A 63,441-nucleotide genomic window follows, 5' to 3' on the forward strand; every position below is an offset into this window, starting at 1 on the left:
TGTAGCCAACTACGGTATAGCCTTCAAAAAATCATGAGGTAGTGAAGTGGGATAAAGTATTAGTGCCTCTTCGGATTGAGAGATTTTTAGAGGAGTACTATAGATAGGAAATATTTCCTTTCTTGTCGTTCAGTTCACATGAATCAATCCGAAGGAAAATTAAAGGAGACATTCCTTTCCAGTGGAATCAATAGAGAAACAAAGAAAAATTTACATCCACTCCTACCTCATTTTTTCCATTTCCTACGGTTTTTACTCTGTCTATCCGAACACATGTTTACCAATCCTAGCTACAGAATTCCTGTGTTTTTCAATCCTCTATTTTATCTATGCATTCCTATCATATTCATATAATTTTTCTATTCCTACATTTTTACAATCCCATGATCCGAATAAGCCCTTAATGCTGTAGTCTGAATAAATAGCTAGCTAATGTGTATTATTAGGCTATTAGGTTAAATGAAGATGATATGACAAGATATAGGGATTCTACTATTAACTTTGCTCTAAATATATGCAGCAGTTCCATTTCAGCAAAGGACAGAAAAAAAAAGAACTATACTATAACAGGGAGCAGTCGCTAAAACCATGCTATTTCTCGTAAACAGACGGTGATAAATGGTTTGCCACCATCTAATTAGCCCTTCAGATTGCAGGGATTTGAAAAGAACAAGTTCGTCGAGCCAAATACCCTTTTCAAAGGAGACCTTTACAAATAGAAAAACTACGCTATCATGTGTTTCATCATGCATGTGAGGAGGATATCGAAAGAAGATGCCGAATAACAAGCTTTCGGAAAACTATTTTCTTGCATTTTCACAACATGCATTCCATGTGCACGCGAACGTCCTTTTTCGCTTACGCGTGAAGAGATCATGAAACAAGTTTAAGGTTGATTCTAAAGAAAGCCATAGGAGAAAAAAATCAACATATAACTAGTACTATATCGGTCGACAAGTATATCAAATATTCTTATAAAAGATTCTATTTTTTAGAGAGTACTTTTTTACCCAACCTATATATTCAATCGGATATATACAGTCTTTTTAAATTTAAAACTTAACCCATCAGATAACTCAATCTGAAATTCACTTATATAGAAATTTAAACTCAGAAATTTGGGGTGCTACTCAGGTCACTCTAACCAGTAGACTATAGGTAGCCTCGTCACCCGTGGACGATCCCGTAGCAGGTTCAGACAGGCCACAGCGCTGAATGAGTTCCCTGTACGCAGCTCTCACCATAAATATGCCCGTAGATGTCTTTTCGCTATAAAAGATTCTATGTAATTTAATTAAGGCTAAAAATAAGTTTAATATATCACAAGTCATCTATATAGCCAGCTTATCCTCTACTTTATGCAACCCAACACAATTTTGATGTTATAACTTTTACCATATTATTTATACTTGCATCAACTTATTATACTTGTTATAAGATAAGATCATCTATAATTTACTTGATCAGAAAAAAACATGTTTAGGAGTGGTTTTGAAAAAAAAACTATAATCAAAGTCCTTTGTATTTCTGAATAAATTTTTAAGCCTAGAAATCCAGACGAAGGGAGCATTATACTTCCTCCATCAAAGAAATTAAGTTTGTTTTCACCATCTCACACATATCAATATAAAACAAAAAAAATATAATACCTCATTTATCAAATTACAATGCAATTATTCTTCTCTTTATTTACTCGCAAATACATTTATCTTCTATTTAAACTATGATGTGCTAATTACTAGTAAAAACAAACTTATTTTAATACAAACAGAAAAGGAAAAAGAAAAGGAACTTGTCTGAGTCGAAAAGAAACGCACGTGAGCTAGGCGTGCCTATGTACGCAGTCGCGTGCAGTACGTCGCGTCAAGGGAACGCGACCACCCAGGCGTGGCCTATGAACAGCGACACCCTACCAGTGCTCTACTACCGGTACATGCGAATGATGGTCAGCTTGTGTACATCGCCATTAATAACTCCAAAAGAAAAAAAAATATGTGTACTGTTTGGTGCACATATATACCGTGTCGTGAAGAGCTCGTAGCCTCGTACTACCTTTGTTCAACCACACCAGTACACCGCAATTTAATTGATGGTCCGGTCGAGCCCATCCACCATTGATCATGCGGCTCCTTGTTTTTACACGGATTATTTACTGGTAATTACTTCGGATTATTTCCTTCACTCTTTTATGGCCGTGGATTATTTCCTCTGTCCTAAATTATAGGACGCCCCCTTTTCAAGAAAATAAAACTTGATAGATTTTGACTAATAATCATACTAATTATATCTATACTAAGTATTATATATGTTATACCACTAAATTCATATTTTTAAGTACTTACATATGATGCTAATTTCATATTTGTTAGAGAATGAAATAAGAATGCTTGTCAAAGTATGTTATTATAGATTGTGCAAAAAAAAAAAATATAAGCCTTATAATTTGGAATAGAAGAAGTATTTAGTAAGTTTATTTCTATTCCTAAATTTAATGTACTGTTATTATAATTACGTATTATCCCGTCCTAAAATACAGTAACCTAAAACTTGATGGAACATATCCTATCCTAGTCAACGAATCTGGACAACCTCTTATCCAGATTGATCTATCTAGGATATATCACTCTAATATCAAATTATTATATTTTAGGATGGATAGAGTAATAATTACTAAATAGTAAAACTATTCGGATAAATCCGGTAAATGAAAAGGGCCAACCTGCTAGGCTGTTACTGCTAACTGTACATGTGCAAGTGTGGTTGAAAAAGTACACCGACATCAATACGACTATACGAGCCACAGGCTCTGCGGTGCCCGGCTAAATATCTTGAACTGCAGTGCGACCACATCAATTTTCATCCAAGTTGCGATTGAGGAAATGGTATGGAAATTTTTGCTGTACTTTGTGCCGGTTAATAATGGCAGGTTATATCCATATCGGTGTTTTAAATAAAAGAGATCCAACAGGGTCTGTGTAATCAGTTATATCAAATATTAGGTGGGTAACCTGTTGAGTAACGGTGTTTGTATGTACAATCGGCTTTAGAGCAGTGTTTGCAATATCTCGGTAATTTTATGGTTTTTTTTTTAACCGAACCGTAGTAACGTATCTTAATTATCTCTTTTGCCTTACAAAAATTGTAATAATCCGTACAACTTTTATCGGTAAATCTTAAACTTTTCATACTGACCGTGCTATCGCTGGGTCAGATAACTCCCTCTTTGAGGTTATTTACAAACATTATAGTCATGATTCTCGATTATATTTCGGACTACTTTTTTTATAAATAAAATCTCAACATCATAGTATAAGTTTTTCCATACCGTGCGGCGTAAATTTTCATTCTTTTTTCCTTTTCTAATTCTTCCAGCATGATCTGGTTGCTGTTGTGTTGAACAATCAATGTGCTATTATCCCTTGTGATGGAAGCATTCGTTTGCCTCGCTGCCCCGATAGGGGACCGAGCTCTGTGTGTTCCAGGCGCGTATTGGAAACCGGACGCCTCTCCTACCTCTTGGCTCAGCTCAGCTCGAGGAATCCGAGGCCGAATCGGCAAAATCCCCACGCCCAAACCAAAACCGGCCGGGTGGCCGTCGCGAGGACGAGCAAGAAGCAGCTAGCAGCAACATGAGCTGGGAAAAAAAAGCTTCATATCGTATCACGCCCGGTTGGACGGTCCAGATCACGGAGAATGAGGATGAGATGACAATTGATTAGTGAATGAATCAGACGAATTGATCGGATAGTGGGTTATCATCATAATTATGGATATGCATTAAATATTTTGATAAATAAATCTACCACACAATAACTTAGTTTTGTCCCAAATACAAGAAGTTTTGGTTGGATGATACACACATATGTCCAGATTCATAGTACTGTGATATGCCTCACCCCATCTAACCAAAGCTTCTTATATCTTGGGATAAATAGAATATTACTTATTAGAAGAGTTTATAGTTACGGTAACTTTTCCCGAAATCTCCGGCCTACAAAACCAGATTCCCACTTAAAATTTTTGAATTCATAGATATAGAATTAAAAAAAAAGTAAAAAACTATAAGCCGCAAGTTTGAAAACCCATCTCAGTAGAATTTTAGAATCTAATTACTAACTAGCTGATTCTTAAAGTATTATAGAGCCATCATTTCACTTGGAATAAGCGAAACGAAATATTTGCAAATCAAAAATAATATGTGAATAAAACTTTTATATACGTGTTCTTAGCGACTTAAAAATAAAGACTGAGAAAAAAACTTCGATGAAAAACCTCAAAATTAGCTCCAGTCTAAGGGTGGAAATTCAAATGTTAGCTGATAAGTATAAGCATAAGCGAAAAAAATGAGGCTCTTAAGTTCCCGAAATAGTCCAATAATGGATCTAAGCAGTATATATGCATTTTTGTAAAAAAAAAGAGAGAAACTTTAGAGGTGGAACAAATAATCCGCCACAATAATCGGGTGAAGTGGTGAAAAGCTCATGATGTTTGCTCCCTCTTGGTGAGACTGACGAGGTGGCCCCACATGGCAGAAACAGCTAAGCTGAAACTGAAGGAGGTGGACACTCGCCAGATTGCCAGATTCTCTCAAGTCCCAATCCTCACTGGCTCACTGACCGAAAGGGACAGAGATAATATAACTAGTCTAGCCAGCATCAAGTTAAACAACAACTGTCTGGTCTGATGATCCCACAGGGAAATCAGATCCTTAACAAGACTCCCCTCCATAATTAAATCCGGCTTGAAATGCATACTTTCACACCGAAATTATGAAAGAGACAGCAGCAGGTGCGCAGGGGAAAAAAAGAGATGTTAGGAAACATTAATTCTTGATGAGAGAGAAAGTGAGAGAAGGATAGAGAGAGAAAGAGAGTGGGGGAGAAGGATCAGCAGGAAGAGCTAAGAGGAGGAGGAGAGAGAATAAAAAGACCAGATGCCAACAAATCTGCTGTGATTGCTCGTAGTTTAGAAGAAGGTCGTTCCATTCTCTTCCTCAGAGGAGAGAGAGAAAGGGACCAAACAACACCCATCCAAGAACCCCACAAAAGGAGAAAATTTCCATTATTTTTATTTTTTGGGGGGAGAAGAAGGAGAAGAAAGAAGAAGTGCGTCGTCATTCTTTGAGGCAAGAACAGCAACAACAGCAAGAACCAACCACCCCCTTCCTCCTCATCCTCCTCCTCTTGCTTGTTCTTCTTCCTCCGTGGCCCATCGAATCCAATTATCCTCCACCTCGATCGATCGCCTCTCTCTCTCTTTCTCTCTTACCCTGGAATTTCGGTTCGGATTTAGCCCATAAAAAATCCTGCCTCTTGAGGTCAACCTGGGACTCTTTGATGCTGGGTTTCTAGCGGGGACATGGCCGTGGTGGTGCCTGCGAGGCTGTTCGTCCTCCGGATGCTGCGTGTCGTCAGGCTCAACCCTCTCCAGCGCGGTGCCGCGAGCGTCGTCGAGGTGAACCAAATGTTATGAGAGCTTGGGTTTTATCACTTGTGTGATGCTTTTGTTGCTGTAAAAAAAAAAGAAAAGAAGAAAAAAAACCGTGCAGTTTTCCTGCCTTTTCTGCTCGGGCAATTCGATTTTGCGCTGTGGGTTTATTGGCTGAAATTTTCGGTTGAAGTTGGTGAAAATTTCGACTTCTTTTTTGATGAACTGATGGCGATGGATAAAATCTTTCTTTCTTTCTTTCTTTCTCCCCTGAAAGGCGTGATTTTTAGAGGGAGGGAGTGACTTTGTCCGAGTTGGTTGAGCTACCGCGTATCGAGGGGGGTTGACTTGTATTGTCTCCCGCACGACGACGAGCCGACAGCCGCGCCGCCGCCGCCGCCATCCATGCATGTCTTCTCCGGCCACGGCGGCCGGCGGTGAGGTCGTCACCCAGATCCGGCGACTCGGTCGGGGCCGGCAGCCGCAGATCCAGTGGATCCATCGGAAGCCGCCCCGGATCGAGGTCCCCGCGTGAGGGATACACCTGGCCTCGAGCTCTGCGACGCTGGATTTGCTCGTGGAGGCCACATCCCCGGTCAAGTTGGGCTCCTGAGCTCGAGAAGGCAAGTTGGGGGGCACCCAGATTTCATGGGATTTCTTCGCCTCCGCTCTCGCCTGCCTTCTCAGATCAGATGGAGATGGCCTTGTCTGGGAATGCTTGAATTCGATCATAGCATCAGGAAAAAAAAGTTGCAAACTTCTCCTAGAAGCTCACATTTGGAAACGAGTGATAGGACCACCTGAAGATCATCATAGGCTTTAGTGGTTCACGCCATAGCTTAGTGTTCTTTCGTTATGTTTTCTCTTGAATGGAAAAAAAAAAAACTGAACTGCTCTCCTTCAATTTCTTAAAAATGTAAGCTGCTTCTTTCGATGCAAAGTTCGTTTTTTGGGGGGAATATTAGATAGGAATGGTGCGTTTTGATATTGTGTTTCATCCGTGCTATGATACACTTTCGTATTTTGTTTGGTAGATCATCGTAGTACTCACTACAGTATTTCTTGAACAGGATATTTCTTGAAGCACCATTCAAACTGGGAAGCCATATTGGTTGATCATACAGCTGGATTGCTTGAGCTATCCATTTGGCTGATCAGTTCAGAACAGTGAAGAGTCGCATTGTATATTTCCGTTGTGTCGACTCTCCAATTTTTGACTTGGTGCACTTGATGCGAAGATTGCAAAACACTCACAGGCTGGTTCCATTCCACGGCAACGGGGGATCGTATATGATCAATGCAGGCGTCTTGTTTTGGTATTTATTCTATGGAAGCTTGAAATAACTTATTTTTGCATGTCTCTGTTTGACATTACTTAGCTGCTCTACTTATGCTGCTTGCTGCCAATTTTAAGTACCGCAATTTAGCTGATCAGATCGTCTTAAATCTTATCAATTTTCCTTTGCTGAATTGTTGCTTAGGGTGATGCTCTTAGAATTACCTGTGAGTAGGTACTATGCTTATGTTACTTGTATTGAAGCTTTTGTGCCTCTCAAATTTGTTGTAAGAAAATGTGATTTGGCATTATGCCTGTAAATGTACTACAAACCATGAAAGTGAAGTTTTGTCTTTCTCAGCGTTTATGGTTGACCATCGTGTTAGTTTCCAGTTTACTCTTTCTGTTTCCTTCTTCAAGAAAATTAAAAATGCCCATTTGTTGTTTTGCTATATTTGAGGTTGATATTGCAAAAGTGGTAACTGGTCTTGTTTCACTTTGTATATTTCAAAATTTTGAATGTTCTGTTGAACAGATTAGCAAGAATGGGAGCAAAGGTAGAAGGTGACAATTACATGCTTGGATATTATGCCATGGGGGATTTCAACATGGATGCAAATGGTAGGTGGTCTCCATACCATGATGAGAAGATGTCGAATGGTCATATGTGCAATGGCTTCATGACAAAACCAGCAAATGGTTATTCAGAATACGACAAAGAGATGCTCACGCGTACTATGCTTGAACATGAAGCTATATTTAGGCAACAAGTGAGTATCCTGACATGACTTACATAAGCATCTTAATCCATCATTATAAGGCAAAACAGCACAGCAGTAATTTTCATTTCCCCCCTCATGTTTCCTTATGTCATACCTGACAATCCTGCCAATATCCAGGTGTATGAATTGCACCGGGTTTACAAAATACAGAGAGACCTGATGAAACAATATCAAAACAAAGATATATATGCATACCCAATGCTGGAAGATGCATCAAAGACGAATTCACCATCACAGCTTCCACCAAATGGTGCAAAGATGAGTTGGCCGATTCAGACACCTCCTATGTCCATAACATACAAAAAGGCTTCTATTGCAGAGCATGGTGTTATGAATCATCCCTTGAAGTTCCTTAGAGAAGGCAGTGTACAGTCCTCTCCAAATGGATTTCCCCCAAGCGATGTTGCTTTGAACGCCAGACAAGGCACTTTTGACCTTCAGCTTTCTGCTGATCATTATGTTGATGATGACAATGCATCAGATAATGGCCCTATAGATTTCCTTGGTGTAGCACCAGACAAAAAACCTCAGAATAATGCTGACCTCACATTAGTTAGTCCGGAAGGTTTAGGGAGGTTCAGTGATAATAGTTCAACCTCAGGATTGCATGCTACAAATAATGTAGGAGGCCGGCAAGTTGTTGACCTGAATGAGCCAATTACAGGCACATATATGGGTAGAGCTAACGGGTCAGTATCCAGAGGTCTTTCCTATACCTTGGAAAACTCATGGCACCAATCTATATTGAAACCAAGCACAGCTAACTTCAATTACAATAAAGAATACTCCAAAGAGAAACATTTGGATGAAGGAACAAGCTCAAATTTCTTTGCTGCAAATGCCAAGACAAAGCAGGAGGAGAAACAGTTGATTGATAAAGGTAATGATATGCATTATGCAAACTTATTTATTCATGGCCAGATGAGTCATTTTTATGTTTGGACGATAAAAATTTTAATACCATACTTACCAGATTTATTTTACTGGAAACAAATTTGTGTGCATGGTATGGGTTCATTGTGGAATTTGGGACGAAATGATCAGCAGAAAGCTGAAGGTCAAAAGTACTACCATTTGTTTTACAAGGACGTTGATACTAGAGTGACTAGATTCCAACGTCCTTGTAACTATGGTCAATACAGTACTACCATTAGTACATTTTTCTAATTTTCTAATGAAAATGATAAATATATTGAGTTTCAAGTCTCAGTTGTGTGTAACAGCTCTCTCCTGTACATTCAAAACTGTGTTTCCTTTAACTATGCTAGTTTCTCATTCCCATGCTATACTTGATTGTGGTTGGAACACCTTCATGAGTCATGACCTTAAACCTTTCTTTTCGTTCAGTCAGTGCTTTGACCTGATAGATGTGATTTATAGCATGGACCATATAGTGTGCAGGTTGGTTTTTTCTAGTCCTGTAGTTCTGCATTAATGTAGTAATTGATAAATTAATAGTTACTTCTTGTCTGTGGCTTCCTAGCATTCTTGTTTTGTTGATTAAACTTGTAACCCTTTTTTCTTTCTGATACCGTAACCTACTTGTGTTTGAATGCACTGCATATCCATTTTTTGTGTGTGTTTCATATGTTGCTCTCCACTTCTTTAGTCTCTACTACATGTGGACACTTGGTATCATTATGCATAGAGCCTAGGAAGCATATGTGGATGCTCTTTTCAGTAGCTGGCACATTTGTTTACTGGTCTTTTTCTTACAACTGATTCGATCCAGTCTAAATGTCTTAACATTTATTCTGTCTCTTGCTTCATCCATCAGGTAAACAGGTCAGCAGCATACATGTTTTCACACCCAGATACAGCGATGCAAATCCACAGATGTCCATGAAAGGTGTTGATGGGAGATCTGCAAGCAATAACCAGTTTTTTCACCAAGGTCAAAATGGTTCAATTGGATGGTTTGCAAGAAGTCCTCTGGAAGCCCCTGCCATCAATAATTTTCCTAGGCTTGATCGGTCACATAATTCAAGTCTTGGTGCACTTGCTCCTCCGATGTCTATTCCTCGCATAGACCATCCTTCAGGTGCTTCCCCGATAGGTTCCTGTACGGTAGATCCAAGGAGCAGTGCTATCAATAACGCTACATTCCAACCGATTCCAAGCTTCAAAGGTTCTTCAACTGTGAACCAAAGCATTGGAACTTCGATTCTTAAGGTGAAGAAGAATGAGGACTTAGATGGCAACTGTCCAGGTTTTGCACTTGATCCGTTTTGTGCATCAAGGCCACAGCATCAGGTGGCAATTTCAAGTGACGAGGAGCAAACCGAGTGCTTGATGTTTGAACATTCAGCACGGCATCGTGAGAATCCTCATTTTGCAAATGACAAGGGCCCAAAGAACTTTAACTTGAATGAAGCATTATCGGATGGACAGGAAGATTATCTTGTAGAACAAGATGGGGGAAGCGTTAGTAGCTTACCACAGAGTAAAGCCAGTGGGTTCCCGTGGCTCATAAAAACAACAGATACATGTACTCGCCCATCAGATTTGCAAAATCCAAGGAAGGTTTTTGCCCATTCAAATAGGATTGTAATCGATCTGAACAGCAATACTGATAGGAAAGAAGCGGCTTTGACTATTCATAGCCTGTCAGATTCTGCTTCAACATCCCTAGACTGTGGGGTTAAGAAGGAATCCCAGGATTGCGGGATTAAAAAGGATGAGGCGTTCGGGGACATTACCACTAGAACTGAGGTGGCATGTAATACGACTCAGGAGAGTGCTACATGTTTACCTGTTCTATGCCAGGAATATGTGCCTGGAGATGATAAAGCTGCTAATGGAGGTGACAAGAAAAGCAGTGCTCCTGTAAGGAATTTCATTGATCTGAATGATGATGCACCAAATGAAGACAATTCAGAGTCATCTGTGGTGTCACATGAATGCCATGTGGTCTCCTTACAGAACAACCATGGTAAACGCAAATTTGTCATTGATTTAGAAGTGCCTGCTTGTGAAGAAGGTGTGGCCTGGGATTTTAATCAGGAATGTTCTCCTTCTGGCAAACTTGATGTAACTCAGGAGGCTGATGATGCACATTTTACATGCACTAAAATTGCAGCAGAGAGCATTGTTGCTTTGTCCATGCATGTGCCAACAATTGCAGAGACGCCTGATGATATGCTGCAGTGGTTTGCAGATCTTGCTTTATCAAGCACTGATGACCACGTTGAGCAAGCAGAAGCCCATGATTGCGTGAATAATTCCAGTGATGATGGTCTGGATTCATTTGAATCGTTGACACTGAAGCTGGAAGAGACCAAGATTGATGAGTACTGGAGCAGGCCACAGGCTCCTGAAATACCAAATGATGAACAAGCAGGATTATCAGTGAACCTTCTCACTAAGCCAAAACGAGGCCAGCAAAGGAGGAGGCGGCAGAAGCGCGATTTTCAGAAAGATATCTTGCCTGGCCTTACATCACTTGCGAGACCTGAAATCATAGAGGACATTCAGTTACTTGAGGGGTTAGTACAGGCATCTGGTGGATCTTGGCAATCAAGTTTAACTAGGCGAGGAAGATATGGTGGGCGGCCAAGAGGAAGAAAACCTCGCAAGAATCTGTCAGAAACTATAGAGGAAGAAGAAGTCCCGGTTAGTCCACCGGCAAAACCGGATACTGCAAAGCCAGATGCTGCGGAGATAGAAGCTAGTGATAGGGGGATCATTGGTTGGGGGCGAACAACGAGACGTTGTCGCAGACCGAGGTGTCCATCAGGCTACAACATTTCTGCCGCATCTTGAAAAGATGCCGACAGAAAACATCGGACTATATTTGGATTTGTAGTAGAGATCTTGATGGAGTGGTATAAGAAGGTAAGTATAGCCATGAGTGCACATACCTCGTTGGCCTATTTGGGCTCCCAACTTTCATGCTTTGGGGTTGAGACATGGTGTACATTTTTAATAAGAAATTCTTAAATTAGTTCATAAGATATTTCTGCAACAACATTGTATTAAGCTGTTCCGATGAAATATGGTATGATTCGTTATGAGAATTGCCAGGGATGTAACTCTGGCTGATATCTGAAGAAAAGCCTATGAAGAATGATAGCAGCAAAATGGGTGTACAAATGAGAGTTCTAGCCTGTATGAGTGTACTATGCTTTAGCAGGTTATGCATGTGCTGAATTGCCAATATTCAGAAACTGAAATACCAATTGATTCTTCCAATTCCCTGAATCTTGCATGCTTGTAGTTTTTGGACAGCTTGCAAGTGATGCTTCGGTGTATGGCTGTATCGAAAGGAGGTTGATAAATGCAGCACAAAAACTTGTTCAAAGCGGCAACAAAAGATGCAATCTTGTCACCTGAATGTTGCTTTCTGGATTAATTGCGGAATTAGAGAGTTTGATCATAACCTTTATATGTGCTAATAACATCTCTTATATAAATGCATTTTCGTCAAAATGTCTGTCCACGGATGGAATCAAAAGCGTGTGTTTATTGACTATGAACACATACTTTACTTTCCTATCTGATGCGTGTTACATACTTGGCATGTCAAACAATTTGACCCTGACTTACCTAGATTCAAATACTCAATACATGCGTATAATTTATACAAACATTCCAAACCGGATCTTAATTTGGCGAATTACATGCCAGACCAAAAGGGGCTCACAAACAAAAATGTATATTTGGTTTTAACGTTAAAAAACCAAATAAAATCAAACTAATCGACGGAGCCCAAACACGAAAGCCCAACATTACTGGGCCAAGGTGGCCCAACAGCAGGTGGCCTGCTTGCTGCGGCCCACGGACAAGGCAAGTTCACCAGCGGGAAAAAAAGAGCGGCTAAAAACTCAAAACTCGAAACCCCACCACTCTCCTCGAAGTCTCCGGCGCTCGCAGCAAATCCAGCATCGGCGGTGAATCGATGGGATGGCGGCGGCGGGAGGGCGGCGGCGCCGTCGCCGGCGCGGCCTCGAGGCTTCGGTTCGCGCCGTCCTCCAACCACCTGCTCGTCTCCTCGTGGGATTCGGTGAGATTCCTTCTCCTCCTCATCCCCTCTCGTGATTTAGGGTGGCTTCGCCGTTTGGGGTTGGATGGATTGGGCGCGTGGGGGTGCTTCTGACTTGGTCCAGTTCGTAGGAGGAACCTGGGCGGGTTCTGAATTGTTTGCGAGCTTCCGGTTTTGAGTTGTCTCATCTCGTGAAAATGCGAAATCGGAGGAGGACGGAGAGGCCTGATTAGTGTTTTTTTTGCTTCCCATTTTGGTGGGATTTGTTCCGTAGGGGCTGAGGCTGTACGACGCAGACGCGTGCGAGCTCCGGATGGAGGCGAAATCGGAGGCGGCGCTTCTAGACTGCTGCTTCCAGGATGAGGCCGTGGCGCTCACAGGTGGCTCCGATGGATCCATAACCAGGTAACATTCCTATAAAAGTGGGCTGCAATCGGTGGTGCGATGGTGTTGTACGTTGGGCAGTGCAACATAGGAACCCCTCCCCACGCACGTAAAATAGAGCAACGGATTAGTGCATGATTAGTTAAGTATTAGCTTAAAAAGACTTCAACATGGATTAATATTTTTTTTAAAGCAACTTTCCGACAGAAACTTTTTCTACAAAAAAAAAACCTACTAGCATTTAGCAGTTCGAGAAACGTGCGGGCGGAAAACGAAGGACCCAATAGCTTAAAAAAACTTCAAAATGAATTAATATGTTTGGAACTCACCCTTAGTTAATATGCTCACTGCTTCATTTCCTTAGATGATCTTTATCTGCTGAATTTTGGACCAAGTTAAGAGTTATCAGCTCGTGTTCGCATGTATTGTTGTGGGGTGCATGACGGCACTAGTCCTATTAGGTTGTTTATACTGATATTGAATTCTATATGTAGCATTTCGTGCGAATACTAAGCAATGCTCCATTCTCCATGTTATATAATTTAAATATGGAAATTTTATGTATTAGTACTTTGGGAAATGTTCTCAGGTATGACTTGCATTCAGGGGCTCAAGGTACTATTGGGCAACACCACGAAGTGGTTTCCTGCATCGAGTTCTCCCAGATAACTGGTAAGGGGCAGTTCATTGCGTTGATGCTTTTCTTGGTTTGATGGACGCTTGGCCCGGGCATCCAATAGGTGAAAACTTTAACACTGCCTGCCTATGTGTCCTTATTTGCTGAAAAGTTTTCAGCATCTGACATTTTCTGTACGCAAATAATAATAATGATACTAGGAAAGAAAGTTATGCTAGTATGTGACTATAGTTTTTTTGGTATTTGTAAATGGATTCCTGTAATAATTATCTATTTAGTGAGTTCTTTTTATTTTTTGCGTCAAATCTATTTAGTGAGTTTCATAATAGAAATGACAACCTTTACTTATTAATTTGTGTTTATTGTTGTGTCGTGTTCTTATCAGGTCAAGTTGTAACTGCTACCCTTGACAAAAAGTTAATGTTCTGGGATTCTCAAACAAGAAATGTGAACCCGAACAGCATAAAAAATTTGGATTCAGATGTGGCATCACTTTCAGTCTGCGAAATGTATATATTAGCAGCAATTGAGAGAGAAGTTTACATTTATGACATGAGGAACCTGATAGGACCAGTAAAAGTAAAAGATTCCCCTGTGGAATATCATTTAAGAAGCCTTCACTCTTCTCCAGAGTGGAAAGGTAGGGTTTCTATTTATATTTATGAGTTCTTATATATTTTTCTTGATACTAATGAAGGCTAAGACTAGTTTCCTTTCCGAAGTTCTCAATGCGAAGATGAAATTTGTAACAACAGTAGTTGTTATAAATATTACCATTGTTGTCCTGCTATAAAACCTAGCCCAGAGCCCTCTTTGTTTCGTCTTCCTTAAGAAAAAGGAAATCCTTACCAGTGATGGTCATCATCTTGTAGATGGTGATATCTTTTCGAGAATGGGGACACCCATGTAACCTAGTATTAAAACATACGATATTGTTGATGGTATGTGTTGAAGTCTCCATTCTCGTTTAAATCAAACATATGTACATTCAGACGTTCTCGTACTTATTCTTTTCTTTATTTTATATCCTTCCAAGGTGAGATGCTGCAAGAAATCAAAGTTTTTAATGTATTATTTGGTTCTCTTAAAAATACCTTCGAGGGGTATGTTACTGATTGTTTGTTTATCTGAAACAGTTATTTTTGAACAACAGATAATCAACTTTATGATTGGCTTTTTTTTCCCAGGATACGCAGCAGGATCTGTGGATGGAGTTGTTGCAGTGAAGTACTTTGATCGTGGAACCGATGGTGATATGGGGTAATTTTTTGTGCTTTCACTAGAGAAATCAATGGCAAATGTTTAAAACAAATAATCGATGACCGCTAATTCACTATAAAGAGAAGATCATTTCTTATTTGAATAGAGATAGCGTGGAAATTTACTCACATTTTCAGGCCTCTTCTCTCAAACTATATCTATTTGCTGTGAAGTAGAAACTTATTCTAATCCAAAAGACAAGAATAATAACACATAATTTTTTTTGCATGATATATCTTTTTAGACAAATTTCTTATGTGCTGAGTTAGTTTGTCTTTTTTTTTTTTGTGTGTGTGTGTGAAAGGACCAACTTGGAACAAAAGGTGGTGATACATGAATCAATCTTGACGTCTTATTAAGTTTTATGTAGCGGAACCAAAACAAGTCCTATAATAATGTATTATGTATAGATGCCCAAATTACTCACCCTCAGAACTTAATTGAGATACTTGTATTTTTGCAGATATGTTTTCCGGTGTCATCCAAAATCTAGAGATGGAAGATCCAGTATGGTTCCCATTAATAGCATCGGAATTCATCCGTTGTATGTTTTGTATTTTTTTTTTGTGCATCTTCCTGCTGTCATGTTCCTCAAAGTGATTTTTTTTTTTTGAAACGAACCTCAAAGTGATGTGGACACACTGGTTTCTGATTGGCAGTGACAAAACTTTTGTTACTGGAGATAATGAAGGATATGTCATTGCCTGGGATGCTCAATCAAAAAAGAAGCTGCATGAGGTAACATGTGATCCTTGAGGTGAAAGCATATTTTCTGCAACTGTTTTGATTGTGGCAATTTAAAATTGACTAAGAATGAAATGACTTACCTGTAGGCCCTTCTGCTAACTCTTCTCTCACCCTGCTTTCACTTATCTCTCCTATTGCCTTCTGTAAATACTGTTAGCATCTATTTTCTGAGGACTTAGTTGCAAAAGAATATTTCTAATGTTATATATATATTAGAGCAATGTTGCAGAAGTGTACACTGCAAATGTCCATGATCAAGATTGGATTGTTCTTAATTCCTATGGTTCTCTGTGTTAAATGACGGATGCTGTCTTGAACAACTATAAATGAAACGTGGCTGTTGTATCCTGTGTGCAATAGCAATTCAATTTTCCTAACGCAGTTTAGTTAATCAGTATATGTACCTCTTTTCTGTTGGCGGGTTAATAATTTAGATCTGTATTTTACCTGTGCAGTTTCCTATCTACTCAGGCAGTGTGGCATCGATAGCGTTCAATCATAATGGTCAAATTTTTGCAGTTGCTTCAAACAGCAACTATCAAGAATCAGATAAAATGTGAGTAGCTACTGAACCAGAAAATTACCTATTGCTTCATTGTCATCAATAATTGCCATTACATTCAATATTTATTCAGATGTAATCATGTGATGGTAGAACATGGTTTCCTATCAAAATCTATTGCACAAGACGTTTCCACTTATATGTTATAAATATCTAAATTTGGCTGGTGAACCCCCTTTTTTTTTAGAAAGAGAGGGGTCGTCTCCCATTTTCATTACCAGAAATGAAGGTTCAACAAGCACTAACCTGGCAACCACGACTAAACCGGAGTCACCAAAGTGCTAATTAAGGTGCCATCTCACCATTATAGCACTTCTGGTGAAAGTTTTCTACTAAATAATCTACTGTCAGCTATTTAGGCAAATAGGAAAGCAGTTTACAGCCTACTATGTTTAACCTATTACATTCCCAGGAAGAGTTTTGCTTCCAATATATAAACCACATGTGGGTTGTACATGGAAGGTATGCATGGAGGGGTCTGGTAGTTGAGCGTTCTGATTATTTCATTCAACCAAGTAACCTTTCCATTTGCTGCATACGTGCAGCAATCTTTTCTTAGTTGATCAGTACGCTGATTACTTGATGCTTGGTCTTTTGTCATTGCCTTCAATTTGTGGTTGTTTGTTTTGGAAAAAAGTGGTCCACTGTCATACCTAACTATGCTTCTTTCTGATGAGAAGCACTTCTCCTCATTCTCTGATATGATTACAAAGTATCCTAAACATTTGGATTTGGTTACTATAGTGATAGTATTTCATCTTTGTTGAATCGAAGTATCATGTTTGTTCCACCTCATCATTAAGAAAGCATTCAGTCTACCTACTGATCATCTCGCTTGCACGTTTTCAGGGTAGAGGAGCACCAGATATTTTTCGAAATGAAGCAGCACTTCTAAGGAGGTGTGCCTCACCTTTTAGCAGGAGGTCCCTACCTTCATGTTGTACAACTAATCGAGCTAAACTTATTCGTAGGTATTCTTTTCCACCCCATCATTTTGTTAGCTGCGCAGGATGTAGCTGAACGTTGTTGTATTGTTGTATGGGGAAGCATTATACTCATACAAATTAGCAGGTTTACCTATCTCAGCTTGTGTAGGCATGTGATTGTTCTCAAGCAAGGGCAGGGTAGATTTGTAGCGACTGTGTGTAAACTAGTACATCATGTACTGTATGTTCAAACTGCTATTAGGAAATGTAACACATGTTATTGGACATTTGGACTTGGATCTGGTTATGCAAAATGGTTGAAGCAAATTTGAGTTTTTCTTTTCTGCTAGTAGGGAAACGAGTAGGAATATTTTCTCGAGAGGAATCTTTTGCTTCTCAAGCACATTCTTTCTTTTGGAGTTGATCCAGACATTGAATTGTGTCTCTTTTGGTGTTGCTCCAGACATATTGAAGTGTGTGTATCTGTTTGACCTGATGCGTTTGCGTCTGGAATCTTTGCTGCACTAGGATGCTGTGACTTCCAGCTAGTGCTATGTTGCTAGTATCTGGCTTTCCCCTTTTCTGGGTTTTTCACCATTTGATCTTTTAGAACATTTATTTAACAAATAGATAAAAAAAAGACTTATTCTGATTCTTTTTTGTGGCACCACCGTTATTGGTGTCGTGGTTCAACATGACCGTGCCAATGACATTGGCGCTGTTCTACATTTTCTGGTGGACTAATGTGAAGTGATGCCAATATCATTGGCGTTGTTACGTTGGACCACAACGTCAATAATGTTAATGTTGTGAAAATGGTTTATTCCTAAATATGTTTTTTTAATTCTATTTTTAAAGTCAATTTTTTAAAAGGATTATAATGTGAAAAATCTGGCTCCCCATTCGTAGGGATGTAAATTTTCAGACGGTAACCTTACTGCTTACAAGTATTATGGAAAGGCTCACCGGGGGTATGTATGGATCATGTCAAATGACTCAGTAGAGCACAAAAGTGCTTTCTGGGTTTATCTTAACCTTTGTACCGTCCATTTATCGGTAGGAGAACACGTGCCATTTTTTGCTGGCTTACAGATATATCGTGACAGGTGACAAACACGCAAAGGCACATTTCAGCCGACCAAAAAAAATGTTGTACAGTGAACTGCAATCTGCAATTTTCATCGTGCACTACTCCTGCTAGTGCACCACGACGACACGCAATCCCAGGCGAAGCGGCTTCTGCGCGCTGCGAAAAGTCAGCAGCAAAACCGCCGCCCGCCGTTGGGTGGGCCCCACGTCTATGAAAAGGACGAGCCGCTTTTGTCTCACGTGCGGCCGGATCCGGCTGGACCCTTTCGATCCGACGGCTACGCTAGGTACGCGCGGGCGCCACCCGGCCGACCAAAGTAACTATCACGACGGGCCCGGCCGAATGGGCCGGCGGAAAAGCCCATCCCACGGCCCGCTCTCCGCGGATGCGGCGCCTCATACATAAATGTCTCGCTGAGCTCCGCCCGTCCGGAACCCTAGTCGCCGGATCGCGTCTCTCCCATCCTCTCGCGCATCCTCCTCCGACTACCTCGGTGAGCCGCCGCCGCCTCCGCCTCTGCCACTCTCGTCTTCTTGATCTGATCTAGGGGGTCGCGGCGTTCCTGATCTGTGCGCGCCTGGTGGTGGTTGTTGTTGTTGGTGGCAGGTTGGGTTTTGGGGGCGGCTGGAGATGTCGGACTCCGAGGAGCACCACTTCGAGTCGAAGGCCGACGCCGGCGCGTCCAAGACCTACCCGCAGCAGGCTGGTACTATTCGCAAGAACGGTCATATTGTCATCAAGAACCGCCCATGCAAGGTCTGGATCCCCGTTTCTGTCCCCCTCTTTTTCGCTTAGATTTGTTTTGAGTTAGGAGTTGTCCTCTGTGTTCTTGGTCTGCTCTGTAAACTCGAAAGGTTGGCGCTGATTACTGCGGGATTCGGCTGGTTTGTTAGTTCCAATAATAATCTATTAGTAGCCATTTGTAAATTTTTATACCTTATATGTTCATACGTTTAGATTTATCTGTGTAGTCTGAATTGTGCTTATGCAATTTTTACGTTTAGATTTATCTGTGTAGTCTGAATTGTGCTTATGCAATTTTCTGGATGGTGTCGCAACTGTGGGTTTAATTCCCCTTTTGCACTTTTTTTTTGCGTCAGCAGTGACCAGCCATTTTTGTTATACAGCGCTAACTTAGTCAACTTTTTGTTGTTGAATCTATTTTGTTTTGTTTCGTTCATCATGGAAATGATGATTTTGCAATTGTGGTGTTTGTAATGCATGGTATTTGCTGATTTGGGGTTGTGCTCACTATTTCTCTTGCCGGGTGTATTTTCATCCATATATAGTCACTGTCATTGTTGTAGTGTGGATATGATTATGTTATCTCAAAGGCAAAAGTACTGTTTCTGCGGGTGACTTGACTATTGATGATTTCAGCCAAAAGGTTGAAATGAAATTTGCACGCCCTTTTTAGCTTTTTGTTAGTGCAACGCTTTGCCTGTTACCAAACTAATACCTCATTTCATCACTGCGATTCAGGCCTTAATTTAAAATACTCATTTTGTCAATGCGACGTGTGCTTTAATTTAAAATGCCTTAATGTGGTTATCATATTTTGTGCTATCTTCTTGCAATTATTGGTTGGTGAACGACTCCTGTTTTCTTTTCTTTGATGAATGTTATAGTGGAGTGGGAACCATGCTAGTCTTCTTGTTGATATGAAGGTTTGATGACCACATAATGCTACAAGTATCTTATCTTCTCCTTCCTTTTGTAGGTTGTTGAGGTCTCCACCTCCAAGACTGGGAAGCATGGACATGCAAAATGCCACTTTGTGGCCATTGACATCTTCAATGGGAAGAAGCTTGAAGATATTGTGCCCTCCTCCCACAACTGTGACGTGAGTATAAATCCGTAACCATGTTAAGACTACTGTTTGCTTGGTTCGTGCTGTGTGGTTTACTTGTTTTCCTTCTTCTGTGCAGGTCCCCCACGTGAACCGTACTGACTATCAGCTGATTGACATTTCTGAAGATGGATTTGTATGTTTCTTTAGTCCTTTTAGCTATCTCTTGATTATTTCTGAAGGTGGATTTGTATGTTTCTTTAGTCCTTTTAAGATGGATTTGTATGTTTCTTTAGTCCTTTTAAGATGGATTTGTATGTTTCTTTAGTCCTTTTAGCTATCTCTTGATTATTTCTGAAGATGGATTTGTATGTTTCTTTAGTCCTTTTAGCTATAATGCACGTCTCACACATTCCACAGGTCAGCCTCCTGACTGAAAGTGGAGGCACTAAGGATGACCTGAGGCTCCCTAGTGATGAGGCTCTGCTTACTCAGGTTAGTGATTTGGTCTTAAGCTGTAGCTTTGGCATCCACATCTTCTTTCCAGAATTGCTCAAACTCTTTTTCTTGTGTTGTTGCTACAAGATCAAGGATGGATTCGCCGAGGGGAAGGATCTGATTGTTACCGTGATGTCTGCCATGGGTGAGGAGCAGATCTGCGCTCTGAAGGATATTGGCCCCAAGAACTAGAGTACCTTGTTACCGTGTTTGGCTACCTGTCTGGTCGCTTTAAGTTTGGAGCTGGTCTTGAGATTATATATAAACTTTTGATTTGAGCGTAAGTTAAGAAGACATATGGGCCGTTGTTCCATCTTGCGGTTTATACCGAATGATTTGGATGTACCTTTGCTATATGTAATGCTATTTTGAACCAGTAGTTTTACAGTCTTTATGGTTATTTATATACAATGTTCTTTGGGTTATATGCAAAATTTCTTGTAATCCATCCTATATTCTGTTGCATCATTTTTTGGGTGCTCTTTGACTTAGTCGAAGTGATCCTCTTGACTTCTTACGTATCGGTTTTACTGTAAAGAGCATTCGATTATTTTGGTTATTGTGTTGAACAATTGTGAATTTCTGTGAGCCATGTTTGCAAGTCCTAAACGGTCAAATTTTGCTTTCCATTTTCAAAATGAATCGCATGGAGCTTAGCTTTACAGGTGAAAATGGTCTCAGATTTCAATCAATGTCATTTTTGGACAAATTTTGCTTTCCATTTTTGGTCAGACTTTCACCTTTTGGTGGCAACGTTGTTTTGCCAGGCGTGACAAAGTGAATTGGCCGCGCCAGGCCGTACCTTGTAGCCAAAAGGTTTATATTTAAAAATACTTTAGAAAAAGACTATTAATAAAATGAAAAATAAAGAGTCTAAAAAATAAAAATATTTTCAAGTTCGGATGTGTTTGCTTCATGCTAAAATTGGAAGATGATGTGACGGGAAAATTGGAAGTTTATGCATGTAGAAAAGTTTTGATGCGATGGAACGTTGGAAGTTTGAAGAAGTCCGTGTGCGTCACCGACATATGGGTCCCTTCTAGCGGTGCAGAAAGTGATAAGGTTCAACCAAAGTCGCAAGTCCGCAACGCGACTGTGCACACGAGGCCACTCCACTCCTCTCCTTTGCGCTCGCTCTGCTCTGCCATGGCGGAGGCGCTCGTCGCCGTCCTCCGGCTCGCGGCGTCCGCCGCCGCCACCGCGCGCCCTCAAAGCCGCAGCGGCCGCCACGGCTCCTGCGCGGCGCGCGTCCCCTGCCCCGGCCCGTCCCCGTTCCGCCGCGGCAGGCTCTGCGCGCGGGCCGCGGTGGCCGGCCCGCCGGAGGTGGACGACGACGACGCGATGACCATCGACAATCTCCGCCGCTTCTTCGACGTCAACGTCGGCAAGTGGAATGGAGCCTTCTACGTGCGCGCTCGCCTCCCTCTAGTTCTTCTTCTTCTTCTTCTTCTCTGGGTTTGTAGTCTGCAAGACTGAGACGCTGAGTGTTCTTGTTCGTGTGCCTGTGTGCTTGTGTTCTTCTCGTCAGCAATTCGATGCGCACGGGAGGGTGCTGCAGGGGATCAGCACGCGGCTGTCAGTGAGCACCTACGGGGAGGACGACCTCATCAGCCTCCTGCAATCGTAATGACACTCCACTTACTCATGTTAAATCCTTTTTTGTTCAGTTCTGATAGCACACTTCAATTATCGCATTTTTTTTATTTAATTCAGTATTGTTTCATGTGTTCCATGTTTATATCATATCCTTTGTGATTGTCAGTAATCAAGAACAATGTTTTGGCCGTTCTGTTGTGGCCAGGGATCTTACGGCATATTTACCTATTGTGTTTTCCAGGCTGTATATCAAGCAAGCTTCTTCTCAGATATCGTTTGTAGATGAGGAGGATTCTGAAGAGTGGGTGGAGTACAAAATCAAAGAGACAAACATGTTCACTGTAGATAAATACCAGCAGGTGCACTGAAGTTTGATGATCTCTTGACATTTTTAAAAAATTTGTGTAGTTCTGAGTATTTTTAATGAGCGGTGTTGTTTAGTAGGTAGGATTCTTTCAAGAGGAAAAGGCATTTGCTCTGAGGTATCAGACTGCTGGAATGCTGGAGACTGTCCTTCGGGCTGGTGTGCTAGGAGAAGATGATACTGGTGAAGAATCCCCCAAGTAAACAACCTAGAAACATTGTTACATGCTTACTGCACTGCGATGCTTGTATAATGAGCTGTTACTTATCTGTTTTGTACTTCACCAGAAACTTGAAGATCCCTTCTCGTAAGCCATCTATTGTATGTGAGAATTGCCTTTACTCTCGTGAAGGCAATGGCCGAGTAAGGGCTTTCCACATCATGGACCCAAAGGGAGTGCTCGATATGCTTATAATTTTCCATGAAAAGCAGGGATCTGAAGTCCCACTTATGTACTCTTCAGATGATGCAGATGTGAGTTCTTATATAAGCAAATGCTATAGTTTCAAACGATCTGACAATGGGATGATGCTAAAAATAGCCCTTTTCTTTTGCACTAGATCACCAACAGTGATAGAATAGCTCCACTACTGGGAAGATGGGAAGGCCGTTCTGTGACTAAGAGGAGCGGGGTGTATGGAGCAACACTTTCTGAAGCTGATACGGTGGTTCTCCTTGAAAAGGACCGCAATGGTCAGCTAATTCTGGTATGCTGCAGAATTACATTTTGCGTATCATTATTCTCCTTAGACTTTTAACTATGGAGTATGGAAATATGTGCTTCTATAAAGATGATAATCCCAATCAGTGTCTTGGCAAAAATTGACCTAAAACACAGCCGTAAACCTATGGGTGATGGATTTCAAAATTTGCATGCAATGGGTGGACAAGCGGGTGTGTCTGCAGTAGTATGTGCATCAGCATATTGTGTTCGTTCTTTACCTTACAGTTGCATTCATATAATTAGGTAGATTTATAGTTTACAGGCATTGGAAAATTTCTAATCAGGTCAATCTTATGATTTATAAAAACTATAAATGCACTTGCCTAAAAAGTGTTTGTTTTCAGTAGCACTATATCGTGTTCATAACTTGTGTTACATGTTGTTCATGCTGTTCATAGGATAACATGTCAACAAAATCTGGATCTAGCACAACAACAACTGTTCACTGGACAGGATCAGCAAATAACAACTTGCTTCAGTTTGATGGAGGATATGAAATGACCTTGTTACCTGGAGGAATGTACATGGGATATCCGACAGACATCGGTAAGATTGTGAATGACATGGATTCTTTTCATTTGGAGTTCTGCTGGATGGAATCACCAGGAAAGAGGCAGCGGCTTGTGCGGACTTATGACTCAGCTGGTTTGGCTGTTTCATCAACTTACTTCTTTGAGACTAAAGTATGAAGGACAACTTTTACTTCGATAATTCGTAGATTTTCTCCAATGATCTCATTGAAGTGTGCGTACTTAGTCTTGCGGCTTGTTACTCGGTATGCGATAGCAGAGTATATATTTTTGGACAGCTTCATCTTATGCGAATAGGAGAAACTTATGAGAGCAGTGTTTTGCTCTTCTTTGGCTAAAATTCTACTAGCATGTCGCATTCATATATTTCCAAGTGGCTTTTTTTCCCTGGTGTGGCTGGGGTAGTTAAACCTTTAGGTTTGGAATTTGTCTCCCCTTGTAAATGTCGATATCATCCTGGTCGAATTTGGTTTTGTTGAATACAAGTATTTTGAAACTGAAAAAGATTATGGCCGTAGATCGTTCTTCATATTTCTGCTGCAAAACTTAGGAGTCAAAATTTCTGACCAATTCGTTATGGGGAAGGGGAAAAACTGACTAATCATGCTGGTTCAGTCAGTTGTTGTACCAAAGCCAATTTGAAACCATAGTCTAAAAGACAATGGAAGACATACTCTACCTAGTAACAAAAGGTGACTTTCTGTCTCAAAAAACAACGTCATAGGGATATATATGTGATATAGATGGAGTGATGTTACAAAGGCATACTCCTACCTCTGTGACTGCTGTTACCATCACGACATTCTAGGGTCTACCATATGATATGGATGGAACATAAAGGTGATTTAACTCCCTGGAAGGAAACCTCTGTTGGTAATCCAGGAATATTTTACTCTACAATAACCGTGTTCTTGCTTCTGTCTTGTAGTACTCCAGTGAAAAGAGATATACAGCTAGAAATTACTAAAGAATTAGATGTCTCTAATCAAGGAATTAATGTGTAATACTTGTTTGGCCACCAATGGCGCCAGCAAACCGCGTGGAAAGATCTTTACATAGAGCTGGAGAAAGCTGCTGTTTATCAAAGAAATGAAATATGGTATTTGACCATGATGGTTGCAAAAATATACTTTTGCCAACAGTTTGAAAGAAACGTGTAGCATTATAAAACTGCCTTGGGGGTTAGTGCGATACATGTATATATCTCATATTATAAATGTGCCAAGACATTCCACTGGCTAAGAGATACTGGTGAGGTTATATATATAGCGTGCACAAGATGGAGATTTTTTTTTTTTAATCTTGCCTCAAATCCTCAATGTTGTAGAGAGGATTACACTTGTAAGTTTTTGGCTTTTGCATTTGATCCTACGAGAACCAATTGGTCCACGTTGTGCAATGCCCCTCCACAATTATCCCCCACACACAGCTCCCAAATCTCTGTTCTTGAGAAAATAATGCTGCTTAATTAGTTGTACACAGCAGGCAGAGGATGCAGCTAATCTTCCAGATAATCAAACTGTAAACTTAAAAGCTAGCTTAAGCTAATATAGGAACCCCATATGTCACATCGTTGAAGAGGCTCTCAAGTCTCAAAACCTCATCATCATCTTCGTCGCCGTGTCGGCGACCATGGCCGGACACCTGATCTGAGCAATGCCAATCGTGTCGCCGGTGAAGGAGAAGGCGGCGATCGCTTTCGACGCCGGCGAGTAGCCGCCGTCACCGCCGCCGCGATCGATCGAGCAAAGTCACCGGAGGAAGGAGACAGCTTCCGTTGGTTTTGGAAATATTCAGCTCAAGCAGTTGGAGCGAGTCAGTCCAATCCCAACACATCTCGCTCGGATCCCCTCTCTTGGTCGGCAGCCGTCGTTGTCATCGATCGGGAGGCGTTGCCATTGCACGTTTCAGCTTGTTTTTGTCGCTTAGTAGAAGCAAAGGAAGCTAACGCGGGCGGCGGCGGCGGCAATGGCCGATCGGCGCCGCAGCGACGGCGGCGGCGGCATGCAGCAGCAGCCGTTCACGTCGCCGGGGCAGGAGAGGGTGTTCGACGGCGGCGGTGTTCCTGGGCAGGTGGCGGCGCCGTATGGGAGTGATTTTGATCAGAGCTCTTACATGGCGCTTCTCGCCGCCGGCGCCGTCGGCGTCGGCGTCGGGGTCCAGCCGACGGCGGCGCCGTGGGCTGTCGAAGAGGACGTCGCCGCGGCGCCTCCTGGGATTAGCTTGGCACCTCAGTTCTCCATGGTAATGTTGGTCTCTTGGATTCTCTTCTCGTGATTAATTTGGTGGTGAGAATTTGCTGTTGCTGATACTTACTTCTGATTAATTCTGAAGAATTCTTCTCGAAATTGGAATCCCGTGGTATACAGATATTTGATCGGTATTTGCTATCGGGTTATTTCATGAGATTCTAATTGCAAACAAAAGCTCCGTTTTATGTTCTTACTGAGATTAATTTGCAAGGTTTACTGTAGCAACTAGTTACATAATTTGAATTACATTTGTTACTTAGTTTGACACTTTGACCTACTTGCATGAGATATGTACTTGCATCATCACAAGCAAAAACACAGTGAGAAAATTCATTCAAGAAAATTCCCTGAAGAAAAAAAAAGATTTGCACCTTAATTTGTTCGCCATGGCTCCATGCACAGGCGAACTATGCGCCGCCGCCGTCGTACCAACACCCTGCAACCCTCGTCTCCCCGCCGCTCGCCGCCGGCCTCCACCCCTACTCGCCGTATCTCCACGGAGTCGACGCGCCACCGACGCAATGGCCTCCACGACCGGCGCCGCCGCCCAGCTTCAGCGTCCTCGACCTCGCCGCCGCGGCTGCTCCGCACGAGCAGCGCCACAGCATGCAACAGCTGCTCCTCCGCGCCGCGGCGTTCGGCGGCGGCATGCACGCGGCGGCGGCGCCGGCGCCGGCGGCCGCCGCCGCCATCGAGCAGCCGGCGAAGGACGGGTACAATTGGCGCAAGTACGGGCAGAAGCAGCTCAAGGACGCCGAGTCGCCGCGGAGCTACTACAAGTGCACCCGCGACGGCTGCCCCGTGAAGAAGATCGTCGAGCGCTCGTCCGACGGCTGCATCAAGGAGATCACCTACAAGGGCCGGCACAGCCACCCCCGTCCCGTCGAGCCCCGCCGCGGCGGCGCCGCCAGCAGCAGCAGCTCCGCCATGGCCGCCGGTACTAATCACAATGCCGGCGCCGCCGCGGACGACGCCGCCGCCGCCGACGAGGACGACCCCAGCGATGACGACGACACGTTGTTGCACGAGGACGACGACGACGGCGAGGAAGGGCATGACAGGTGGGTCCAGCAATCGATCATCGTGCCGATGATTATCAACCGTCGGATCAAATTACGAGCAATTTTACACTAAATTTTTTTAAAATTGCTCTCAAATTACTGTGTAGTTGATGGTCGAGTGATTTTGGTTGTTAGGGGTGTAGATGGCGAGGTGGGGCAAAGGGTGGTGAGGAAGCCCAAGATCATATTGCAGACTCGCAGCGAGGTTGATCTGCTCGACGACGGCTACCGGTGGCGCAAGTACGGCCAGAAAGTTGTCAAGGGCAACCCACGACCAAGGTAAACACGTCTCTGCTAATATTTTGTTCTTCTAAAAACACGTAAAAGTTTTGCGCATCAATGCATTTAGAAAGGGGGGGAAAACAACTGGAAAATCCATTTAAAACTTAGGTGCACATATATATACAACCATGCGCTCATCTTTTTCATATCATTATTGTCTGATCATTTCATCTATAACAACATGTAACGCTTATTAACGATCGGAAAACAATTTATGGATAAAACTTTAAGTAATTTTTACAAAACCACATATACTTAAAAATAACTTTTGCAAAACTACAGATTTAAGACGAAGTGTCAAAAAAAATAAAAATTGAGTAGTAAATTTATCACAAAACTATAAGTTTAGTGTCAAGTTAATCATAAAACTACAATGTTTACAACTCTAACAGAATTGTAGTGCTCTGGATTTAAATTTTAGAATATGTAGTTTTATGATTACTCCAATATTAAATCTCTAGTTTTGTGATACTTGGTCTTAAATTTATAGTTTTACAACAAATTGATCGCTAAATCTATAGTTTTGTGATATAATGTCTTAAATATATAGTTTTGTAATAGTTTGATAAAACTATATGTGGTTTTGTGAAATTTACTCTAAATTTTTTATACATTTTTGTATGTGTTCTTAGTGGGTTAAAAACTAATGCTGGAAAATAAACTTCGGTAAAAAAAATTAAATTAACTCTAAAATTAATTTTTGATAATTTAAATTTAGTTGTGGCTAATAAACTGGAGAGGAGATGATCATATTTTTTTTTAGAAAAAACAATAACATATATTTTTTAGAGGAAACCAACAACATATTACAATGTTATATACTCCCTCCGTCCCATAATATAAGGGATTTTGGAGAGATGTGACACATTCTAGAACTACGAATCTGGACATGTTCTTGTCCAGATTCGTAGTCCTAGGATGCATTACAATCCTATAAAATCCCTTATATTACGGGACGGAAGGAGTATCACTCCACTAGTATACAATACCAAACTCCACGCACACATCCCCGCAGGAAAAAAAATATGGACATTGTTGGTACTATTCATGAATGAGTTTGTTTATTTTGTTTCTTGTTGTGTATATTGAATTTTGACTTGATTTTCTACCAGATTGTAGATGTATCATATATGCTAAATCAATGTTATAAAAAACTCTAGGAATTATGTCTTTTTAAATTGTAAATGACAAGCAGAACGAATACGCATATACTTGAGTTATAAAATCCATGTCCCGAAAGAACCCAATAAATGAGCATTGCAATTCACAACTTGAGTGTGACGAACCTGACACGCACGTTACAGCCTGAAACTCTGAACCCGCCCCCTGAATCCTGAACCGAATGTGCTGCGCAGGAGCTACTACAAGTGCACGGCGGACGGCTGCAACGTGCGGAAGCAGATCGAGAGGGCGTCGGCCGATCCCAAGTGCGTCCTGACGACGTACACCGGCCGCCACAACCACGACCCGCCGGGGAGGCCGCCCGCCGCCGCTAACCTTCAGATGCCTGGCCCGGCGGCCATGAGCTTGGCCGGCGGTGGCACGGCTCATCAGCAACCGAGCGGCGGCGCTCACCAGATGAAAGAGGAGACATAGCCGGGAGGATGAATTAACACACTCCTGTGTTGCACGGATGCTTCTGTCTGGTGATCTCTGTGTTTTCTTTTTCGCTGTGTGAATAATAATAGAGATGAACGGTGATTGATTCTTTAATTTGGGCAGATTTTCCTGCCGGCTAGTTGTTGTTGTTGTTGTTGTTCGTCTTCTTTTTTTTTCGCGAATACGCAAAAAGGCTTGCGTATTATGATGGCTAGTTGTTGCTGTTCATCATGATTGATTAGATGTCAGTTGTTTTTCTAGGGAGGCTGACATGTTGGTTCTGGCTGCAGTTTGTCTGTGGCTGCTTCTTGGCTTTGCTTTTTAATGGTTTGTACAGTAACTCTGTATATTTGTTGTTTTCCCTTGCATTTTTCAATGGAAAGATGCTAGGGTTAGAGTGGTGGCTTTAACATCACCACTGTAAATTGTAAATGGTTTCAGAATGCAAGCTTTTTTTTTCTTTTTGAGGAAAAGTTTCAGAATGCAAGTTATTCGATCAGCTGAAAATTAGATAATGGATTAGTGAAAAGTACAGCTTCTCACTGCAGAATGCTCCTGTTGTCATTCTTTGGCAAATAAATGAGTATTTACACGATGTTTATGCAGCTTAATGCATAAATTTGTGTTAGTTTCTACTCCACTCTCCCGATTTGTACAGATCTCTCTCTCTCTCTCTCTCTCTCTCTCAAAGTTAGTAAATTTCAGTGACATTAAAAATTTATTCGTCACTGGACATTATCAATGTTGGTATTTGCCCGCTGTCGGCAAAGTCGATCTTATTCAGCCTCATGCAGCACAAGACATGCTCAGGTAGCTCCTCTGCCTTCTGTGCCTGCATCAAGATCAGAACATGCTTGAGTTAGAATTTCAGTCAAGAACAAGTTTTTCTTTCAGGCCAAGAGCAAAAGAAAAGTACCTGAATGGTCAGGCCAAGATCAAGAACTCCATGTTTCAATCGTTCCCTGAAGGCCTCAAGCCCTTTCCTTGAAATGAAGCTGAAACGGTGGACATCAAGATCGATCTCGAAGTAGTTTGGCCCCTGCATTACAATGAACATATATTGATCTTTCAGTCAGAATTCGTAGTCGTAGAACATGAAGATTTCAGCATGTGTAATCAATTGATGTATAGATGGGATCAAGTCTGAAGATGCAGATTGCTATTACCTTGAAGAATTTGTGCTGGGGGCGAGACAGCACCGGTTTCTGGTTGTAGGTTTGCACAAGCTTCCTCTCAGCTGCACTGAGCTGTAAGTCGTCAGGGTTCACCAAACCAGCCAGAATTTTCAGCCTCTCAGTGTAGGGCACATTGCTGTCTACCGGAAACCCCTTAACTCTCTCCATTTCATCACCCATAAGCTTCTGTAGTACAACCAAGTAGCCATCAGCAATTTGGCCAAGGGGCACTGAAAAAGGGTGAGATGAAAATGCAAGCAATCTGAACATACCTTGATGCTTTCTTTTAGTTGAGGAGAAATTTCCTTGTCAAAACTGTCAGATAGCTTGAAATAAAGAACTAGGCTTATCCCATCGCCGTCGTTCTCGCCAAACACGGTTGCTGGATAGGTAGGCATCTGTGGAAATCAGTAGAAGTTGTTAGGTTCAGAGATGACCAAAGAAATTAATAGATGTTAGAAAAAGCAGTAGTTGAGTCCTTCTGAATTTACCTGAATGTTCACAATGAGGAGTGATGGGAAGGTCTCATGAGCCTTCAGAGATGGAAGAGCGAGATGCTGCGCAATGTGATTTATCTTCCTTGTGCAGGCAAACATGTCTGCTCCAATTGGGATGTATGGTGAGCAGTTCGGAGCTGGGGATTTCCTCTTGTCTCTGCAAAGCATTTCAAGAATTCAGTCAAGGATACTGATGAACATCATGCACAATGTGTGTTTATCGATGCAATTGCTTCTTACTTGAAGAAACTCTCCCCTCGGACTCTGAACACTGACGGCTCAATAGCTGACCAACAACCATCTGACAGTTTTTCGCCGGTCGAGCACGGCAACGATGAACCGGCTCTTGGACGGTACAGATAGTTCGTAGAGCCACCTGCATTGTTAAATTTGTCAGCAAAGTGAAGAAAGATTGATCGCGCACATCAACACGCTGCAAGATTAGCAAGCTGAGTGCTGAATTGCTGATGCTTTTTTTGAAGATAGAAAAGAAAAATTAGTGCTGAATTGCTGATGCTAAGACTCACTCATTTCAGTCATCTCGTCACCCTCGTATGATCTCCTCCTGAAGGAGAGCCTGACGACGGCGGATTTCTTCTTCTGGCTGTGCGGGCTGACGCTGACGATCGGCATCGGCTGGATCTTGTTGCTCGGAATCGACGGCGGGAATGGCGGCCGCGTCGAGCTCGCCGCCGATTCCTTCAGGCCACCGCCGCTGCTGCAGCAGCACTCGTCAGCAGCAGCAGCAGCGTTTGATTCTTCAGCTTTCCCGGGAGGATCATCATCCTGGCATGCCTCTGCGCTCGCGATGCTCCTCAGGCGATGCACGGCGTCGAGCAAGCTCGTCGACGTCGACGTCGCCGTCGCGGTGACATCCGGGAGAGGATCTGGGTTGGAATACGAGACGTGAAAAAGCTTTTGAGCTGTCTGAAAAAACTCTGAAACTACACTGAATTACTTGACATTTTTGACAGTGTCTGAAGAAAAACATTTTACCTCCACTGACGCTGGCGAAGTCGTTGTCGAGATCGTCGTCTTCGGAGTCGGCCGAGTCGAGGATGCTGACGGAGTCGTACCACGCTTCTTCACAGATTACTGGTTCGACCAAAAAAAAAGTTTCAGAGATTTGAGAAATTTCATAACCAGGAAGATTTTAAAAAAGTTTCAGAAAATTTGTATGCTATTGTTTTACCACTGCCTGCGTCCATCTGGCTGTGCTGCCACTGCAGCTGCGTGAGGTGAAGCGTCACGTTGGACACGGGCGCCTCGACGTGGACGACCTCGTGGCGCGCGAAGCAGTTCGCCGCCGCCACCTCGCCGCCGGCGCCGCCGCCGCCGCCGGAGCGGGCGATGGGCGCGTCGGCGATCGCCGCGGACACCTTCCGGCGGAACTTCCTCGCCGCCACCGACAGCTTCCTCGACCTCCGCCGCCGCCTCGTCGTCGACACGCAAGAACCCATGGTTACTTCACCTCACCTCACCTGAATCAACCAACCAAGAATCCAAGTTTTTACACCTTCAATTTGCAGAGTTAGCGAAAAAATAACTGTACTTTCAAGTACTCAAAGGACAAAAAAGATAGAATTACTGAAGATTACCACTCCAATCAATCAATCAACCAATCAAATGAGCTCCAATAATCTCTCCCTCTCTTTGGGATAATGCTACCTAAAACAAGAACAGGAAGAATGCTTCTGCAAGCTCACTGACGCCAATATAATCCTGAATTTTTCCAGCAACAATCCAAAACACCCAATCCTGCCTGTGCCTTCCTCTCTACTACTTGTAACTTGCAACGCATCGTCTCATCGGCAAGAACGTGATGTGCATGCCATTAGTTTAATCCGTGTATGGACTAAAGCATGTTGATATCGATCTCTCTGTGTCTGTCTGAGCTTTTCTGTTCAGCAAAGGCAATGGCATATAAATCAAAGGAGACAGATAAGAGAAAGGGGAAGAGGGAGATGGTACAGGTCGCTGTCACGCGTGTTTGAAGAGCCAAGCCGCCCGGGGCAGCAAACAGTACAACGACTTGGCTAAACAAATACTCCTACGGCCATGAAGGTTCTAAAAATTCTTGCTTGCTATTTGATGTTCTTGTATTCTTGTGGGTGTTGGGGACAGGGAATACCACTGGTTAGGTGAGACAACTGCAGATGCATGGTTTGATCTGGCCAGGCTTGGCACAATCCTAGTCAATGAATTGTAGGTGCATGTATAACATTCTTGGGTTTATTGTAAGAAAAAAAATGTAGGTGTTATCTTTTTTTGTATATCAACTTGGCTCAAAGGGAAGATATTGGATAGAAGGGAAAGGAAGAATTAGTGGAGAAAATCTCAAATTGGTGATTTTGGCATGGCTTGCAAATTTCAGCAACGTATATTGTACAGGGAGAGAAAATCTTCAGATTCTTTTGTTTGATGTGTGCAAAGCTAAGGGATTATGACCGGTGATGCAGACATCTATGGAAATACTATCAGAGTTGTATCAATTGTTTGATTGATGCTTTGTGTAAACACTAAATGCTCTCATGATTAACGATATGTTTGTGCTTGTTCAAATTAAAAATAAAAAGGTCTCTTTTTCCTTAAGGAAGCTGCATGCAAACTGAAGAGGGAATTTTGGGGCGTGATAAACAAATGGTTTGTAACCAACTGCTGAAAAGGTCATCCAACCTGATCATCAACAAAGCTTAGGGCCAGTTATTTAAACAAGGAAACATTAAACAATGATGCAACCAGTCAAAGTGTGACCTTTTCAAATAGAAGAGCACATCATACTACCCTCCTTTATTTCCCTGTTCCCCTGTCTGTTGGTGTGCTCTCCATGTCGGAGCACGCACATAAATGATGTGTTGTCAAATCAAGCTCCAATAAAAAGGAGAAAAAAAAAAGAACAACTGTAATGCAAATAGTGTCAACCATGCTCCCCAAAAATGAAAGAATTGCAAGCATGCAGACAGTCTATCAGCAACTCTAGCGCAACATGAATGATATAATGCAACTTGCTGTATTCTCTGAAGACTTAACATTTCCAAACCAAACACAGCATTAAAACCCAACAGAAACACTAGCATTATGATTTTATGATTAAGTGAAAGAATTGACACTTCACCTGTTGATCACTAGAGTATAGTACTGTAGTGTAGAGTAGATGCCCTGCCAGTGTATGTGCTCACAAGAACCAGATGCTATAAGAAACGCCAATGCATCTGTGATAAACAGCTAGCAGAACAAGTAGATGATATTTTATATTATATGGACGCTGCGAAACAAGGCCTGGAATCTGGAGACGATCGATCAAGTCGCTCTCAGTCCTCTCTCTCGGCAAACTTGGTGGCTGCAGGTACAGATGCTGTCTCTTGATGTTGCCATTGCACGAGAAGCAGTAGGAGAATGAGAAGGAGAAGGACGACGGCCAATCGGCCATGGCTGTGGCTGATGGCCTAAAAAGGCTTCTCGAGACGGCGACGTGTGTGCAGTGCAGCCGCAAAGCGCCGCGCACTGCCCGTGGTGGATCGATGGCGGCCGGAGCGCGCGGGGAGGGGTCGTCTGCAGTGTTGGCTAGCTGCGTGCCGCTGCCGGTGGCCGCTGCATTTCGCTGTCTCGAGTGGTTGTTCGCATCGGCTGCTGCTGCTGTGCAGATATGCTGATGCTGATGCGCTTTGGTTTCTCCTTTTGTCTCGCCTCGCGGCGAGCAGCGAAGGTCGACGTCGACTGCTCTCCTCGGATCGATTTGTTTGGCTTCTCGTTGGGGGAGCACGTGGCTGGCTCGCTGTCGTCGGATTGGAAGCGAGCGGTTCAGATATTACCCGTGATAGGATGTAGAGTGTTCGAGAGGAGAGGATCAGAGAATATACCTGAAACGAGATAAACCATTAAGTATTAATTATTTTATTTTTTTATAAAATAGATTAATATGGTTTTTAAAAGGAAAAAAGTACGAATTACACCCCTGAACTATCGTGGTCGTCCGAAATACCCCCTAACCACAAAACCAGACATTTTTCACCCCCAACTATGCAAATCGGACGAATTACCCCCCTCGGTTCAATCCACGGTGGTTTTGGTCTACGTGACGTACGCGTGGCAGTCCAGTCAGCATTGTATTTATAAAAAAAATTTGCGGGACCCACGTGTCATACTCTTCATCCCTCTCTTCTCTCTCTGTATGCCTCACTTTTCCCCTCTCTCTCTCTCTCTCTCTCACGGGTGGGTCCGCGGTGGCGGGCGACCACGGGCGGCGGGCGGGGGCGGAGACGGCAGCGAGCGGCGGGTGGGCACGAGGCTGGCGACAGGCGGGGGCGGAGGAGGAGGCGGCGGGTGGCGGTCGAGGAGCCGAGGCCGGCGATGGGCGGTGGCGGAGAATGCAGCGAGCGGCGGGTGGGCGCTAGGCTAACGACGGGCGGGGGCGGAGGCGGCAGCGGGCGGCGGTCAAGGAGCCGAGGTCGCTCGAGCGCCGGCGGGCGGCGAGGAGCCGAGGCCGGAGGTGGCTGCATGCGGCGGGCGCGGCTCGAGTGACCTCCTTCTTGCCGCCCTCATGCGTGCGCGCGTGCAAGGGGCTTGGAGAGCGCGCCGCGAGCCCACCCGCAGCGGCGGAGGAGGAGAGGCGGCGACGACGCGAGGAGCCGCAGCCCCCGCACGCCGGCGGCCACCGCGCGCCTACGACGAGGAGGAGGAGCCCGCCGCCCACCGTGCGTCCCCGCTCGCCCGGTCGGCCTCCGCCTCCGTCACCGGCCGCCGTCGTCCTCAGGCCCCCTCCGCCACCCGCCACTGGTTCCGCCCCCGCGCGCCGCCATCCTCACCTCATCGCCGCCACGCTCCTCCGCAGTCTCCGCCTCCGCCTCCACGCCGACGTCCACGCCATCTGCGCCGTCCTCGCCGATCGCCCGTCCCCGCGCCGTCCTCGCCGACCGCCCGTCCCCGCGCCGTCCTCGCCAACTGCCCGCACCCACCGCCCGTCCTTCTCCACCCCCGCCAGTCGCCGACCTCGGCTCCTCGACCACCGCCCGCCGCCTCCTCCGCCCCCGCCTGCCGCCAGCCTCGCGCCCACCCGCTGCCCGTCGCTGCCTCCGCCCCCGCCTGCCACCGCCGACCCACCCGTGAGAGAGAGAGAGAGGAAAAGTTAGGCATAGATTGAGAGAGAGAAGAGAGAGAGGAAGAGTATGACATGTGGGTCCCGTAATTTTTTTTATAAATAAAATGTTGACTGGACTGCCACGCGTACGCCACGTAGACCAAAACCACCATGGATTGAACCGAGGAGGGTAATTCATCCGGTTTGCATATTTGGGGGTGAAGAATGTCCGGTTTTGTGGTTCAGGGGGTAATTCGGACGACCGCGATAATTCGAGGGTGTAATTCGTACTTTTTCCTTTTTAAAACAATTATTTTTTTATATATATTTTTTTAAAAAACGCACCGTTTAGCTGTCTATGAAGCGTGCGTACGAAAACAGACATTTTTTTCACTCGATTCTCTTCAATCAAACACAGTCGTATATAGTATATTCCTATACTGATGTTGATTTATTTTAGAAGTGGAGTAGTTGGTTGGTAGTTCTACTAGTGTGGCGTGTTAAAGCCTTAAACAATTGTTGAATGGGATTACTTTAGTAGAGACGCGTAATCGGTCAGTAAGCTGGGAAGGCTTAATTACATGGCTTGCAGTTAGCTTCGTTATTAAGCATATGTTATGATTAATCACAGTTTGGTTAACTTCAGAAATCAAAGTTAGAATTTGGGTTAACCGAGCCAGACCGCTGATTGATGATGTATACTCGTCTATGGACTATGGTTAGGTAAAATTCACCAGGCGTCAGGGAAATATAATACGACTAGATAAAAGCCAAATCGCCAGTAGTGCACTAGTGCTGCTCCTTTTTCGCACACTGCTGGGTCTCCTTTTTAGTCTTCAAAAATTATTGTTCCTCTTTTGGGGAAAAAAAGAAATGTTTGAGAGTGAAGGACATATACCTGCAGTGGTTGATCAACCCCACTAGTCCACTACTGTACTGTAGCTGTTCCTTGCTCTTTACACAGAAATTTCTTGTGGTTTTCGACAACATTGGATTCTGAAAAGCATGTCTTATCTAAAAAAAATGACTTTACTGTTGGTCAACATGTGTTGTCGTTGCCATGAGATCAAACCGCTCTGCATCACAAATTCACAATTGCTTTAGGATATACTGCCGGTTAAGTCAACACATTTGACTGTGCCCATATCGTGTAGTACTGTAGTGAATAATTGATCGGCTTCATATGAAATATCTATCCTATACGCACGCGCTATCTTTTAGGGAGGATCAGGCACGAGGGTTTTTTAGGTGAGGATCTTGCAAGAGTTTAATGGAGTAAGCCATTACATCCGTTCTCAAATAGATGACGTGTAAAATACGAACGAACAAGCTTAAAATAATATAATTTGGTTTCTATATATTATATAAATTTACATATGATATATGAAAATGTCATAAATATATTTAAACCACATTCATTAGTTATCTCTTTGAGTAAACATTATAAAATATATGATCAGATCAGAGAAAAATAATCAAGCATGTGCGTTAGAGATTGCTTCAAACATTAAGAAAAAGAAGGGAGATATTTACTTTACTATGGGTTGGGTGCTGTTCCCTTTGAAGCTTTCTCCCCTGTCGCATTGTAATCATGTTGATGTGGAAAGACGCTGCATTATGATACCAACGACAGGTCTCCATCAGCATGTCCTGAGTGATACTTATTACTACTACTCCTCTTGGTTACCCATCCGTTAATTTTTAAGCTTAATTACTTGGATGATAAGCTTAAGCTGCCCAAATCGATCCTTCACAAGATTATCCTTGCTTGTGACAGTAATTAATTAACAAGAAGAGTTCTCGGAATGTTTGATTATGGTGGGTATAGACGAGTTGATTGAGCAGCAGTCTAACTGTGGCGTTCCTTTGACAGGAAGACATCGTTCTAAAATATAAATACTTTTAAGTTGGACATAAGTATTAATTAAGAAAATAGGTACAAAGGAATTAAAATAATAGTGTTATTGATTAAGAATATAAAATATATGTAGAAATTAAATAAAGAATATTGCTTTGATTTCTTGATACCAGAATGAAGAACCTGTTATCGTGCTAGAAATAAAATTATTTTAGAACAGATGTGGTAAGTAGGAAGAACGGTGTGAACGTCAAGTCATCGTCTCGTGTGCACGTGGTAATTAACTAGGACCGTGTGGACGTCAGGACGTGTGGATTTTTTTTTTCCTTCAGGATTGTTTTTTTTAGATAATGTTCTTCAGGATCATTTAAGCTCGTGTGCGCATGACTTGATGTTTGACGAGGTACATGATGATAGATCAAATGACTGGACAAACGCTGGAACAGTACAGTCTGGATAAATATTGGGTTTGGCACGGAGTTCTTTTTTGGAAGAAAACGAAGAACATGTCATGAACCATCTGTTTGTGATTTGTTCGAAGGAACTTTGGGTGTCCGGGAAAAATACTTTCAGGACAGATAGATACTGGGCCATCCATTTTGCTCACGTATCTGTGGACGATGACAGTGCATAAACTCATTTAAAAAATTATGACGGTGCATACATAAAACAAGACAGCCTTTTTTTGGGTAGATACATCACAATTCAAAATTGTATGAGAAAATAAGAAAAAAAAAGTGGACCATTCGATCATGCTATAGGTTGAAACTATAACAGCACACTTGATCGCTACATACGTAAACAAGAGAAAATATATATTTATATATCTTTCTTTTCTCTCTTAACTACTTATTCGCAAACGATATCTCTTAAGTCTTACTCCATCCATCCCATAAAAACCTAATCCTGAGTTAAATCTGGATATAGTGCATATCTATATTCAATTCCGGGATTTGATTTTTTATGGGATGGAGGAAATAAGTCTCAACTACTTTAAAAGTACATGTGTTATCCTTCATCCTTAAAAAAAAACTACCTCTCCCTAAAAGAACTTTCCCTAAAAAAAAACTGCCTTGAAAAGTTGTCATGGTCCCGTTACATATAACAAGTATAATCCTGAAAGATCGAATCGTATATCAAAATATCAAATCAGTATAGTTACATACTCCGACATGGCAGCATGCTCTCTTTGATGGGCCGAGCCCCGGTAGGCTGCAGCATGTTGGCCCATTCACCGGCCTACAAAACCCCATTCCACGGCCCATCGCGTGCTATACGACCCCACCAATAGGAAAAAGTACACCGAAGATCCCTCAACTTGTCATCTGGATAAAAAACGTCCTCGAACCGCAAAACCAGATATACGGGGTCCCTTAACTATACAAAACCAGTCACCCGAATTCCTTCGGTGGTTTGACCCCGATTTTGGTCTACATGGCGGCTAAGTTAGCGTGGGACCCACGCGGTCCCCATATGTCAAGTGTCCACGTCAACTCTCTCTTTCCCCTCTTCTCTTTCTCTGTTTCTCTCCTTCCTCCCTCTCGCTCTCTCTCGCATGGCATGGGGCTGCAGCAACTAGGGCACCCACGGCGGCGCACACGGGCGGAGGATGGTGAGGCTGGCGACGGCGGCTCCAGGGGTGTCGTCGAGGAGGCTGAGGAGGTCGTCGGCCGTGGAGATGTGGAGGGAGTGGGAGCGGCGGCGGGCACGGGAGCAGCAGCCGCGGTGCGGGGAGGTGGCGGGCGGGACGACGGCAGAGTGCGCCGCGGTTTTCTGCTGCTTCCCCTTCGCTGTAGTCAAGCTCGTCGTCCTCGCGACCGTTTGCATCCCCGTCGCGCTCTGCCGCCGCGCCGTCCAAGGTAGGTGCCGTTGCCGCGTCTGCTCGGCCTTGTCGTCGGCGGCGGGTCTGGGCACGGGCGGAGCAGAGCGACGGGGGAGGGGGGGCGCGGCGGCTCCGAGTGACAGCCATCTCCGAGAGGCGGTGGGAAGGCGTGGGCGTCCTCGGGCGGCGGGGAGGCGCGGGCGTCAACGGGGAGGCGGGAACGGCGCAGGTGTGCAGCGGTTGTGCGAGGCCCGCGACGCCGGTGGGGGAAGCGATGGGGCGAGGCACGACGGCGGGAGAGGAGGTCTAGCGGTCGGCGAACTCGAGCAAACACATGGCATAGTCGCGCGCACCGTTCTAGATGGTGTCGTCCGGTGAGGAGGCTGGGGACGTCACGTGCGGCCATGGCGGGGGTTGGGGAAGGACTTTATGTCGACGTCGCGGCCGGTGAGGAGGTCGCCGCTGGCCTCCCCGCCCCCTTGCTTGCCCTACCTCCATCCTCGACGGCGGCCCGTCTCCATGCCTGCGGCCTTTGCAACGGCGAGCGAGAGCGGTGGCGGTGACGCGTCGCTAGCCGCTGCTGTCGTGTCGCCCACCACCGTCATGATGCCTGTCGTGTCACTCTTCTCCCACATCGCCCCACCGAAGTTAGCAGCCTGCCGACCCCCTACCCAGCTGCCTACCCAAACGAGGAGAAGAGTGAGAGAGAGGGAGGAGAAAGGGAGAGGATGGGAGAGAGTGATGACGTGGCCAGCTGACATGTGGGGCCCACGCGGGGAGCTTCGGGCATCTCGGGACGAGGCGACCAGCTGCGGAGCCACTCCTTCACCTTATTCTCCTTCAACATCGGTGGCTCGCTGGCGGAGGAGGCGGCCGTAGCTGCCGCGACGCTGCATACCTGCGGACGGCGGCACCTTTTGCTGCTGCCGCGACGGATCTTCCTACCGGCCTTGATGAGCACGTGACGCTTGGACGATGATACACCAGCCAACAGGATGGGGCGGCTCAATCGTGAGGGCCAGCGCCGATTCCGCCGCGGCCTTCATCGCCCGCGGTTGCGGCGGCGCACCCCCGCCCCCCCCGGTTGCCGCCCCGTCCCGTGAGGCCTGTGGCGCGTCGAGTAGCCGCTGCCCGGAGATCCTCTCCTGCACGTCGATTGGGATGGGCAGCCGTGCGCGAGTTCACGCGGGGCTCGCCGGCCGCCGCCGACCCATGCACCGCCTCCGCCGGCCGAGTCGCGCTGTCGGGCCAGAAATAGGAGAAAAAGAGGAGAGGAGAGATGTGACATTGACATGTGGATCCCTCACGCCGAGTCAGCTGGTTAGACCGGATCAAAGCGCCACATCAGCAAAACCGTGCTCCAAAACTATAGAGGGAGTCAAATTATTTAGGGGCGAGGGGGAGATTTGGCCCCTATTTAAGGGAGTGAAAGTGGACTTTTTTTTTTCCATGCCCGCAACGTCCCGCCCAAAAATTCCCCAACTCCCGCTCACTCCGTCGTTCCCCTTTGTTCCCCGCGTCGCCCTCGCGCCTCAACTAGGTTTCCGACGCCCTCCTCGCGCCGCCGGCCGCCGCCGCCTCGCCGTCATCCGCCGCCATGTCCCAGCCCGTCACGCCTCGCCGCACCACCCGCTCCTCCGCGTCCGCTTCCCCCTCGCCCGCACCCGCCTCGCCAACATCTCCGCCCAAATCCAGGCCCAAACCCTCGCCCAGACGCCAGCTCCTCGCCGCCGCCGCCGCACCCCCGAAGGAGGATGGTTCCTCCGCCGACGCGCTCCTCGCCGAGCTCCCCGGCCGCCGCGCGCAGGCGATGGATATCCTCCGGCTCCTCGCGCCGGCGCCGGCCCTCCCCTTGATGCTCCACGGCGGCGCCGCCACCGGCAAGACGCGCGCCCTCCTCCTGGCGCTGCGGTACCTCCGCCCCAGCCAGCGCCTCGTCTACGCCGCACTCCGTTCCCTCCCTTCCCCTCGCGCCCTCTTCGCTTCTCTCCTCTCCCAGCTCAGCGCAACGCCATTCTCCACTTCCTCTCGCCACCGCGTCCCCGACAAGCCCTCCGACTTCGTCGCCGCACTCCGCGACGCCCTCAATGGTATCGTCTCCCAGGGCGAGGTCGTATACCTAGTGTTCGACAACTTGGAAGTTGTGAGGAGCTGGGATAAGGGTGGTCAGCTTCTCCCTCTCCTTCTCCGCCTCCACGACCTCCTCCAATTACCGCAGGTCGTGCTCGTGTATGTGAGCAGTGCAACGCCTGATGCGTACTACTCCATGACTGGCTCTGTTGAACCAAATTATGTTTACTTTCCGGATTACACAGTGGATGAAGTTCGCGACATTCTGATGCATGACCATCCCAACCCAAAGCTCTACTCATCCTTCCTGAGGTAAAGGTCACTGTAACAAGACTACCTTTGCGTCGATTGTGGTTGAAACTGAATTATGGTGTATTTTGCACAGCGCTGTAGCGCATGAGCAGCATGATTGGTTGTGATTACTAAAATGTGCTATTTTTTACTTGTGCTTGGCAGTGTGGCACTGAAGCCATTATTTCGCGTAACACGAAGAGTGGATGAGCTTTCGGCGGTGCTGGAACCGCTTTTCAGGAGGTACTGTGAGCCACTGGGTGACTTGAAGGCAGTTCCTGATGAAGGCATGAAGAGGAGGTTGTTTGAACATGTTCAGTCACATCTTGCAGTTGCGTTGAATGAGACATTCAATGTCCCCATGAGAGCTTCCATGGATGAAATCAAGGACGGTGGTTCTGCTGGGAAGGGCAGTGCTAAAAGGCAGTTTGCTGGTAAAGATGGACTCTCCAGTGAACTGGAGTTCCATATGTCTGTGTCAGCCAAGTACCTTCTGCTGTCTGCTTTCTTGGCTTCAAGGAACCCTGCTACTCTTGATGCAGCTTTGTTTGATTCAACTGGAGGCTTAGATAACCGCAAGCGCAAGAGAAAGTATGCTATGCTACCATCTCTTAGCTTATACACATTTTAAAGGCTTATTTCGATGACTCACATTATAATACTGCTCTTTGATGTAGGAGCTCCCAGGCTTCAATGCATATGAAGGACACCATAGTTGAAGAGATGCTTATGAAAGGGCCTGGTACATTTCCTCTTGAGAGGCTCTTGGCTATATTTCAGTGCATCACATCCGTGTCAGAAGATATACTTGATGAAATTGATTGCCCTGACAATATGGCAAGTGAAAGTGGAACAACTGGTTTGATGTCGGATGTTCTACTACAGTTGTCAACATTGTGCAATTCTAATTTCCTCTCGAAAAGCCGGAGCTGCCCATTAGAGGGCTCAGCTAGGTACCGTTCAAACATTGATGAAGATTTAGCTCTCAAGGTGAGCATCTCACATCACTCAGCTGCAAGATCTCCAATACAATAACACCACAATTGCATAGTTTAGTATTTGCATCCTGTACTAATTTTTTTTTATTAATTCATGCTTTTATTATTTGATAGGTCGCCAGGAGTGTGAATTTTCCCCTCTCAAAGTATATGTACAGAAGATAGCCTTTCGATATTTACTATAAGCAGCAAAAACTACTGGTGATGGTTCTCCAGTTACCTTGATTGTAGAGTATTGAGGCAAGTGCTAGATGTCCCCTTTTTCCTTTTAGTTTCTTCTGTTATTTCTCCTTCAAAGATTGAGTACTATAGCCAATTTTGAATTTAATGTTGACTGAGCAAGCTCCAGTTAACTGCCTTGGAAGTTTCAATATGTTGGCCATGTGATTTAACCATCAGTAAATCAAGGTTTCATACTGAAACATTTGGCTAGAATGTAAGCGTATGTTCTTCAAATCTAAATGTAATGGCAACTATCATTGTTGTGTAATTCAATAGTTATGAGCTATGACTTGATAAACCACTTCTGCAATGTCATATTTGTTGGTAATATGGTAACTGAGTCAATATTTACTCCGTACACAATCATTAATTGTTCGAAATTACAATCCACCATTTTAACTTCTGTTTCTGTTTCCGTAGACAAATGATAAGAGCTGTTTATCATTGAGCTGTTGTTAAGTTGCTCCTATCAGCTGAGTGATCATTAAAGTACAGTCTTTTTCTTTTTTTTTTGTGGGCTATTATGCCTTTCATGTGCTCTATCTGAATGGATCCATATAGCATCTCCAGATGTATGGAAATAAGAAAGTTTATGTTTCCAAAGTATCAATGGCAAATCTTGAACTATACGCATCCTTATCTTTAGTGTGTTTTTCCTTCTTTTTTTTTGTGAATAATGAGATCAAATCTTCATTCAATATGCGCACGGATGATGCTGATTGCTGAACAACCCTTATCCTACAAATTATTATATTATTTGCGTGATGATGGTCTAAAATTTACATATATGTGAAATCTGGCATAAATAACGTCATAATATGAGCTATGGAGTATCTCATATCCATATTACTTGTACAAACTCCTTTTCTGTTCCATAATATATTATCACTGGCTGTTCTGAAGTTTACTAGTGGCAGATTGCAGCAGGGCTCTTCATGATTAATCTTCCTTTGAATTCTCAGTTTATTACATTAGATGGGTATTTTGTCAATGAAAGATCCTTTCTTATGTAGTTCTGTCCTGATAACTTCTGCCATAGAGATCTGTTACGTTTTACCTTGTTCCATTTCTGTTTAGGTGCATGCTATATGATGATTCTATATTACGATAGCTATTTGCATGGTGCATAAACTTAGAAATATTTGACACTAGTATTGCATTCAGCAGACGAGGGAGCATACTTTGCCTCTAAGCATGGAAAAATTATAATTATCTTCTGGTGTTATGTAATTTACAAACAGTTTGACAATTTTCTATAATTCAATAGCTGAAGAATATATTCTTAAATCATACAACACAATCACTACCTCTAGTTGTTCAAGTAAAAAAAGGCCATGGAGGATTTTCTGTTAGGAGCCTATCGCCAGTTCATTTTGTAGCATATCAAGGGAAAGTACTTCCTATTAAGGCAGTAGATATGTCTGCAACTCTGCATGATATTGCACTACAAAATACACTACTACCTTAATGGCTAATGCCTTTGTAGATTTTGATGACTCATCTTCATCTTCCTTGGACATAAGATGGAACTACATTGCCAGATTTCTCCATGCTATCACCACTTGTTACTTCTAAGCTCTTCATTGGGAATTGATTGCTGGTTCCATCAACAATGTCACCCTTTTCTTGAAGTTGCAAGGCAAATTCGAGTTTCCATAACACATCACCCATTGACGGGCGATCGACACCGTAGTCAGCAAGACATTTCTCAGCGGCCTCAGCAAATATTTCAAGTGAATCAGGACGGATTTGCCCTGAAATGTGGGGATCAATTATTTTATTCAGCTCTCCCTTGCGGTGCCATGTACGGGCCCATTCGGCAAGGTTCACCTGGTCTCTTGGAAGTGTTGGATTGATGGCTGGCCTTGCACACAATACTTCAAAGAGTACCACTCCGAAAGAGTATACATCAGACTTCTCTGTCAGCTGTTGACGTCTGAAGTACTCTGGATCAAGATATCCAAAACTTCCTTTGACAGCTGTGCTGACATGAGTTTGCTCAAGGGATGGAGCAGCTTTTGATAAGCCAAAATCTGCAACTTTGGCTACAAAATTTTCATCAAGCAGTATATTGGTGGTCTTGACATCACGGTGAATTATGCCCTGAGCTGCACCTGTATGAAGATAATGCAGGCCCTTTGCTGCCCCAATGCTAATTTCCAGCCGTTGCTTCCAAGAGAGAGGCTTGATGTCTGTGCCACCATACAAATGATCCCTGAGCGGACCATTTGACATGAACTCATAAACCAGGATCATCTCATTGTTCTCATCACAGCAACCAATAAGTGAAACTAAGTGACGATGGCGAAGCTTTGATAACATTTGAATTTCAGTCAGGAACTCATTCATACCTTGATCAGAAGATGGATTTCCTCGTTTGATAGCCAGCTTTGTCCCATCCTCAAGAACACCAAGATAAACTTTTCCAAAGCCACCAACTCCAATAACAGCCTTCTCTTCAAAGTTTTTTGTGGCTTTCTGAATTTCCACAAAGGTGAAATAGCGCCCCAGTCCATATGCACTAGATGCAAAGATACTCGAAAACCCACTTTTGGTCCTTGTAGAGCCAAAACGATTTCTGGAGCTCAGCCTGCTGCAGGTGCTCATGAAGCTGGATTGTGTGGAGTTGAGTGGAAGGAACCAAGACTGGAAGCTATTTGTCTTCTGCCATCCAGGTCTATGGCGTCGCCTGCAGCACATGACTACAGCTAGAGCGGCAGCCATTACTGCCATTGCAAGCCCTATGCCAGTCATTGTCTTCTTGCCAAGCTGTGAACTTCTTTTTGGTGAAAAGAGCCCATCTAAGCTGTTTTCTTGGTTGCTTATCTTCATGATCTCAAGGCCATTAAGAATAGCATTGGGATTGCTGGTGTCAGTTGTGCCAGGGCCAATTTGCACTATGAGGGTGGAGTTGATGATACTGGAGGAGTCAATGATGAAGTCTCTGTAGTAGGGTACTGCAAGCCCCACTGTCAGGCTCGACAAGTCGAGGTTAAGGACACCCATCATGCCATTTATGTATACATTGAAGTAGAGGCTGTTGAGTGCCTTGCTGACAATGTCACAGAAATGTAGGCGGACAAAGTAGCTGAATCCTGGCTCAGTCACCATTTCCCATGTTATGTTGAATCTTGCATCCGACGTGTTTGTTGAGGCCATCTGTTGTGCGGTTGAGTAGATGTTTGCAGGAGCAATGAGGGGCGTGTTGGTCTTGTCATCTGGGTACTTTATGGTTCTAGGAGGAACCCAGGCTGCATTTGCTGCTGCCTGAAGTTTCAGAAATGGTGCATCTGGCAGCCAGATTCTACCTAGTGTGTCATTGAAGGCTGTAACCAGTGGTCCTCCCATGTTCAGCCGGTAGACAACCTGCAACGCATTGTTGGAGATGTCAAGTTGGCCCTGAGGAGCCATACCGGTGGTGGTATTTGGAATAAGGCTTGGAGGGGCTGAAACAACCTCAATGGCATTGATGAATGCTATTGAGTCCTTTTTAGGGGTAAAAATGATTTTCAAGGTGTCTCCCTGTGTTGCAACAATATACTCCCTAAGGACTGGGTTAGGAGGAGTGGCTATAAAGGAGAAGTCATGAAGAAGAACCATGTCATCAGTGGAGACAGAGAATGTAGCTGTAGTGAGGTTGTAATGGTCATCAGGGATAGGTAAAAAATGGAGACGAATCCAATGGCGACCAGGCTGGGAGATGAAGAAGCTATATGTCGAGATGTCAGAGAAAACTCTTGATGTAAGGTAGAGTTGGGATGATGGTGCACCTGAAGCCAGGGAGTTTTTAGCAGTAATCCTGATGTCCACCGGGGTGGAGAGAAAAGACGCCGAGTCGGGATCAGAACGGAACGTCCTGCCATCATCAAGCTGCACAGCAGCAGGCGCCCCGCAGCTGAGAAGGTAGTTGTCACGAGGTACGAACCTATCTGCTTGTGATGCAATGGCATAAGTGGTGGCTATATTGGTTATGGAAAGTATGAGGAGGATGGAGAACAATGGTACTCTCTTCCACCCAAGCATGCTTCTTGCCATCTTTGCCAAAGTTGGTATCAGAAGCATTGGCCTGTAGCATGAACTTGGTGATCTCTCATGAGAGGGGAGGAAAATGCTCTCAGGATTGAAGAGAGCAGAAGATGCAGGGACGAACGGAGTCTTTGATGGCTTTTGGAGGGAAAGCATTGATTCCTAACAGGGACGATGTATTGGTTGGATGCACGTTGGGATGAGATCAGGTCTCCATCTAAACATCATGTCTAGTGACTAACCTGTAGTATCTGCTTTAAGCTGTTATACAGAAATGACAGGTGGGTGCCTTAATGTGCTTTGCAAGGGAACCAGTCGACCAAACCATTCGCTGCAAAGTTCAATAATCATTCTGGAATCAGTCAAACGACAACTGCCCAGGTATGATTCTTTTTTTTTTCTAATTAATTATTGCTGTATCACGGTGGTTTTTCCAAGTTCAGATCTTTTAATCTTGGAGGTCTTGCGATTTTGTATGAGGAATTTTTCTGTGAGTCTGTCTTCTGTGGATATTAACACGGATTAATCAATCTACCTATCAATTGGGTGCTAGCGAGTAATTGCAATACTAAATACGAAAAACCTATAATGCCCAACTCTAAAACTAAATAGTACGGACGCTCCAAATATTTTATTTAGTTCCCCTTTGTAATTTTGTTTGATTTCATAACAATTTAGTGTTGCTCGCATGGGATTCTCTTGAGAATATTATTACCTTTGTAGTTCATCTTACAAACAATTAACACTGGTTGCCCTGAAGATGGTGTTCATTGATTTTGCTCCTTGTCTTGTCATGCGCTTAAATATCGTTAGAGCAGATTGTGTAACTTGCTTCTCAACGAACGACACGGTAGATGATCAGTTTGTTGGACTGAATTCTTGTTCTCAATAGACGTGGGAGCCTTGTCCAGTTCAATTGTGCAATATCCTCCACCTGTTGGGACAGCTGCAGCTGCGGATCATGTAGTGGCTGCCCATTCGCTCCGGCCAGGTATTTCTATGCTTGACCAGCTAATTAGTGGGTCTCCATTAACTTGTGCTGCAATAATCTTTTTATTATTTTCTCGATCTGATGCTTTAACCAGAAATACAACCAAATCATATGGTTTTTATTCAATGTCTTCTCGTATCAAACATAATCTCTGATCTATTAAAAGGTGAAAAACAAAGGTTGACCACCATTCGCTGTACGTCTATGATTGAGTATAGTTGTATGCAAGTACTGCCATTTTTTGGACGAGCAGCTTAACTGTATGTTGCTACCCCGTCTAAGTAAAAAACAGAAAAGTAATAATCAAACAAAAAAACTTAAGTAGAAAAGTAAAGCTTACGCTGAGGCCCAGCTGTGCTGAACGGAACTTAAAAGTTGATGGCCCATGTCTACACCCACGTTTGGGCCGGTTCTGTTGCACTAAGTTTGTTATGGGCCTTCTATACTGACTGGACCAAATCAATAATTGAAGTTGAGAAGTGTGTCGTCCCTTTTAACAATTGTTTCCTTTTCTTGGTTTTACTACATTATACTCCCTCTGTCCTATAATATAAGGAATTTTGAAGGGATGTGACATATGCTAGTACTATGAATCTGGGCATGCATCCTGTTTAAATTCGTAGTAATAGGATATGTCATATCCCTCCAAAATCGCTTATATTATGGGATGGAGGGAGTAGTAATGTAATTAGTGGGAAATAAAATAGTTCCCGGTGGAATCGATGCCCACCAGTTGTTATGCACCCAAAACTATACAGTTTAAGGTCAAAAATGGAAAAAAAAACTATACCAGTTTCATGCTTTCATGCATGAGTTTGATGTCTTGTAGTACAGTTGTTGGTCTAGTCTAGACTTTGCATTTTGCTGTTTAAATCTTTCATTTATTTGCATTTAATAAACTAGTACAGAGAGCCTCTGTTATCGCTCTTCTTCCAGTCATGTAGACACACTAACGGAATAGGAGGCCCGTGATCTATTGGACCATTCATGCACCTAAACTAGAGTTCTAGACAAGGTTGCTCTAAAAAAGGCCAAACAAGGTAGGCCACCTTCCGCGACCAGAACACAAGCGCGGACAACTTCATAGACTTGTCCTTTGGATTATGATGTCAACGTTAGCATACTTAATCCGTGCGAACTCGCTCTCATTCTACATGGACCCTTCACGAGCACCTAAAATCATGTAGCCATGCCGAAATGAACGCCTACTGACTGTACTTTCGTTTGGTACCGAATGACTTGTTTTATGTTCAATATATGCAGGAAAATCAGCTGCGAACGCTCCTCCCTTGTTTTCGAGAGTAAACTAAAGCAATATGTATTGTGCTTCTTGTTTTCTTTATGGTAGCCAATCCAAACAAATGATGACTAAAAGGTATGAATAGAGTCTAATTTAGGCTTATTGATGGCTACATATTTGACTGTTTCTGTCACAAGAAACGATTTTGGTTGTGTATTTTCCCTCAGGCCAATGATGAATGGGACCCTTCTTTGACGATCATGACATCAATAGCTCATCTTGCTGGAGCATCTTTGGTACGGATCCTGCAAACGTACTATCTGGCTAATATTTTGAGAAGTCCTCCAAGCTTATAATAAAAGTATATAATTCTTATACATGATTGCGAGTCAACGACCAATTTGTGCTAATTTGCAAAGGTATTTTAACTGTGAGCATGAAGGGGTTCGATTTGAACATTCTTCTCCCGTCACATAATTTCAACAATCTTCTTCTACCATATAATGATATAAGATACCACTCCTTTGTCATGTGTTACCCTAACATTAGGCACCGCTATCTCTGGAGGTTTGTTAGTGTTTGTACTCATATGCTTACTTTTTTTCCAGGATTCGAATGGAAGATTCTTAATCCGTGGGGTTTTGTTTGTTGGGTAACTTTGCCGTCTCAGCTAGGCAAACAGGTAGTAGGAGCTAAGCAGCCTAATGACCTACTCTCCGATTATGATTTGACTCAACTTGGTGAGCATATCTTAACCATCCTCTCTACCTCTTGGATTTCTAAGCCTCTAGCTTTGCATTTTTCCTGCATACTGCCATGGTACCATCGCCACTTTTTTCCTTGCATTTTTCCTGCATGCTGCCATTGAGGTTTTCACTGGTTAAATTACTTTCTTTATACTCCCTCTTTGTCCTATAATATAAGGGATTTTTATTTTTTGTTTGTAACGTTTGATGTCTTATTCAAAAATTTTGTGCAAATATAAAAAACGAAAAATTGTGCTTAACGTATTGTGGATAATAAAGTAAGTCATAAATAAAATAAATAATAATTCTAATTTTTTTAAATAAGACGAATAGTCAAATAGTGTAAGTGAATTGTTAAAATTTATTATATTATGGGACGGAGGTAGTACTAAGCATATCTTTCCCTCTGCTGAGCTTCTCGTAGAGATACCCAGAGTATTGTAGAGTATACGGACGTATGGAGAGGCAGCCAGGGAGGGAGGCGACAAATCCAGGCGTGCTGGAGGTTGGAACTTGAACGTACGAAGGCAGAGACAAGCCAAGCCAAGGCACGCCCTCTTCTAGGCCTTCTCGGGCACCACATGTCGGTTTTGACCCCACGGTTTCCAAGGTCCAATCAACACTGCGATAACACAAGCACACACACACTAATCTCTACTCAATCTCTACTACCTGCTTGCCTCGTAGTACAAAAATATAGAAATACACGTGAGGTAAATACAAAGACAGAAAGCAGTAAAATATTAGGCCCATGGATCACTCCGAGCCCACCTGGGGTTCGGCCCGATAGGGGGTGATAGAAAGAAAGGGAAAACGAAACGAAATGCGAAATCCCAGTAAAGAAAAAGGGAAGCGACAAGTCCTACGCAAACATGTCTCCCCACCGTGGGCCCCCTGCGCATCGCGGTCGTTGGTTGGTTTGTCGTGTAGGCGAGGCGACGACGATGGGAAGGACAATGCTAGGGTTAAACTGCCGGCCGACCGACCAGAACCGAACCACGCTTTGCGCGCCTGATCATCGCATGGGTCTTCACAGTACACACAGCAGCATATTTGGTGGAGTAAAAAAAATGACGGTGGTAAAGCTTTTTGAACACAGTTTAATTCATGAGAACAAATAATTCAGGGTTCATTTGGAACACAAGAATTTTACGGTGCCTTCGTAAAAATCAGTTCGGTTCAGCTCATATGAAAATCCTTTAAATACCAAAGAAGACATAGGTGGTGTTTGGATCCAGGGACTTAACTTTAGTCCCTGTATTTAGACACTAATTTATAATATTAAATATATACTACTTACAAAACTAATTACATAAATAAAAGCTAATTCGTGAGACAAAATTTCTAAGCCTAATTAATCTATAATTAGAGAATGTTTACTGTAGCATCACATAGGCTAATTATGGATTAATTAGGCTCAATAGATTCATCTTGCGAATTAGTCCAAGATTATGGATGGGTTTTATTAATAGTCTACGTTTAATATTTATAATTAGTGTCCAAACATCCGATGTAATAGGGACTTAAAAGTTTTAGTCCCATCTAAACAGGGTCATACAAGTATAATAACGACTTACAGTATGTGCTAGCATTTCTACTTTTGATTCTATTTGTTTGTGTTGTTATTTTGAAAAAAAATATAACTTTAAAGTGTTCAAACCTTTATTTTTCCAAGTTAGTGTGGAGGACGGTAAGTGATAGGACTATACATGTTGATGCATCGGTCAAAGTAAGAGGAAACTAATTAAAATGGGTAATATTTCCACTTGGGGCCAAACCTGAAACAAGGTTCACAATCTATCCGACTTTTGATTTTCTTTCAATTCATTTTGCCCACTTCCCCTTCTCATAGATTTCTCATACTCCTTAACATCAATGCAACACACATAGAGATCACAGTCACACACATATGGCCTGTGCATTTACTCAATCATGGTTTGGTATGTGCAGCTGACAGGCTTTCCCTACACCCATATCAAGAGAGCCTTCCATTGTGTCATATAGATCGTGTTGCTGCCTGTGGGCTACCCGGTCTATACATACAAAACGAGCCAGCAAGCGTCCCTGGTCCCCTTCCATCTGAACTCCCCACTGGCCTGTCTCCAATCTTGAGCAGTTCTCTCTTGCAAAAACTTTAAAAGTTGGAAGAAGCCTTTGAGAGTTCTGCACTCTGCACGCACAGACAAACGCCACAGAGCGGCTGCAGCGCTGCAGCTAATACTAGCGCGAAACTTCTTTGACCCGAAGAAACATCCCCAACTGGTACTAGTAAATCCTTCTTCTCTCTTTTACTTCTGATACCCAGCCATGATCCACCTTGTTGTTTTTCTTGTGTATCTTTCTCCTCTAATGCGGGTGTGACAGGCAGCTAGGTATCATGGTGAAGGAGGAGGAGATCATCACAGAGGCAGCAGGAGCAAGAGGCTACATGGAGATGCTTGGGCTTGGAGAGGAGGCCGCCGACTACCTGATGTGCCTGTCTCCTTCCTCCTACCTGTCTTCTCCTGCTGCTTCCACCACCACAGCTGTGGCTTCTCCTACCTGTGCCTCCTACTTGGCTCCTCACCCTTACCACCACCTGCTAAGCTTCAGTGGTCAGGATCAGTACCACGGTGATGACGTCTTTGGGTTACAGTATTACGGCGGCGATCAAGTAATTCCGGCGGTGGTTCCGCAGAAGTCCAGCCCGACCACCGAGTGCTCCTCCTCCGTCTCCTCCATGTCGTCCTCGCCGACGGCCACCGCCATTTCCAGCTCTAAGTCACCGGCCTTCAAGGTGCGTACTTGTCAGTTGTCAGTAAGTTACTCTTGGTTGCGACTGTACCGTTCTTGGCCTGTACAAATCAGATGATTTCTTGGAACGCCAATTTATTTGTTGCTGTTTCTTGTGTTGCCAAATGCCAGCTGATGCTTTTTTGGCTGCAAGTTTGTCATGGTTTTCTTGATCATTCTTGTGTTCTTGCATGGTTCATTAACTGTTCGATGGTCGATCTTGTTTAGAAGAAGGGATCGAGAGGTTGTGATCAGAGGAAGGCTACTGCTCCTGCTGCTGCCACAACCACAAACAAGAGACCCAGGGTGAGTGATGCTTCTTCTCTTCAACCTCATTACTAAGTAGTATTACTGATTCCGGGGCAAGTAAATATTGTGCCAATTAGCCGTGGCCAATCTTGGCTGTTGGTTAGGATCTTGTTCTGTCAACTAGTTCGTCCGGTCAACAAGACTCCTCGCAATCTGATATCCTGATATCTCTCCTTTGTGGTAGGTGAGGAGGGAGAGGCTCGGAGAGAGGATCATAGCGCTGCAGCAGCTGGTTTCTCCGTTCGGGAAGGTAAGACAGTGAAAAGGGCAGAAAAAGCCTCCATCTTTTGGCGATACGCTCTTTACTACAGCTTGTTGTACTTTGCCTTTCCATCCTCGTGTAGGTGTAAACTGTAACCATATGGTAATTACTGGGCGCAATTTCTTATTTTTACCAACTCAAAACTTTTACTGGTAATCAGGCATCGAGACAACTGATGGCAAATGCAAGAATAATTTTCGTTTTTAAGGTTACAGTAGCAAAAACCCTTAATTACTGCTAGTAGGCTGCTATACCCTGCAAGCTTTTTAAGGGGGTGTTTAGCCCCTCTCTCAAAAATATAATATGTCTCGGGGAGGAACTGAACACCCCCTAACCTCCTTTCGTCCCTGAAGAGCACGGAAAGCAAACAGTAGCTCAATGCAAGATTGGCAGTACTGCTGCCACATTTACTCCAGGGAACAGAAAGTGGTCAAAACTCAGCACCAATGCTCAAAAGAACCAACACAATATACACATTGACAGCGACATTTTCGTAGATATGGGAAGATACATGCTACCATCTCCATTACATGTTATAAATTATTTTAACTGTTTTTCAGTCAAACTTTTTAGATTCATCAAATTTATAGAAAAAATCAATAATAATTTTAACATAAAACTCATACTCCATTCCAAATTTATCTACATATAGTTTTTTTAGGTTATTTCTAAATGATCTACATATCTGTGTTCATTCATTAAGTCTATTCATTATTTGTGCATTGGAGTAAATGGACATTGATACAATTATTTATAACCCATATGCAATATTTTGATTTGCTATTGGCTAGGAAATAGTGAGGATGGTACATGTATTGAGTTTGTTGCTAGAGTAAATATAGTATGAGAGAATTATTAGCTTTTTTTAGTCTTGATGTACCTATGAAATATGTAGATTAATTTGGAATGAAGGGAATATTATTAAACTATATTAAATATTAGTTTAATAAAATTGATTTTAAGATTGGCTAGAAAAAAAATCAAAACAACTTATAATATAAATGGAATTATGAAATGAAAAGAGTACCTCCGATTCAAAATGCAACTACTTATGCCCGCTATAGGATGGTATTTTTCAGAATCATAGTGATAGGTGTAATTTAGATCGTTTCATTCTATATACTCCGTATCAGATAGTACTTTCTATATCTACTTTTGATAGTTATATTTTATCTTGGCACACAGACCAAGAATAAGTAATTCTACTTATCATCTATTTAAACATGCTACTAGTTATTCTTTGTAAACAAACGATTCATTAATATTTACATTTCTCGATGTTTATGTAGCCAATCTTGTATGGAAGAATAGAGAATCATGCATTAAATTCGAAAGTCATTAATATGATAGATTGTTAGATTGAAATATGTCTATTAAAAATAAATTTTTTAGATTTAGAAATATGACTATAAAAAATAGATGGAGGAGTAGGAGGGAGGTGGAGTAGTTGATGACAGGAATACTCCAGTAGAGGAGTAATTACTTATGCAATACAGAGCAGTACAGTAATTACTTATACCGTGCAACCTGTTTTTTTATGGTTAACCGTTAGCTGATGCATGGTTATGAACTGCATTGTCCGGCCTGCAGTCTGATACGGCCTCCGTTCTTCACGAGGCGTTGGGATACATACGCTTCCTGCACGACCAGGTTCAGGTGCGCCGTCACTACTCCGTTTGCCCCCCATTTCTTCTTGGTCTTCGTCTTCTATGAGCTCGGAAAAGGCAGTACTGGAGTAGGGTACATTACACAAAGAAGGCTTTGTCCTTTGTAATAAGCTGTTTATAGTAGTACTGTACTACCACCACTGTGTCCGGGACTCATTGCCACCGGTTGCTTTTCGTGTCAGGTCCTGAGCTCGCCGTACCTGCAGCGCCTGCCTCCCTCTGCTCGCGTCCCGGTAAGCAGCAAATGACAAGACCCCGTACCAGTACTCGATTACCTCTGCTTATCGACGGCTTTGCAGGAGTTACACCGTGGTTAGATCCAAAATTTTTCTTTAAACTTCATCACGTCAAAACTTTCCTACACACACATAGACCGTGTTTAGTTTCCCTCTATTCCTAACTTTTTATCACATTAAAAACTTTTCTATATACATAAATTTTCAACTTTTTTTCTAAACTTCCAACTTTCTTTAAGCTTTCAATTTTTTTCAGAAACTAAACACACACCCACAGTAAACTTTAAAATTTTCCATTACATCGTTTCAATTTCAACCAAACTTTCAATTTTAGCGTTAACTAAACACAACCTTAGTAAAACCTTTAATTGTAAGGCTCAGTTTAGTTCCTAAAAGTTTTTCCTAAAAACATCGTATCGAATCTTTGGATACATGCACGTAGCATTAAATATAGAGTAAAAGAAAAAATAATTACATAGTTAGTAATCTTTTAAGCCCAATTAGTTCATGATTAGCCATAAATGCTATAGTAGCCTACATGTGCTAATGACGGATTAATTAGGTTCAAAAGATTCGTCTCGCGGTTTCTAGGTGAGCTATGAAATTAGTTTTTTTATCTGTGTCCAAAAACCTCTTTCGACATCCGTCGAACATCCGATGTGACACTGAAAATTTTCGAACTAAACAGACCCTAATTACCGCGCTTGTACTTGACGCCATGTAGTAGTAACTATAGTTAACTGTGTTGTGTTACTGTGCACGCAGGAGCAGGAGAGAGGCACGCCGGCGGCGGAGGAGCAACCGCCGGCGCTGCGGCCGAGCGACCTGAGGAGCCGTGGGCTGTGCCTGGTGCCGATCTCGTGCACCGACCATGTCGCCGGCGCCGGCACCGGCCACGGCAACGGCGCCGACCTATGGTCGGTGGCGGCGGGCATGGCGAAGGCGACGGCGACCGTGACGGCCGCAGTGGAGAGGAGCAAGGAGGCAGCCGCCGCCGCCGCCGCCCCTGCCGCATTGCTGCGTGCTGATCGTCCAGGGCAGCAGCTGGCCTAATCTGATGACTGCCATATACTCTACTCCACTTTCTTCACAGCTGCAGGGTTTTAGAACTAAGCCAGATCTTTTGGGGGGCTAATCTGTTTTAGAAATCGACTAGTACTACCTTTTGCTGTTCTTTTGGAGAGGCTGCTGCTGAGTTCATGGGAAATTGGAAAGTGGCGCAGGGATGCACATTCCATCGCAGCAAAGAACTGAAGTGTGTAAATGGAGGGTGGGTTTTTAGCTGATTAAAGTACAAGTACTAATGCTCCTGCTTAAGCTTTTTTTAAGGTTAGAATGACACTTGATGCGATGATGCCGAGATGCATTGGACACGAATGTCTCTGTGGCATCGAAAGGTACTCGATTGTGCTGGAGAGCAGTGCGGTTGGCAGGCTTCGATATCGGTGGTTTGTACTACTCCTATAGGGCTATAGGGGATATCTCCAGATTATGCTATCTTCCTTTATTGTCCTCGGTAGTCGGCTTGGCCATCCTTGGAAACTGCGCAACATGTTTCATCCGTTTTGACACTATCCAGGAGTAAAAAAAATACTCTCCAGTTCTAAAATTAAATTAAAATTTGTACCTATGATGGGAGTACTCCATGTTTACCTTCTACTCCCTCCCTCGAAAGAAAAAATATATAGGTTTTCGTGTCGAACGTTTGACTGTTCGTGTTATATAATTTTTTTATAATTAGTATTTTTATTGTTGTTAGATGATAAAACATAATTAATACTTTATGCGTAACTTATCTTTTTAATTTTGTTCATAATTTTTTCAAATAACGGTCAAACGTTGAACACGGAAACCCAGGGTTTGTTTTTTTAGGACGGAGGGAGTATAGAGTAGGTACAATAGCTATTAGACATCTATAAACATATTTTAAAGAAATAAAAGATAAGAGAGAAGAGTGGCGAAGTAGCGGGCTTCAGATGTGTAGCCAGCTGCACCACGGACTCCACGACGAAATATGTAGTAAGCTAACTATTATATGAATTGACTATAAATAATTTAAAGATAGTAGTTGGCTATACTATTAAACTTGCTCGTATACAGTTCCTACTGCCCGGTTTAGTTGGCAAAAAAAAATTATTTGAGGTGTCACATCGGATATACGGACAAAAAATATTGAATGTTGTCTAATAATAAAATAAATTATAGATTCTACCTGAGAAACTGCGAGACCAATTTATTAAGCCTAATTAACCCATCATTAGCAAATGTTTACTATAGCACCACATCGTTAAATCATGCGCAATTAGGCTTAAATTATTTGTCTCGCAATTTACACATAAACTGTGCAATTGTTTTTTTTCATATTTAATATTTTATGCATATATAAACATTCGATATGATAGTGGTCTAAGTTTACTCCTACTGAAGTGTTATAAAACTAACGTGTGCGATGAGCAAATCAGTAAACGTTGCAAAAAGAAAGTACTACTAGTGGCCCTAGTGGGCAGTAGCTAAGCAGGCCTGGAAGCACGCAGCGATGGAAGCATGGAGTAATCTTTTACTCCACACTTACACAGAGCCGCTAGACGGGACACGAATCGCCGGTGGTTCCAAAAGGCCAGGCAAGACGGCAATCATTCAAAAGGCCAGGGAAAAAGACTCTACTCTGAGCAAAAAGGACGGTTCTTCAGGAGTGTTTCATCTTGGTCTTTTATTTTTACGGCGCACCTTTGAAAATGGTCGCTTCAAATAATTTGACGGCGTTGATGCAACTTAGGTTTCTTACGGTCTGTTTGTTACGGAGTAGCTTCAACCGTATTTATTTTGTAACTTAATTTTAGGATTTTTATTCATGGTAGGTTAATTTTCAATATTGATTTTTAAATCACTAATAATACATATATTATAGGGATAGATTTTCGTGGTGACTTTGCTAGTTTTAAGATATGACCAGTTTTTCGAAGATGCTTACAGGGATAGAATGTAGGGGGTTCGCGCGTTAATTTGTAAGCGTCTATATTTGTACCGTGTCTTTTTAAAAAAGTATAATGTAAAAGTGAACCACGTGAATTCTAAAACACATTTACTTCCAATTATCTATCTCAAATCATTTTAGGGTCCATAGACAGTACAATATATTTGTTGCAAAAATAGTTGGGCCTTCTCTGATTGAAGAAAACCGTTCAGCCGGCTTGGGGACCTGGTGGGAGAAAAGGCATGACAAATGGGCTCGCTCAATATTAAAAGATAGGCCGAACCAAGAAGGACGGCCTAAACAGGCTTGCCCAGCCGTACAAAGTTGGGCATCCGTTTGGTTCAGAAGAAAATGGTTGATACTAAGAAAAAGGTTCAGTTTAACTCTCTGACTCATAGGTGAGCACGTAGGCGGCGAGCATGACGGCGACGCCCATGTCGCTAAGCCAAACGACGGTGGCGACGCCCTGGCTCTACCTAGAGCTCCTCAACCCCTGCGTTCAGCTTCCAGAGCTCAGGGTCGGCGAATCCGGCTGTGCCGATGTCAATGGCTGGTGGATCTAGCCTCCATCCATCGGCCTGGTGAACACGGAGGCGACTGGAGCTTTTTGCTGCATCAGTCTTATCTGAATCAGTTTATTACCTCTTATCTCTGCAGGCATTTTGTGTGAAATACACCTTGCGAATTTGCGATGAGGGCGAGAAGAGAGCCGGAGGTCAGAGGTGTACACCGACAGTACATGATCAAGGCTCTTTGCGCGGTGAGTTGTATCTCCAACTCTGTCTTTCGAGGACCACTGAATCCATTCACTGGTTCATACACTCGGATGAATCAATCAGTGGAAATGGCACTATCACGAGCTCGCGTCGTCCTCCACCCGACCACCCCGACGTCCAATCGACCAAGCCAACATGCACCGTACGTGAGCTCGACGCGCGCGGTGGTCGAACGGACTACCGGAGCAACATGGTCGCCGGAGTACCCGCCGTGCCGTCGCTGCCTTACCTGCAGGCGTTGCTCAACGAGGCTCTCTTCGGATCGATGCACCCGGCGCCGACGGGCCGCTCCTCTCATGGCGCCACAGGGCCATGTCGAACACCTACGTCGACGGCCACCTCGTCCCGGCCGGCACCAACCGGGCTCGTGCCGTTCGGGTTCGCGGCGTGCACGCAGCGACGAGCTGACGCGGTACCTCCCCCGCCTTGCAGCCCAGAGGCGTGGATAAGAAAGAATATATATTGTATCATTGCCGGTCTCACATGATTTTTTTTTTACAAAAAAATCTTCAAGTGCCATGTCAGTTAAAACTGCATTCAATACCGTCTTGGGACTATGTTTGCTCCGGTTTTAAAAGATATAAGAGACACGTTATATATGGAATTACGGTTCAAGAACGAAATTCAAACTGCACGTCAAGACAAGGAATTTAAAGTAACTTATTCCAACTCCCACAGTCTCAGGCTATCAGCCCCCCAATTCCAGCTATTTGCCCTAGTTTGCACGCGTGGTGGGATGGAAAATGAAATCTCCGAACTCCCCACGGTAGCCGCAACGCATATTAGACGACTGGCGGTTCCATCAAGGAATAAGTTCACTTGTCGTCCCTTATCTTTATATTCAGTTTAATTGACAGCCTTAAATCATAATATCAGAAAATTTCACTTATCTACCCTATAATTCACCAACTCACTCTTACACCTACATTACTCATTCATCAAATCTGATGGTCCAGAATCATCCAATCCAACGCCACATATTGTTGCACGTACCCACTCAACCTCCGCGCGCACGAAAATCACGCCGCTATCGCTCCTCCCACCTCAACCGAAAATCCCCAACGCGCTCTCCTTCCCCCAACCCAGATCGCTCCGCCTCCCTCTCCCAACCTACAACGCTCCGTCGCCTCCCCTCTGCCACCACAAGCGCCGCCGCACTCCCCCCGGCAAACCCTAATCGTTGCCACCACCTCCTCCTCTCTCCCATGCCGCCGTCGATTCTGACGCCCCGCCATCGCTTGCGACGCCGCCCACGCCCTGCCATCGAGCCGCCGTCGACTCCCGCCTTCAGATCGACGCCATCGACGCCCCATCATGCCTTCACATCGACGCCACCGGCGCCCCCTCGCGCCGCCGTCGATTCCCGTCTCTCCACCTCGACCCTCACTCCGATCGTCGTCGAATCCTGCCTCTAGATCAATGTCGCCGACGCCCCAACCAGCGCGTCGATTCCCGCCTCCAGATGACACCGCCAGCGCCCCTCACGAGGATCGCCGTCGATTCCCGCCTCCAGATTGACGCCGCCAACGCCCCCACACAATGCAGATCGTTGTCACGCGCCGTCGATCCCCGGCCCCTCGCGCCGCCACCGGGACTGCTCACCCACGCGCCCCCTTCTATACTGCGCTGCCGCCGTCGACCCCCTCGTGCCATCTGCTTTCCGTTGCGCCGCCACCTTAGCCCTCTCCACCGCGACCGCGAACAAGGTAATCATCGCTCGATCCCGTTCCTTCATTATTACAGTGTCATGGCTATTATGTATGTACGTGCATAAACCTGTGAGAAAATAAATTATTATGCGAATGTGTGGGCAGTGTGGCAAAGAAAGTTATTATCTTAATATGTTTCTCTAATTTAGATAGCAGGCCTAATCTTTTGTCAAGCTAGATAGCGTAATATGGAATTGCGGAAGTACATGTCAAAAAATAAACTGAGAGAATATTGATTCTTTTGTTTGTTGAGCTTGCAAATTAGTTGAGACCTTGCGGCCATAAGAAACTGATGTTTGATGACCAAGTCGTGCTTCACTGTCCAGTTCTGCTCTATCATTTAGGATTTTCGTTGCCCAGCCAAATGAAAATGCCATTAGTCTCCGGCCCAGCGAAAAAAAATGCCATTAGTCTACACATGTTTCCTGTTTTCTTCAAACTGATATTGATGATAGAGGAGACTATGTGAATGCTGTTGGGATTATACAGAACTTTGGGTGGCTGTTGGATAGGATAGGATAAGGTTCATTTGGTTTATGTTTAGCGATAGGACGTACCGGTTCATTTGGGTGCCTGTTGAATGCCTCGTTCGGTCAAAAAAAAAATTTCTTTATTGTGTGCATGGATTTAAAATTCAAATGCCAGTAGCAATATTTATTCTGTTTTTTTCCTGAACCTTTCCTAGACAGACGCATTTCTTTCACTGGTATATTTTCATCCCACAGTGTCATGCATGGTGGATGTAAGTATGGATTCAGATCATGGTGGATGTATACATCAAATTTAGGTTTTGGTAACTTGTGTTTTTTCTTGGTTGAGATTCAGTTCTGCAGTGATCTAGAAAATAATTTTGGACAAGCAATAAATAGGAAATGAATACAAGAAGTATTTGCTAGCTCTAAATGCACAGTTTGACCAGTTGTGTGGTAAATCACCTATTAACACTATTACTTTGTCATAAAGAATATATTTTTCATTTAAAAAAACTAATCTCATACTGACATATATTAGCGTGCATGGTCCCCTTAAAAGTTAGGTTTAATCACAAAATGCGTTAAGGTGGCTGCAAGGTCTCTGCTGCCCTAACCGAATGGCCAGGAGTAAAATTTGGATCTACGATTCACCTCAGCTAACTTACTATATTTTACAAGACTACAATTACAGTTTCTGGTGCATTTGCCAAGCACTATTCAGCAGGAGATTAGTTTTTTTGTGGTCCGGGTATATGTACATATGGGATAAATCATCCATGGTGGATGCACCGAACAGAAACACACCAACATGCCCACGTCAATAACCCAACCATTGATATTTTGGTGCTTATTTAGGATGTTTGCATGAATTAGTAGTACTAGATTGCAACCAGGTCAACGCTCTTACTGAAAACAGCCATTTGAATGGACAGAAGTCTAACAGTAGTGGTAATCAAATCGATCATCAACCTTTTGAGGTTATATATTTTTCATCTGCTTCTGCATAAAATACATCAAATGCTAGACTTCCGAGTGAATTTTATCGAAATGCTTGCAGAACATATGTGTGTGCAGAAATTGGATTAAAACAATTATTTTTTTTTCTCCACGAGCTTCACGTTCATCTGTCCTACAGAAACATACTACTAACTGAAGCATCTGTTCAGTTTGTCAGTTAATGGTCCTGTTTGGATCCAGAGAGCTATTAAATAGCCCTGCGGAATCTTACTATTTAGAAGTATTAAACGTAGATTACTGATAAAACCCATCCCATAACCCCTAGGCTATTTTGCGAGACGAATCTAACGAGGTATATTAATTCATGATTTGCTACAGTGATGCTACAGTAATCAGTCGCTAATCGTGGATTAATATACATCATTAGATTCGTCTCGCAAAATAGCCTCGGGGTTATGGAATCGGTTTTGTCGGTAATCTACGTTTAATACTCCTAAATAACAAGATTTTAGAGGGCTATTTAATAGCTCGAAGGATCCAAGCAAGGCCAATGACCAAAAAAAAATCGAAATCAGCTTGCTGAGAATTAATTTGTTTATGCAGGCATTTATTACAGTCCATGATGCCCACACGCAGGACTTGTCTTCAGCACTGTCCAGGCATTAATTTTGAACATGACCAGGTAACGTCCCCTCTGGCTTTCGTACATGAACCAAAGGTAACAACAGTTAGTTATATACTTTTCAGGAAATAATTTTGAACATGAGCAGATAGACGTAAAATTATATACCCTAAGAGCATATGATGACAATGTAGCTAACTACTAAATTTGGACCATGCTGAATATTATAAGATGGAACATCTTGGTAGCTAGTAATATTATGCTGAATAGTTAGTGGCTTTGATTAATCTCTCTGTCTTCTTGCATGGAGTAGCACAATTATATAACCAGCTGGGTACTTGGTACCTTGTTGCCACCCTAAAAAAATGCTGGCACCATAGATAAATTTGCTTGTGTTAAAATGTATTGCCATCATAGCGTTGTAACTTATACCTTGCCTTCATGGAAGATAGTAGTTTATTTTAAATGGAAGACAGTAATATGCTTTGTTCAAATTGATCTTCCAGATGCATAGATGATCTAGATGAATAGGTTTCCTGACTATTGTTGTTCATTTAAAATAGAACCAAATATGCTGAAACTATTCATCACTGAAAAAAGTCAAACAGAATTCTACTGTCACACTGCACTTTCATTCGTTTCTATTGATACTGGATTTTATTCTCTTTATGTTCCTTCAGTATTTTATCTTATATATCAAAACTAAATAGTTTACAAGAATATGAGTGAGAATTATATTATTATTGATCCGTTTCTGCTGTTTGCCACTGTACCACCTATGCATGCTTGCCTATTCTCTTGAACCACATGGTATCGTTCTTAATTTTCCTGAATATTTCATGCATTCTTTGGTTTTTTCGGACTGCTTTCTGTGGTGCCTAGCTGTTGGTAGCGTGCAATATTG

General features: G+C 43.4%; 8 protein-coding genes across 9 annotated transcripts; 6 read left to right on the plus strand and 2 right to left on the minus strand.

Moving 5' to 3' along the window:
- The first annotated feature begins 4,807 nt into the window (after window positions 1-4,807).
- LOC127766133 (uncharacterized) lies at window positions 4,808-11,501 on the plus strand. The gene is made up of 5 exons (XM_052291197.1): window positions 4,808-5,454; window positions 6,498-6,743; window positions 7,239-7,473; window positions 7,603-8,365; window positions 9,263-11,501. Exons 3-5 carry the CDS (start codon window positions 7,249-7,251, stop codon window positions 11,245-11,247), a joined length of 2,973 nt encoding a protein of 990 aa, XP_052147157.1. The 5' UTR covers window positions 4,808-5,454; window positions 6,498-6,743; window positions 7,239-7,248; the 3' UTR covers window positions 11,248-11,501.
- An 829-nt stretch (window positions 11,502-12,330) lies between these two features.
- LOC127765291 (mitotic checkpoint protein BUB3.3-like) lies at window positions 12,331-17,343 on the plus strand. Its single transcript, XM_052290155.1, has 9 exons — window positions 12,331-12,487; window positions 12,741-12,871; window positions 13,440-13,522; window positions 13,873-14,127; window positions 14,675-14,747; window positions 15,211-15,291; window positions 15,407-15,485; window positions 15,950-16,050; window positions 16,906-17,343. The coding sequence occupies exons 1-9, from the start codon at window positions 12,383-12,385 to the stop codon at window positions 16,949-16,951; spliced, it is 954 nt and encodes a 317-aa protein (XP_052146115.1). The 5' UTR covers window positions 12,331-12,382; the 3' UTR covers window positions 16,952-17,343.
- Window positions 17,344-18,435: 1,092 nt separating this feature from the next.
- LOC127765292 (eukaryotic translation initiation factor 5A-2-like) lies at window positions 18,436-20,812 on the plus strand. The gene is made up of 6 exons (XM_052290156.1): window positions 18,436-18,565; window positions 18,679-18,828; window positions 19,793-19,915; window positions 20,001-20,057; window positions 20,282-20,356; window positions 20,447-20,812. Exons 1-6 carry the CDS (start codon window positions 18,458-18,460, stop codon window positions 20,549-20,551), a joined length of 618 nt encoding a protein of 205 aa, XP_052146116.1. The 5' UTR covers window positions 18,436-18,457; the 3' UTR covers window positions 20,552-20,812.
- A 125-nt stretch (window positions 20,813-20,937) lies between these two features.
- Window positions 20,938-29,208, plus strand: LOC127765293 (uncharacterized). Its single transcript, XM_052290158.1, is given in 13 exon segments — window positions 20,938-21,769; window positions 21,771-21,982; window positions 22,197-22,314; window positions 22,400-22,518; window positions 22,607-22,793; window positions 22,880-23,026; window positions 23,442-23,726; window positions 25,153-25,167; window positions 25,169-25,477; window positions 25,509-25,817; window positions 26,228-26,886; window positions 27,022-27,165; window positions 28,524-29,208. Coding segments are annotated over 13 exon segments (3,240 nt in total). The 5' UTR covers window positions 20,938-21,274; the 3' UTR covers window positions 28,765-29,208.
- A 95-nt stretch (window positions 29,209-29,303) lies between these two features.
- LOC127765290 (uncharacterized) lies at window positions 29,304-32,466 on the minus strand. The gene is made up of 10 exons (XM_052290154.1): window positions 32,038-32,466; window positions 31,632-31,920; window positions 31,436-31,534; window positions 30,967-31,326; window positions 30,680-30,815; window positions 30,434-30,596; window positions 30,215-30,340; window positions 29,934-30,128; window positions 29,684-29,806; window positions 29,304-29,599 (listed from the first exon to the last, which is right to left on the minus strand). Exons 2-10 carry the CDS (start codon window positions 31,897-31,899, stop codon window positions 29,486-29,488), a joined length of 1,584 nt encoding a protein of 527 aa, XP_052146114.1. The 5' UTR covers window positions 31,900-31,920; window positions 32,038-32,466; the 3' UTR covers window positions 29,304-29,485.
- An 8,204-nt stretch (window positions 32,467-40,670) lies between these two features.
- LOC127767013 (origin of replication complex subunit 5) lies at window positions 40,671-43,323 on the plus strand. Its single transcript, XM_052292214.1, has 4 exons — window positions 40,671-41,578; window positions 41,723-42,148; window positions 42,235-42,547; window positions 42,670-43,323. The coding sequence occupies exons 1-4, from the start codon at window positions 40,794-40,796 to the stop codon at window positions 42,718-42,720; spliced, it is 1,575 nt and encodes a 524-aa protein (XP_052148174.1). The 5' UTR covers window positions 40,671-40,793; the 3' UTR covers window positions 42,721-43,323.
- A 151-nt stretch (window positions 43,324-43,474) lies between these two features.
- On the minus strand, window positions 43,475-49,549 carry LOC127767011 (probable receptor-like protein kinase At5g61350). The gene has a single exon (XM_052292213.1). It carries the CDS (start codon window positions 46,957-46,959, stop codon window positions 44,281-44,283), a length of 2,679 nt encoding a protein of 892 aa, XP_052148173.1. The 5' UTR covers window positions 46,960-49,549; the 3' UTR covers window positions 43,475-44,280.
- Window positions 49,550-49,659: 110 nt separating this feature from the next.
- On the plus strand, window positions 49,660-56,802 carry LOC127767014 (transcription factor bHLH113-like). 2 transcript variants are annotated; one of them, XM_052292216.1, is made up of 8 exons: window positions 49,660-49,774; window positions 51,731-52,042; window positions 52,149-52,556; window positions 52,781-52,858; window positions 53,046-53,111; window positions 54,714-54,779; window positions 54,973-55,023; window positions 55,792-56,802. In XM_052292216.1, exons 3-8 carry the CDS (start codon window positions 52,158-52,160, stop codon window positions 56,077-56,079), a joined length of 948 nt encoding a protein of 315 aa, XP_052148176.1. In that variant the 5' UTR covers window positions 49,660-49,774; window positions 51,731-52,042; window positions 52,149-52,157; the 3' UTR covers window positions 56,080-56,802. The 2 variants fall into 2 exon arrangements, with proteins under 2 accessions (XP_052148176.1, XP_052148175.1); XM_052292215.1 differs by lacking the exon at window positions 49,660-49,774 and having other exon boundaries at window positions 52,145-52,556; window positions 55,792-56,776.
- The last annotated feature ends 6,639 nt before the right edge of the window (window positions 56,803-63,441 follow it).

The sequence above is a fragment of the Oryza glaberrima genome, chromosome 3 (assembly GCF_000147395.1).
Source record: "Oryza glaberrima chromosome 3, OglaRS2, whole genome shotgun sequence".
NCBI lineage: Eukaryota > Viridiplantae > Streptophyta > Magnoliopsida > Poales > Poaceae > Oryza > Oryza glaberrima.

Bases quoted from the DNA above. Each gene is read 5' to 3' on its own strand.
- LOC127766133 (XM_052291197.1), top strand. From the start codon at position 7,249: ATGGGAGCAAAGGTAGAAGGTGACAATTACATGCTTGGATATTATGCC. The intron at 7,474-7,602 runs GTGAGTATCCTG...GCCAATATCCAG, and splicing joins AAGCTATATTTAGGCAACAA to GTGTATGAATTGCACCGGGT. The intron at 8,366-9,262 runs GTAATGATATGC...TTCATCCATCAG, and splicing joins GAAACAGTTGATTGATAAAG to GTAAACAGGTCAGCAGCATA.
- LOC127765291 (XM_052290155.1), top strand. From the start codon at position 12,383: ATGGGATGGCGGCGGCGGGAGGGCGGCGGCGCCGTCGCCGGCGCGGCC. The intron at 12,488-12,740 runs GTGAGATTCCTT...TTTGTTCCGTAG, and splicing joins TCGTCTCCTCGTGGGATTCG to GGGCTGAGGCTGTACGACGC. The intron at 14,128-14,674 runs GTAGGGTTTCTA...TTTTTTTCCCAG, and splicing joins CTCTTCTCCAGAGTGGAAAG to GATACGCAGCAGGATCTGTG.
- LOC127765292 (XM_052290156.1), top strand. From the start codon at position 18,458: ATGCGGCGCCTCATACATAAATGTCTCGCTGAGCTCCGCCCGTCCGGA. The intron at 18,566-18,678 runs GTGAGCCGCCGC...TGTTGGTGGCAG, and splicing joins ATCCTCCTCCGACTACCTCG to GTTGGGTTTTGGGGGCGGCT. The intron at 20,357-20,446 runs GTTAGTGATTTG...TGTTGCTACAAG, and splicing joins ATGAGGCTCTGCTTACTCAG to ATCAAGGATGGATTCGCCGA.
- LOC127765290 (XM_052290154.1), bottom strand. From the start codon at position 31,899: ATGGGTTCTTGCGTGTCGACGACGAGGCGGCGGCGGAGGTCGAGGAAG. The intron at 30,816-30,966 runs GTGAGTCTTAGC...TTAACAATGCAG, and splicing joins TGACGAGATGACTGAAATGA to GTGGCTCTACGAACTATCTG. The intron at 30,341-30,433 runs GTAAATTCAGAA...TGATTTCCACAG, and splicing joins TCCTCATTGTGAACATTCAG to ATGCCTACCTATCCAGCAAC.
- LOC127767013 (XM_052292214.1), top strand. From the start codon at position 40,794: ATGTCCCAGCCCGTCACGCCTCGCCGCACCACCCGCTCCTCCGCGTCC. The intron at 41,579-41,722 runs GTAAAGGTCACT...TGTGCTTGGCAG, and splicing joins CTCTACTCATCCTTCCTGAG to TGTGGCACTGAAGCCATTAT. The intron at 42,548-42,669 runs GTGAGCATCTCA...ATTATTTGATAG, and splicing joins ATGAAGATTTAGCTCTCAAG to GTCGCCAGGAGTGTGAATTT.
- LOC127767011 (XM_052292213.1), bottom strand. From the start codon at position 46,959: ATGCTTTCCCTCCAAAAGCCATCAAAGACTCCGTTCGTCCCTGCATCT.
- LOC127767014 (XM_052292216.1), top strand. From the start codon at position 52,158: ATGGTGAAGGAGGAGGAGATCATCACAGAGGCAGCAGGAGCAAGAGGC. The intron at 53,112-54,713 runs GTAAGACAGTGA...TCCGGCCTGCAG, and splicing joins TGGTTTCTCCGTTCGGGAAG to TCTGATACGGCCTCCGTTCT. The intron at 55,024-55,791 runs GTAAGCAGCAAA...CTGTGCACGCAG, and splicing joins CTCCCTCTGCTCGCGTCCCG to GAGCAGGAGAGAGGCACGCC.